Source organism: Emydura macquarii, unplaced genomic scaffold (genome assembly GCF_026122565.2).
Source record: "Emydura macquarii macquarii isolate MOO-44397 ecotype Brisbane River unplaced genomic scaffold, CSIRO-AGI_Emac_v2 contig_2890, whole genome shotgun sequence".
Lineage (NCBI taxonomy): Eukaryota > Metazoa > Chordata > Testudines > Chelidae > Emydura > Emydura macquarii.
The window spans coordinates 18,592-76,742 of record NW_027133027.1 but is presented as its reverse complement, the minus strand read 5'-3'; the positions used below and the strand labels follow the sequence as shown (position 1 = coordinate 76,742).

General features: G+C 42.1%; 1 protein-coding gene across 2 annotated transcripts; it reads right to left on the bottom strand.

The window, feature by feature from the left end:
- Positions 1-1,049: 1,049 nt before the first annotated feature.
- Positions 1,050-50,790, bottom strand: DSP (desmoplakin). Of its 2 annotated transcripts, none has more exons than XM_067568331.1 (24): positions 49,602-50,790; positions 38,134-38,236; positions 35,945-36,093; positions 34,801-34,969; positions 32,030-32,158; positions 31,086-31,136; positions 28,786-28,947; positions 27,691-27,795; positions 26,424-26,519; positions 25,240-25,365; positions 23,899-24,051; positions 22,877-23,031; positions 21,941-22,067; positions 21,201-21,405; positions 20,342-20,559; positions 19,037-19,203; positions 18,399-18,537; positions 16,573-16,766; positions 15,319-15,481; positions 13,596-13,679; positions 11,509-11,616; positions 10,189-10,287; positions 6,776-9,070; positions 1,050-4,959 (listed from the first exon to the last, which is right to left on the bottom strand). In XM_067568331.1, the coding sequence occupies exons 1-24, from the start codon at positions 49,799-49,801 to the stop codon at positions 1,783-1,785; spliced, it is 8,574 nt and encodes a 2,857-aa protein (XP_067424432.1). In that variant the 5' UTR covers positions 49,802-50,790; the 3' UTR covers positions 1,050-1,782. The 2 variants fall into 2 exon arrangements, with proteins under 2 accessions (XP_067424432.1, XP_067424433.1); XM_067568332.1 differs by having other exon boundaries at positions 8,573-9,070.
- Positions 50,791-58,151: the final 7,361 nt, after the last annotated feature.

The window sequence follows — 58,151 nt, the reverse complement described above, 5'->3', positions numbered from 1 at the left end:
TGATGTATGGCTGTAGGTGGGTAGGTGCTGACTACACCACAGGGCAGCATTTTGAACTACCTGAAGGAACCATTTATTTTGGCGACTGACAAGATTTTTTTAATCTTCATCGGACTTCTGTTAACATGTCGCAGTGGGAGTTATACTGTACTTATTCCATTAGCGATCATCTTGTTAAGAATGACGTCTACCCAAGCAGATCTGGGTCAGACTGTGAACGGGAGGAGCAATGGAACCTCCAGTATGTACAGAGACATTACAAATCCTGTTGCACTCCAAAGCATGAGCCTTTAGAACTGAGCCTCTCTTCTGAGGAGCACTGAGTGCAGCTGAGGAGAGGGAGCATTAAGCCACGTTTGTGCGCCTTGATCCTGGGCTCACTTTGCACCAGTCCAGACCCCCACACTGGTAAGGCAGAGCAGCATAAAGGAAACTGGCTGCCAACAGCCCCAGTGGAACTGTTACAGCTGCCAGGGAGTGCCAAGGAACAAAAACTTCCTTGCCAAATGTGATTTCACAGGTTAGGCCCTCTGTACCAGCCACAAGTAGGTAGGCATTATAGGAGCTACTGAAGTGGCTCTACATAATCAAAAGATCCCCTTATGATGAGTCATCATCCTGTCTTTGGCTAAACCTGTCTTCGTGCTGGCTGAAGGTGTCCCTCATGTAGGGGAGAATCTGACCTAGAGTGTCCTACTTGTAATTGCAAACATGTGCTGGATCACTAGTGGAAGAAAAAAAAATTCTTCTGTTCTTCATGATGTCCTTAACTGCAATCAGATGTGAAAAGCAGCCTTCTGCTTATAGAGCCAGAGTTTACACAGTCTCTATTTTCTTTTGGAAAATGCAGGATTAGGTTTCTATGCTCATGAAGATAATGGGACTGACATAAGAAACAAGTTGCTAGGATTCAGAGTTAACATCATGAGTTTGTACAGCAATTATGGCACAGCAAACATTTGTTCATTTTTGGCAAATAAAGGCTCTTTCGGTTTTCCTTCCTTCCAAGAGTGTGTTCATTTCTAAATTTTAAAATAAACCACAAATACTTTAAAAGTTTAAAAGTTTATTGCCAGAATGCAGCAGCCAGGCTTTTTTTGGTGTTACATGGAAAATGAACAAGCAAAATAAGTAGAAAATATAGAGCATGGCGAAAGAAAAGTACATGCTAATAATACCTCCAAATAAAGAAGTTATAATTCAGCAGTCAACCAAGTATAATGAAGTACATTATCTGTGGAAGAAGATACAGCTTCTCATGTTATAGTACAGTATCCAGATTGAGAAGGAAATGTGTTTTCCATCCACAATATTACTACTTTTCTTTTAAAAAAAACCCCAAAAAGTAAAATGGCTAGGCTGGGAAAAAAGTAAACCGTTACAATATTTTCAAATTTTGGTAATCAGCTTACAATTTTGGGGGTATGGATAATGGGAGAAGCAAACAATAGCACATGCAAAATATACAGGAAGAGACTAATCAAAAATCCAAACATTAACAAAAAATGAAACTCATAACTTTGTTGCATTTTGCTGTTCTGTAATCTTCTCTTCAAAAGTCTGCACTCAAAATATTTTACAGCTTTTTAAGAAGAGTAGAGAAGTTAAACACCCAGAAAGGACTTTCTGATTTATTTTGGGCATGACTTTATTTTCTAGCAAGGTCACAGCACTCAAGCAAGTAATAATATAACCACAAACCAGTTTGTTGTGTTTTTAAGTAAAAGTAATACAGATTCTTCGAAATGCAATTAAAATTTAGATACACTTGCTAACTAGCTGCTAACGCCCGATAGAGCTGCTGCTGAAGGATGAATAGGAATAAGAATATGAAGAACCTGCGGATGCATCTAAACTTCCTCTCCTGGATCCACTTCGTGAGCCTGAGCGTGAACCTGAGCGTGAGCCAGGTGCAGAGGAGACATTATAGGGACTAGAGATGCCTTTGGATGAAATAGAAGCAGCTTCCAACAGTCGCATCCCAGTGACGTCCTCCACCATTGATCGATTCATTGCATCTTTGTAGGATATTTTCAGCTTGGTCTTGGGGCAGGTCAGAATTTTGGTATAGCTGTTAGTGTCTTGCAATCTCTGGGCATTCCGACCATCAATCAATCCTTTCCTTATGGCTTCCTCCATGCTTATTCTTCCACGCACTTCTGGATCAACGAGGCCTCCAGTGAGGTACTGGAATTCAAGAAAGCGTTGACCAGCCTCATAAGGCAGCCATTTTTCCTTCACTGCCTCTGCTGCTGACATTTTATTGCCACCTTTTAAACCTTCGAACCCTAAAAAGGCCTTATGAGCTGGCTTGAGCCGTGTGGCCATATCATGATCGATGATGCCTTGAGCGACTGCATCCTGAAGTGAAAGCCTTTGACCTGTGGTAGGGCACATTATACCTCCCGTGCAGGCCTGGGCTTCGAGCAACCGCTGTCCCGTAATGCTGTCAACAATGCCTCGTTGTATAGCTTCTGAAATGGAAATTCTTTCCAAGTTTTCAGTATCAAATATGGCTGCAATGGGGCTGCATTCCTCCAGGGGCGCTGAAAAAGAACCACTCCTTATCACTGAAGAACTCCTGACACTCAGCACTGTGGGAGATTTAGTTACTGACTCATGCCTAAATACTTCATCACCTCCATTCTTGAAGGAAATCATATCTGCAAACTGCGTAAGACTCAAGCTTCCAGAACGGTACTGATCAAAAAATTTCCTTTCAACAAGACCTCTATCAATAGCATCCTGAATGTCATACTGGTTGCCTGTTTTCCTGTCAACAAGGACTACTCTTGTGCTTCCATCTGACCCCGTAATAGTTATTTCTTCCCACTCGCATTCCTGTTCAGAAAGTTCCATGTAGGTGTCATAATCTATGAGGCCTTTATTGTATGCCTCCTGCACAGACATTTCCCTGTTTGTTTCTGGATCTACGATGACAACCCTGCGTTTCCTAAGCGTGTTCTTCTGAGAAGTTTGCACCACCTTTTTCTTGTCTCTCAGGGGGAGAAGACAGAGCCCTGTTGCTTCATCCTTTATGCATCTTTCTTTCAGCTGCAGGTAGGTCAGATTTTCTTCAGTGTTAGGATCGAAAAAACCCTTGGTATCATCACTTGGGTCTGAGAGAATTCGACTGAGCTCTTCATTGAAGTAACCCCGTTTGTACGCCATATCAACTGGCAAACGGTGGCTTTCTTTGGGGTCAATGATGCCACCAGTGGCAATCTGAGCCTCCAGCAAACGAATGCCATGGCCTCTCTCAATGAGCTCCTTGTTCATCGCCTGAAACAAGGAGATGATATTTCCTGTCTCTGGGTCTTTGTACCCTGTGACAGCTCTTTCAGCCGAGGTAAGTTTCTCTTTAAATTCAATTCCAACAAGGCCTCTTTTGTAAGCTTCCTCAACGGGCAGCCTGGCATTGCTGACGGGATCCACTATGAACCCAGTGGCTGCTTGGGCTTCTAGAAGTTCAAGGGCTGTACCCGGTCTAACCAAGCCTATTTTCATGGCCTGGTAAATGCCAAGCTTCTCTTTAGTGGCCTCATTGTAAATCCCTGCTATGCAGCTAGAGCCCTGGAGGAAATCCTTAATACTGTCACTAACTTCTTCCACACTAATTGACCCTGCTTCAAGCTGATTTGCTGTTGATTCCTGAATAATTCCAGAGATGACCAATTCACCTATGGTGACGGGCTGCCTGATCCCTTGAAATGACATGCTTCTCTTATGCACTGGAAGGAAAAGTAAACCAGTGTGAGGTTCAATCCTGCATTTTTCCCTCAGCTGCACGTAACTGACCGCTTTTTTGGTTGCGGGGTCAATAAAATTCTTTGAAGCGTCATGAGGGTTATTCAGGGCTCTATACAGGTCTTTGTCAATCAACCCACGAGATAAAGCAACATCTTTTGGCAAGAAAACACTGTTGACAGGGTCAACAATGCCTCCTGCAGCCACCTGGGCTTCGAGCAGGCGAATCCCAGTTTCCCTGTCAATCAGGTTTTTCTTGATGGCATCACACACTGGCACGGTTTTTCCTGAGAATGGATCTTTAAATCCTGTAATAGCCTTTTCTGCAGTATAGATTTGTTCTCTGTCATCAAAGTCGATCAGGTCTCTGGCAATCGCACTGTCCACAGTCAACAACTCATTTCTGTGAGGGTCAATCACACCTCCTGTCGCTGCCTGGGCTTCTAAAAGCAGGACTGTGTTTTCAGGGGTAAGAAGCTGCTTCCGTTTCGCCTCCAACAACGAGAACTTCTCTTTAGGAGTAAGAGATGCTCCTGCAATAGCCCCTGCCCCTCTAAGATAGGGTTCAATGTCAGCAGCAACTTCTTCCACTGACCTTTGCCCCCTCAGGAGCTTATCCAGGGTGCTTTTGTCTATCAACTGACATTCATATAGCTGAATCGCTGTAATTTTCTTCCGCAGCCCATTAAACAGCAGTTTGGAAGGATCAATGGCAAAGTCCTCTTCCGTCTGAGTACATTGGTGGGACCCATATGGGCGTTGCTTAAGTTTCTCAATCTCCCTTTGCATTCTGAGGCGCTCAGCATCTATCTCCGATTGGCTTTTGCAGCTGATCTCCTCCAATCTGCACTTGTACCTGTCTTCAATTCTCTTCATCTCCATTTGTAGCCTTTCAATCTCACTCCTCAGGGCATTCTTCTCCCGCTCACTCTTTTCTCTCTCCAATTCAATCTTTCTAATGGACTCTTCCTTTCGGGAATACTGGCTCTTCCACTGATTTAAGTCACTCAGGACTTGTTGCTTCTCACTTTCCAGCCGTTGTTTCAAACGAGCCTCTGATTCCAGTGTAGCTTTCGCACGGCTCAGCTCTTCTTCTAATCTCTGCAACCTCGCCCGGTCTTGTTCCAAGGCACTTATTTTTATAAGCAGGGTCTCTCTTTCTTGCATAATATGAGTATACTGATTTTGGGAGTCTTGAATCCTGTGGGATGTCTAAAATTTTAAAAGAAAAATTGAGAGAGGAATGTTAGTTATAATTCCCACTTATGATGTTCTTTATCCTTTTCCCATAATTTAATCTATCACATATTGGCACTGGAAAATCTTCTTTTGAATATCTCGGTCATATCCAAGATTATGAATATGTTTTAATATACACTTACACCTTCTCTGAAAACATTTCTATTATTACCCAGCATATAGTGCCTCATACTCACTTTTCTCTTATAGACTGAAACAGATGTACTGCGTTTCATCTCACCTGCCTTGTCTTTAATTCTGACTAGGAGTTAGAGAAACCTTGATTTTATAGTGACCAGTTACCTTCTGATTACATTTTTACTACTACTCATACTATATATGTACAGTGTACACAGACACATGAAGGGCCTGATCCTCAACTGGTAAAAACCAACATAGCTCCATTGACTTATGCCAATATACACCAGAATATACACTGAGAATTTGATCACAACTGTATTAAAGTGACTAGATTTGTTTTTCCTCTTCTTGTCAATATTTTTCATTTTCAACTGCAACTATTTTTTTACTTGAATTTCTTTAAATTTTAATACATTTAATGTCTCCATACTGTATGCATACACATACGCACAGAGATATATAGTAATGCATACTCTATACACATCAACTGTATTAAATTAAATAAACTATGTGGGTATTGTGTGTGTGTGTGTGTGTGTGTGTGTGTCTCTCTCTCTCTCTCTCTCTAGACACACAGACACATGAAATACTCTATATTTAAAAAAGAGAAACAATATTAGGAGTTTATAAAAAGAAAATAAAGGGAAAGAACAATGCTGAGAACAGAATCAGATGACAAATAGTGAAGACGATATAATAAAAGATTATAGAAGGTAAGTATAGGAAAAAATTATGGAAATAGAAAAATATTTTGAAATAAGCACAGAAGATGTAAAACTAAATAGCAAAGTGGCAGAATTATGAAGGATTTTTTATTTTGACAGTATATCATAACTATGTATTTCATAGTTACATTTGCATGCATAAATAGATCATGTAATATTTTGACATATACATAATATATGTATTTACACATATATTCAACCAGACACACACACACACACACACACACACACACACACACACAGAGAGAGAGAGAGAGTAAAGAAGAATTACTTTGTGGAAAACAAAACAGGGCAGATGTGGATTTGTTCTGTTACATTACTATATATGTAATATTTGTAGATTCAAACCTGCTCAGTGGATATGTTTTCATAAATGTTCACTGGTACATGTAATAAATGCAAACTGCTCTTTTTGGCAAGTGACAAGGCAAAAAGAATGAAGGATAAAATTCGATTTTTTAAAATTTTCTGTGTAATCGCATATGATCATGGATATTTTGGGCTCATAGTAAAATTTTCAAACAAGCCTAAGTGACTGAAGTACCTAGTCCCGTTGAAAGGCAAGGAGTATACAGCAACAGGGATCAGCTGAAACACAGTGGCAACCCGGGTACCCCCCACCCTTCTTTCCCCTATGGCTGTAAGGTAGGGATTAGTAAAGAGCTAGGGTTTCCTTCACACTGGGGGAATCCTCAGCTGGATGGTTCAGACAGCTTTATGGCCCACTGGCTCGGATTCACGGATGCAATGGAGCTAGAGAAAGGGCCAAGATCTGACTCTATATTTTAAAAATCAATTCTAAAAGAGAAATTAATCTCCATGATAATTAAACAGCAAAGAGTAAATTAAACTGATTCAAACCCATTTGAGACAAACATAACATCGGAGAGACATTAAAGTCATGATCAAATATTTGTGAATACCTCTAGAGCCTGCTTTTGGAATTTTTCAATTTCCTGTCTCAAATTTTCCCTTTCTCTCTGTAAATCATTAATCAGCCCCTGAAGTTCCAGGGTTTGCTTGCTGCTTGTTTTGAGTTGATTCTTTAGTTCAGCAATAGTAGCATTTTTTTCACCATCAGCTTCACTTCTGCCCCTTCTTAGATCATCATATTCCAATCTTAAATTGCGCAACTCTTCCTCTAACATCAAGTGTTCCTTGGTAAGGTTCTCAGTAAGAGACTGAAGTCTTTCGATTTCTATTTTGCACTCATTCAGGCTCCTGCTTTTGTCCTCAACAGCTTTCTGCAAGTGCTCATTTCGTAGGTGAGCCTGCTTTAAGTGTTCCTGCTCTTGAACCAACTGGTGGCTTAAAGTTTCAATCTCAGATGTGTATTTTCTTATCTCCTCCACGCATCTTTGCTTATCTCTTACATGGCCATCGAGTACCTCTCTCTGGTGCCTAAGGTCATCTTCACTCCTTTTCTTTACAATGGACACTTCCTCTATCTGCTGAGTGAGATTGTTGATTTTAACTGACTGCTCTCTGAAAGATCTCCTCATACTTTCCAATTCCTCTTCTACTTTCTTCCTCTTGGAAGACTCTTCCATGGCATTTTTATTAAACCTACTAAGTTCCTCTTCCAATTTATGTTTCTGGTGCTGCAAGTCTTTTATAGTGCTTTGGAACTTTGTGCTTTCTTGATCCTTTCCTTTTTTCTCTTGTGAAATTCTTTCATATTCAACTTTCAGTCGTGTCAGTTCCTGTTCCTGGATCCTCAGTTTGCTGATGGTCTCTGTTGCATTGATGTTAACTTTCTGCAGATCAAACTGAACTCTTTGTAACTGTTTATTTTCTTCCTCTAGGTCTTTCCTTTTATTTGTTTCCACTTCAAATGACTTTCTCAATCTCTCAATCTCTTTGTTTCTCTCCTGAATTGTCTTTGCAGCATCATCAAGTGACTGCTTGTATCGCATGCTTTCTTCAGAGTTCATCTTAATGACCTGTTTTAGCTCAATCTCCAGCTGTTGTTTCTTCTGAGAGATCTCTGAACTAGTTGCTTTCTGCTGTTGAGCATTTTCCTCTATTTTTCTAAGGTTCTCTGTTGTCTGACTTATTGTGTTCTTCAGTCTCCTAATTTCCTCACACAAATTCCTATTTTCTCTGACGGTGTTGTCAAGCTGTGTTCGGTAACTATTTGTGTCCTCTTCTTTTTGCACAGTAATCTGGTGAATTGTGGTCTTTGTGATATTAATTTCAGTCTCGTACTTGCTCTTTAAATTAATAATTTCCTCATCAAAACTATTCCTTACCTTAGCCAATTCATTTTCAAGTTGCCATTGGCTTTTAGACTCTTCCTGAAGCTGAATATTTAGCCTTTCTATCTCCTTAGTTTTTTCCTGGATAGTTAATGCAGCCTCCTCAAGAGCCTGCTTGTACCTTGAGTTGTCTTCATTACGCAGTAGAATTATCTGTTTCAACTCCAGCTCCAGCTGTTGCTTTTGCTGTGACACTTCAGAACCACATGCCTTCTGCTGGAGAGCATTTTCTTCTGCCCTCCTACGTTGCTCTGTTGTTTGCAAAATTGCATCATTGAGTCTCACAATCTCATCTTTAAGGTCTCTGTTTTCCCTTGCCAGTCTATCCAGCTGGTTTCTGAGACTTTTTGATTCATCTTCTTTTTGGCCAGATAGCTGGTGGATTGTGGTCGTCTTAATATTAATTTCAGTCTCATACTTGTTCTTTAAATTACTCATCTCCTCCTTAAACTGGTTTCTTACCTTAGCCAGCTCATTTTCATACTCCCTCTTCCGTACGCCTTCATCCTGGAGAAGAACTCTTAACTTTTCTATCTCGTACTCCTTCTCCTTGATGACTTTCTCAGACTCTAACTTTTGCCAGCTCACGCTATCTTTCTCATTTTGTCTTGCTTTCTGCAATTGGTCATAGTCAGTTTTCTGCTGCTCATATCTGTCCTCCATCTGCTTCCTTTTCCTTTTCTCATCTTCAATCTCATAAGTCAGTCTTGTTATCCTGTCATTGAGATCCTTTATCTGAGCATAGCATTTGTCCAGGTTTTGCTTAGTAGAACTGCCATCCATCTCTGCTTGTCTCTTCAACTCCTCCAGACTAATGAGCTTTGCTTTGAGCTGGGAACAGTCCACCTGGAACTTCTGCAGATTCTGTTCCAGAAATTTATGCTTGTTGCTATTATCGGAATTTGCATCTCTGGCAAGCCTGAGTTCTTCTTCTAACATTTCGATTTTGGTGGTCTTCATCTGTAGGATCAAAATTGAAAAAATTGGCTGTGTTAACTATTTTGCACCTATCTCATGAATTGCATCTTAAAAACCAAATGACAAACTGTAAGGTATGTGCCTTTTCCCATTTCAGTTAGAATGCACAAAACTTTTATTTAACTCACATCAGGCCATATTCGGATACCCATATTCACACTGAGTTTAAATCAATGGGATGACTTCCAGAGTAAGATTCTACCTGATGTGAGTATGGGTGGCACAATTTGGCTTTTTGTTCAGGCAAGATCAAAGCTCCCAATGCTATGTGCTGTTGGAAAAGAATGAAATATCTTCGCTTCAAACATTTTTAAATTCCTCTCTGCCCAGAATTTACTCACAATTAATCTTATTCATACCCCTCTCCTGTCGGTGCACAGTGCCCCAAAAGAGGTAGGGTGGAGGTGGGATCCCTGCTTTCTGCACTGGCCTGTAGGACAGGATTAGTATAGCAGAGTGAGTAGACTAAACGCCATTAAAGGGGCATAGAAATGGGCACATTCCCCGTGTCCTCCAGGAAATTCCTCCAGAGATGGTATACCCAAAATGCACAAGTGTGTCCTTCAATAAGCTCAATAGATTTGCAATCAATCACTTTCCTACATGTACCTTACATCCTTCAGACACGACCTCTGAAATGGGCCTGATTCTGGTCTCACCATGACAAATCACCTCGGTGGTAACGCCACAGAAACAAATGGAATCAAACATGGCAAAAATGGCATCAGATGAGAGTCAGGCCCACTGAGTGGGTGCAAGGTTTGCAGAGATAGTCAGGCTTGACCTGCTAGGCCAATGCTGGGTACTTTTGACATTCCCACCTTGTGTGTAAGGAAGTCTAATACACACCACCTTCCACATCACCTCAAAATTGACCCTGCAAGTCACTACCCCCATCTGTAAAACGAGGAGAATATCTGCCTACTTCAGAAGAGTGTTGAAGATTAATTAGCTTGCTGTTGATACAATCCAGGGTGTTTTTTCCTTTCCAATGCTTTGTTTTGCATTTCACTAAGGGAAAAAGCTTTTGACCAGTGATATCTTGCTGTTAGATACTGTGGTAAGAATGGGAATTACAGGAAATAAAACAAGCAGGTTACCTTCAAATCCTCCATGCTCTTTAATATTTCACTTAAGAATTTGTAATAATCCCCTGATCTTGTAAGAAGCTCTATGTAGCGAGACTGAATTTCTGCAGCCTGGAAAATAAAAAGAAACCATAAGACCAGATCAGGATTTTTTAAAGGGTTTAAATGTATTCCAAGAAACATCAATTTAGAGAGAGTGGAGCTAATTCTGTGACTTCAAACAACTCCCTACATATAACCCTAGGAGACTTTGGGGAGTGAAAATGCCCCTTTCTGACAAGACTATGCCTCCTTTTTCAAGATTCATTTGCTCCACTGCAGAGGTGATGTGAAATCCTGGGTTCAGTCCCCCACGCCGCCACATATTTCCTGTGTGACTGGGGCAAGGTCCTTCAGGTAAAAGTTTCAAAAGCAACTAAGTGACTAATGAACCTAAGTTCCATTTTCAAAAGTGACTTAAGCACTTCTGAAAATTTTACCCTTAATCTCTTTGTGCCTCAGTTCCCCACCTGCAAAATGAAGAAAATAGCCCTGCCCTGCCCTAAGAGCTTTTTAGGGCAGGGCTGATTACGGAGATTGAATGAAACAATACTTCTATATTTCAGCCACTGATCTCAGCTCTGCTCCTAGGATAAGAGAGCAAGCTTTCACATTTATAATTTTATTTTGAAAGGCAACAGATTCAAAAATGCTTTGTATCCACATTATATGTTCAGTGGTTACATGCTGAAGTTAAAGATTACAAATAGAATATCTTGGCGGCATCTAACTTTTTTTGAGGAATAAAATAAGATGTGCACATTTAATGGAAATGTAGCACTTCTTACAGTGAAGCAGTAATGAAGGCACAGCACTTTTCTCTCATATTTTCTGCCTCCCTATAACTCCTTCATCTGCATCCAAAAGGGGATTCGGCCACAATGAAATCGGTGCAGTTCCACTGTCTTGGGAGCTCACTGCACAAGGATGTGAAAAGAGATTAGGTAATTCCAGAGGGAACAATTGGGATGTTGGACCCATGACAATGTGGATCCATCAGCAATGCATAGATGTGTGTAAGCAGCTCTGTTGCTGCTCCACGAGAGGATCCATCCACTCAGCCCCCCTGGAACTCTCCTGCACAAAAAGTCTGGCAAGTCAGGCGTGGCATGATGGGAAGGATTGTCGCTTAAGAATCTAGAATGGCTTAACAGAAATGCTTATAGACCCTAGACAACAGTAGTGCTAGCGATTAGGATTCAGTAACATATACCTAGCAGGATGATTTCAGCCAAAACATCTTGTGTGAATAAATACAATTCACAAATATCATGGGGGGGAAAAGCAATGTACCTCTTGAAGAATCAACCCTGCAGGTGACTGAATTATAATCCTCTTGATAGGTATGTTGAGCAAAGTTTCCAATCCTGAACTGTAGGAAGCAGCCAGTAATTCATAATCCTGTAAAAGGACAGGACCAGAATACAACACGTTAAACATTTTTTTAAATTTTAACATTTTATCTGGTCCAGATTTTTAGAACTGTACACAAGTATTTATTGCTTTAAGAGGCCATATGCTCGGATGTTTATGTAGTGTGGGGGAATCTGATCACTCAGAATATTGCAGAGGAGACTCAGGGGAGGGAGTGTGTGTGTGGGGGGGGGTTGGGGAGGGGGAAGGTATGTGGCTCTCTAAAGTGGCACAGTTAGTTAAGGTGAGGTGGAAGGAGTCATGGACACAATTGTTCTGTGACATCTTCCTCTGTGTCATGAGATGGGGCTGGGAGAAACACGGAGACAAGGGCAAGTCACATAGAAAGATTACCAAAGAACACCATAATTGTCCCCTATAGATCTTCCTGACCTCTGTGGCTACTGTATTCTACTCCTCCCAGATCTACACTGCCATTGCTGCCCAAAGCAACCCAGGAACCCCTAATTTCTCATCCACTTCCACTCTTTTAATGTGTGAAGTGGAAAAGTTGGTCTGGCTACATGGTGCCTTTAATCCTCCTTCAGAAATCCAACGGATGTCAGCGGGAGCTGCACACCAGGATCAAAGGAAGCTATGGCCCTAAATCTGCAAGTAACCAAAGACACAAATTGCTTTAATTAAGTTCTGCATCCCCCAGTACTTTACATTTGCAATTCCTGCACATACAGTTTGGCGGTGGATGTGATATACCTTGACTTTAGCAAAGCTTTTGATACGGTCTCTCACAGTATTCTTATCAGCAAGTTAAAGAAGTATGGGTTGGATGAATGGACTATAAAATGGATAGAGAACTGGCTAGAGCATAGGGCTCAACGAGTAGTGATCAATGGCTCCATGTCTAGCTGGCAACCGGTCACAAGCGGAGTTCCCCAGGGGTCGGTCCTGGGGCCAGTTTTGTTCAACATCTTTATTAATGATCTGGAGGATGGGGTAGATTGCACCCTCAGCAAGTTTGCGGACGACACTAGCTGGGGGGAGTGGTAGATACCCTGCAAGGTAGGGATAGGATACAGAGTGACCTAAACAAACTGGAGGATTGGGCCAAAAGAAATCTGATGGGGTTCAACAAGGACAAATGCAGAGTCCTCCACTTAGGAAGGAAGAATCCCATGCACAGCTATAGACTGGGGACTGATGAGCTGGCCAGCAGCTCTGCAGAAAAGGACCTGAGGGTAACAGTGGATAAAAAGCTGGATATGAGTCAGCAGTGTGCCCTGGTTGTCAAGAAGGCTAATGGCATATTGGGCTGCATTAGGAGGGGCATTGCCAGCAGGTCACGGGAAGTGATTATTCCCCTCTATTCGGCATTGGTGAGGTCGCATTTAGAATATTGTGTCCAGTTTTGGGCCCCCCACTACAAAAAGGATGTAGACAAGTTGGAGAGAGTCCAGCGGAGGGCAACAAAAATGATTAGGGGGCTGGAGCACAGGACTTATGAGGAGAGGCTGAGGGAACTGGGCTTGTTTAGTCTGCAAAAGAGAAGAATGAGGGGGATTTGATAGCGGCCTTTAACTACCTGAAAGGGGGTTCCAGGGAGGATGGGGCTAGGCTGTTCTCGGTGGTGGCAGATGACAGAACAAGGAGCAACGGTCTCAAGTTGCAGGGCGGGAGGTGTAGGTTGGACATTAGGAAAAAGTTTTTCACTAGGAGGGTGGTGAAGCACTGGAATGGGTTACCTAGGGAGGTGGTGGAATCTCCATCCTTAGAGGTTTTTAAGCTGAGGCTTGACAAAGCCCTGGCTGGGATGATATAGCTGAGGTTAGTCCTGCTTTGAGCAGGGGGTTGGACTAGATGACCTCCTGAGGTCCCTTCCAACTCTAATATTCTATGATTCTATGAAAGGAGTGAGTGTGGGAGTTTCAGCTGAGTACAGCTAAGTGAAAACTGCAGGATGGGGTCCATATAATGAAAAGCCATTCCTTGAAGTGCTGGAATAAGTGTACCTTAATTGCAGCTGCGCACAGATCGGCTTGCTTGAGAACCTCCTCCACTTTGTCTCGTTTTCCTGTTATTTCATTATGCAAGTTCTGTCAAGGAAACAACAAAATATATAAAAAGGTACTGCATTTCCACTGGCCAAAATTCTCCTTTGTTGAGGAGAACAAGGAGAATTCTCCCTTGTTGAGGAGTGCCTGTCACTTTCTTGAAAGGGTGACTGCGATATAATATGATGTAATCATAAAGGGATTAAGCCTAAAATCTTTACTCTGTTCCTCAGTCCTGATACAGGCTAACTCATTGGTATCAGTTGAAACTTGCCTAAGGACTGAGTAACAGAGCAAGGATCTCAGGATTTGGGGAGTGCCCGACTTCAGTTTACATCCATTAAAAACCCTCCTTTTACTTTCTTTTCCCCTTGTACCTCATCATGTAACCTGCATCTATTAGACTCCTTTGGACTAAATTCAAAGGTGCTGTGTAAGGCGGTGTCAGTAGATGGGTGAGAGTCAGAGGGTCAGTGCCCAATTGCTGGCTGTGCTGTTGCACAATAATAGGGATAATAATACTGCCTTTCTCCCTCCTTTTATACAGAACTGAGGCACGGATAGATTGGGGGCCAAACTGTGAAACCCTACAGGCAAATGGTGAGCAGCTACTCAAATGAGTAGTACTGTTGACTTCAACAGGACTACTTGTGACAGTAACTGCTCACCAGTATGAGGAAGAGCTTCGCAGTCTGACCTTAGGTGACTTGATCAAAGTTAGACAGAAAGTCAGTGGCAGAAACAGAAATTGAACCTAACCTTTCTGAGTCCCAGTTTAATGCTTTAAGAACAAAATCATTCCTGACCCTGTACTCTATGAGGCACCCTGGACTCCGGGCTTTTTCTGTTGTTTTTTTTTTCCCCTGAAAAATAGGCTGAAAATTTTGTGAGAGCAAAATTATACTCTACTTCAAGCAGGGATGAGTTGGCATAGAAATACCTAGCATTTCTAACCACTCAACCAGCCAACTAGGACTTAGGTTGTAGCGGTCTCTGTATTTTAAGAGCGGGAATACAATACTTCCAGAATGGATTTCATGGTCAATCTATATGTTCTAATGTCCTGCAGTGGGACCTTTTTGATTGTCAGTTATCTTATTTATAGGATGACAGTTACCATAGAAGTAACAGCCCTAATTATGTCATACTTATGAATAATGCCCAGAAAATACACAGGTCAATCTGATTTCCATGTTGGGACCTAAGAGCTATAGTGGTAGGGTGGCCCTTGCAATGATCACAGATGGAAGACAACCAAGAGGGAGGCCAAAGACTTGGTACACGGACTGGATAGCAATAGATCAGAGACACCAATTTGCATGACAGCCAGGTATACAATCATGAGTTTTGGAAGGAAGCTATAAAAGTCACCTATCCAAAGAGGGAAGTGGCAAGAAAGAAGAGTTTGTTTTCCATGTTTAGGGATAACAACATGTCACAATCATAATAAGTCACTTAGGAGGAGTATCTCAGGATTGTTACTACATTTCTCAGATGGCTATATTGAATCAACTTTTCAGCTGATGCCATACAAAACCTGAGGCATCCTTTTGCCTGTGTGTTTTAAACTCAAATGTTTTCCAATTCAAAACAAGCCATTACTATGAAGTCAACAGTAATGCACAAATATTCTCTCACAAGTCATACATTTTATGAACCCACTGCAGTAAGGGGCACGTACCTTCTGCTCATGTGAATATCTCAAGATGGTGTTGCAATCTCCTAATTTCACAGATTCAATAGCATCTTGCCTGCGCTTAGCATCACAGATCCATTTGTTCAGAGCCTGGTATAGATCACTGTAAGTTTTCAGCTGTTTGACCTGTTTCTCTAGATCCCATGACCTGGAAAAACCAGAGAAAAACCATCAATGTGAAAAGTACAGTCTAATTTTTCACAATTTTTCTAATACTTAAGCAATCCCATATCTTTGTGCTCATTATTACAAGAGGTAAAACAACAGCAGTTGCTGAAAGAAGATTGAAGGTCAAAATTTTCAAATCTGTATGCTGAAATTAACATCTAAACCCATACGTGGATCCCTAAATAACTGCTCTTATTTTCAGATGTCACTGCAAATGATGAGTTCTCAGCACCTCTAAAAACCAGACCACTTATTTAGTTGCCCCATATGGATTTTGCTGCCTAACTCTTGTGTGAGAATACTATATAAGTGCCTGATCTAACTCCCACCAAAGTCACTGGACAGACTCCTATTAACTTTGGGCGGGGAGGGGAGGGGGAATGGTAAAGTGACAGTTTGATCAGACCTTAAGTATGGCAAGAATCAGGACCACTAATGCAGTTATCCTTGATTTACATCAGCATAAGCAGAATCTGTTGTATTTATTTAATTGAGTACAGAATTTGGCCTGAAGTGAACACTTCAGGATTTGGCTGCAGTTTATTAAAAGTGAATTATTTTAAAAATCTAATTTCCTTTTTACTCTTTATGCTGTTTAATATTTTGCAATTTATTCAACCTAAACAATGAATACAGATTAATCAGTTTCATTTTTTCTAGTTAGTGTCATTTTCATGCACTGGCACAGTGCTGCAGTGTTCAGTTGGCAAAACATTGTAGGGGAATGTTTTAAATCCAAATAAACTATTTTCAGTGACATTTATTAAAAAAATATCATAAAAACATTTCTATTCCAATATTAGTTTATATAAACTTTTCCCTTCCCCCAACAAAACTCTACATTCTGGATCTGTCCTACCCAACAATCCCCTTTAAAATGCGCTTATGCAACTTTTTGACAAATATTTTTAGTCTTTCTCCCACTGCCATAAAACCAAGCTCTACTCAAAAACCACCCAAATTCCCAGAATGCTGGTTACATCAGCATAGTGTTTTCCTTCTAGCTACAACATCATGATTATTATAATATCAAGAATGGGGGGAGGGGGGCACTAGGAAATGCAGACAAACCTGTGGTCTATCTGTTTCTCTACCCTTTGCCAACGGTCTGTCAGCTGGTTGACTTTGTCAGTGTACTTCCCAAGGTCCAAATCATAGAGGACATAAGCCTGACATGACTGTGAGTGGATTTGCATTGTTTTCTGCAGCTCAGATTCCAGGGTATTCAGCAATGACTTTTTCAGGTTTAGGTCCGCTTTCATTTTCTGGGGGTGAGAAAAAACAATGAAACACATTTAGTTCCCCACCAGGTTGTCAGTCTTGACCTTTTACAGTATGTATAGTGTGTTGTAAGGGCTGGCTTAAGCATTTAGGCTGTTATTCAGCAAAGCACTGAAGCATTTTGATCTCAACAGGATTTAAGAATGTGCTTAAAAGTAGGGTAGACTTAAGCACATGCTTAAAATTAAGAGGGTACTTAAGTGCTTTGTTGAATTCAACTCATTTGCTGTAGGTACCATCTCAGCTCTTTTAAATGGTACAGGGTGTGTCTTAAATGTGAAGCGGCTGGCCTGCTTCTCCAGTTACTCTACACATGAATGAATTAGATGATTTTTTCTGTCCATGGAACAGCTGCAGGATCAGGGTATTAAACTTTTAATTTAATTGTATTTTAACATTTCTGAGTCTTTTTTCTTTAGCTTTATAGTAGACTTAAAACAAAACAAAACAAAAAAAACTCACAGAAGATCACACATCAAAAAATAATCTATAACAATAAATGCAGGGTCTCACCAAACTGCATATTGTGCAACTAAAGCCCCCCCCCCCCTTTGCTTTCCCCACATTCCTAGGGTTGCTCTATTCAAGGGTAGTCTCCTTGGAGCTGCTCTAAAGTACAACAGCTGCAAATGGCCCTACGGGGCTGAAAATGCAGCTGCAAATTAGTGAGGTGTAAGGGTACTTCAGCTATCCCCCCTCTGCTCTGACCACAGCCCCTTTTTCCTGCTATCCCAGCAGTAAGATGGAGGAATAGCACAGGAACCTATACTCCACTAGAAGATCCCCTTAATCTGGGGTGATCATCCCAATGCCAGGTAAACTGGCTCTATACACAGAATCTACCCACAGTGAAGCACAAAGCAGTTGCTCCATCTAAGGACCTGGTCCACTGAGAATAACTTAAATCAACAAAAAGATATCAAAAATCAAAATAAATTCATAATAAAGGCTGCCGCTCCAGCCCTAGCTTGCACAATCATGCCTCGCTAGGGTAGCTCAGACCCTCTGGATGATCATGCACTCTTCAGATGCCTTCAGTAAGAAGACTGATTAAGAAGAGGAGTTTGGGGAGTGAATCTGGGAAACCCTAGCCCTGTTACTCGGTGAGCCACTGAGGTTTTTATTCCCCCCTCAAAGGGTTTATTCCTGAAAGTCACCAGGAATCTAAAATATAAATTTCACAGTGTGAAAAATGTCCCAACAGTTACAGCTGGACCCATAAATATTCATACTCTCTAGCTGCAAAAGCATTTAATCAAACTCTATTGTCTGCCAAAGTGGACGATACCTATTCATGCAGGGTCCAACCCTACAGTTGTGGCATGTGCACAACTCTCCGTGGCAGATTTGAGGTAAGCTGCGTTGAAGGACCAGGCCACTGGCTAACACAGCACTATGATTTTTAACCTGTCACATCGGAGATGTCAGGAAAGTGAAAGTATCCCCCTGTGACTCTTTCTAAACACTACTGGGCCAGATCCTCAACTGGTGTAAATCAGCATCGTTCCTCTGAAGTCAATAGAGCTATGCCGATTTACTCCAGCTGAGGAGCTCCCCCTGCAGCGGCTTTGAAATTTCAGGAAATACAGCCCGTCAGCTGGCATTTAACCGCTCACCTTAAGACAGGCTCGGTAAGCCTCTACTTTATCAAGGTCCAAAGAAACTGTTTCCTCTTCAGTGAGTCTGACTTCAAAAACTTTGATCACATCTTCTGTTTGCAGAATAACCTGGAGCAGTGATCTCAGTGCATTCAAACTGCAATACATAATGTGACTCAGAATACATCCATTGTAACTTAAGTGGGAAAATTATGCTATTTGGTTTTAGAGTAATTGAGTTTTAAGGCCAGAAGGACCCACTGGATCATCTAGTCTGAACTTCTGCATATCACAGGCCACCAACACTCACACACTAACCCCACTATATCGTATTAGTCAAAAGGAGGACCTGTGAAATAAAAGAAAAACCCTGCTACACTAGTGGTTCTCAGACCTTTTCAAAACAGAGATGGAAGTCCATAGGTCCATAGGTGTATGGGCCAACCCACATGGGCCACTATGCAGGATCAAGGCCTAGAATTCTAGGAAGTGTTTGGTTACATATTCATATGAAAGGCCCTACATAAAATAATCTCTTTCTATTGATACAAGCAGATTTCTGGACTAAAGGAAGCCTACTGGACTTACAGGACTAGTTAAAAGAAAGGAAAACGTTGAAAACGCATGATTTGTCATCATACGTTTTATTTTCTTACCTGTCTAAGTAGCCAGCAGAGACACCGTTAATATTTTCCAGTTTCTGAAATAAGGTATTCATCTCCAGCTGCAAATAGACATACTTTTCAGAGCCTCTGAAGTTGGCCAGCAAGTCCTTATGCTTGTTGAGGGTGTCAGCCATGGTTTGTGAATCATTCTGTATACCCTGATGAAAGAGAACAATGTCTGTTTTATGCAGTCACATTTCTCGTGGCTAGATGAACATTCTACATTGTATATGCCACTAATCTTCCTTCCAAAAATATTTCACTTGATCTAATGGATTTCAATGAGGGCTAAAACAGTATCCTCATTTTTTCTTCCAAATACCTCTATTAATAATATTCAACCATTACCTCTAGACACAACTCTATTCACTTTTATGCACAGGCACCAAATTGCAGAACCAATGGCCACTCCTCCCCTAAACCCCTCCTCCTCCATGCTGGGCTACAAGGAGTTCAGCTCCACAGGGACCATCAACAAAGAGTGCCTGCTTCGGAGCTGCCCATCCAACACAGCAGAACTGCCATGGTCCTGCTTTTCTGGAGACCTTTGCAGCCTCAATGCCCCTAGGGGATTTCACCCTTGAAAAATGAGTCAGTTCAGAAAAATAAAGCCATCTTCTTTTCTTATTTCTGTTTGAGCCACTGAGGTATCTTGCATGAAGGGGACACTGAAGTACAATCTAATACAATTAACTGAAGCTGGTCATATTTTTAATCAAAATACAAATCGGCCCAATTCAGACTATGCACAGGAACTTGCTCAAAAAAATCATGGTGAGGAGGGGAACTGCGAGGTGTTACTTTTCTGACTCCATTCCCCCCCTTCCGAGTTCATAGTCCAAAGGTCTGCTGCAGCCAAAGCAATGGAAGGAAAATTCAAGGCCAGAGCCTATAAACATGGTGCATCCAGTCTGCACTTCACACAAATTATACCCGCCAAAGGCAGGGATTATCTGTGCAGAAAGATGTAAATATTGCTGTTGCTTGTGTGCAAAATGTGAACCCATGTCCACGCCAAAAGCACTAAGGGCCTGAATCTAGTTCACTAAAGTTTGTTTCTAAAATCAGATTGTTGTCTTTCTGTTTAATCCCCCAAGGGAAGAATGACAATTCAATCCATAAAACGATAGTTAGTTCCCACTTGAAAAATGTCTTCTCTCAATTACACTCAAAAACATCCAGAAAAAAGAACAGGATTTAGCTATTTCCCAGTTGATCTGGAATGCAATCCAACGTAGTCTGCTGGAAAGTCAACATTGGGATCGAAAGGCTCAGGGAAAAACCACCTACATTTACCTCTAATTCATTAATTTTGACTGAAAAATTGTGGGAGGCTCCCTGATCCACTCTGAGAGGGGTTCGTTGCACCATACGCATCTCGCAGATTTCTATTTGACGACGAAGTTTCTGGAGTTCTGTCAGCAGCCAGGCCTCCTGCTTCTCAAGATCCCTGTTTCTTTCATTAATTATAACTTGTTTTGATGAACCCAATGTAGTGACTTCGGTTGTTTCCACTGCAAAACACATTAGGAGATAACCATTGGTATATGAAACCTGTGAAACAGCTAACCTTCTCAACATGGAAAGTCAAGGCAATGACAATTTGACCTAACAGTTCTTTTGGCTTTTGGAATCAAGATCACAGACCTTCATCTGTTCTTATGCAACTGTAATAGAACAAAGAAAAATTCAGCTGTCACAAAGAAAAGCCTATTTTCAAAAATGCAAGAATGAAGTTTTACTTCCTGATCACTGAAAATACACAATGTGAGCTAATTTCTGCTCTCATTTGCACTGGTGTAAACCCACAGCATCTCCCCTGACTTTGCTGGGATTAATTCAAATTCACACCTGTGTAAGTGAGAACACAATTTACTCCTCTCTGTGCAAACTATTGCAGATCCAGCTTTGTTTTCTTGGGAAAAACAATTTAGGTTCTTAGGCATGTATCTTAAAGGGATTTTCTTAATTACTCCTGTGTCTGTAGGGGCCCAATGCAATTTCCAGTGAAGTCAAGAGGAGTCTTTTTACTGATTTTAAATGACATTGGATCATGTCTAGCAGAAGAGAGAGCTTAAACATAATAAACATTTTCATAAAAAAATTAATACATGCAATCACTTAAAAAAACAAAAAAAACCAACAGATAACAAACCTGGAGCTTGCTGCCGCTGTTGATTTGGCAGTTGTATAACCAAGGTTTGATAGTGCTTCTGAGCATCAGTGAACTGAGTCTGGATTTTCCGTTTGTCATCATCACCAAACATCTCTGAGCCTTGACTGTTCCTAAGGAATTCTTGGTAATGGATCTCCAGATCGGTTACAATTTTCTGATAATCTTCTTTGCGCATTGTTTTCAGCTAAAACAAAGATGAAGAAATTGTTAAAAATGGAACTGGAGAAGGCTAATAATAAGTTAATCACCAGGAAATATATTAGCCCAGCTGTGCTATGCAACAATATATGAAGTGTATACACACACACACACACACACACACACCCCTTGCGTAACAAAGGACTAAAGTCTCTAACGCAGTGGTTCTAGTGCCAGTATGCATGGTCAGTGGCAATACTAGTACTTCAGGCTTTCAGTGACCGATTCTCTGAGCTTTAGTCCACCTCAATGATGAATCTTTGTTCTGGACCCCAGTTCCTTCCCACTGCCCTCCTATCATTCGAATGTGCACGCTGTAACCTGAGATAGAGTTTAGGCTGCTCTGAATCACAATACTGAGCAGACTGGAGCGGCCCACATTTTAGTGTGTGTTTGAGAGACAGCTGAATGGGACATAGTGAGCACCACTTGGTATAGCAGCAGGCTAGTCAATTGGCACAGCTGTATGAAAAGGCTAAACATCACTGGTCTCTCATAGTGAAGGCCAACTGAATACCCACCTTAGCGATCGTCATAGCCCTGATTTTCTCAATGTCAATCATGCAATAGTGCCAGGACACCAGGCTTTTCATGTTGATGTATAGCTGGTTCCACAGTGCCAGAATAGCTTCATAGTACTGTTCAATCCTGAGGTGGGAAAAGAGATTTCACAAATCAATTAAAACTTTTATGCCTCTTACCATCACAGAAACATTACCTTGAGAAACCCCAGCCAGCCTGTCTAGCTGTGTGCTGACACTGGCCTGTTACTAGAAATTATCCTTGTCAATTAGCTTTTGCTTATTTTTAAATCAGAAAATACAATACAAAATTAATTTACAGATAATATTCCAAGTTCTACAAAGTATTTTAAGCATGAGGACATGTGAAGCTACTGGTGAAAAGGAAGAAGGTTTTTACACATGATCAAGAAGCAAAACAGGGGCACAATCCATTTTTTCCCTTCCCTTGCAGGCCACATTAAAGTGATGTTAAAAGTGTGACACAAACCAGCAAAAACTACAAAAAAAAGTTTTGGCTGAAAATGAGTCAGACTCTCCAGGCCAGATCCATAGTTGCAATCCAGGAGTACTGAGTGTGGCTGTCAGAAAAGAAGTTCCCAATCCTACAGCAGCTTCACACCAGACCAATCCCTGGCACACGTTAGAGCAGCCTGAAGTCCACTCCAATCTGTGTCAATTGCCAATGGCGCCAAGGCAACTGAGATGGTTAGGGAACAGGGATGCAGACAGACAAATTTCTTTTTCAATTTGATTTCAAAATGTTCTCAGTATGCATCAAGTTTCATCCATGGAGTGAATTTCTACAAATAAGGGGCCTGATCCTTTACTCGTGTGCCTGATCAGGCCCAAATTATAAAGCAGGGCTTTTTAAACAGACTCTTCAATCTGTTCTCAAACCTAGGCAAAATATTGAGAATCTTGTCAGTAACTCACTTAGTAGCAAGATCCACAGCTAATGGGTTAGGAGGAGGAATAATAAGACTGACAGATGGCACCAGCATATCCACTCCTCCTGGGCCAGTTACAAGCCATTTGCTGCGTTCAGTGTTGTCCTTCAGTATGCATTCATCTCCTTTGCGCACTGTTTTCTGTAAGTAAAGCAGGAGAATTACTTTTAATATCTGCTTCTTAAGCTTACGCAAAATATTGTTTTCTAGGCCAGATACACAGACTGTTAACCACGAGGTGGTCTGTGGCTTTAACCCACTTCCTTTGGTGGACTAGGGGCATACAGAGGCCCAGTGCTTCGCTGGCATTTCCCAAAGGCACCATGCATGTGTGCCATAATTACCTAGATCCACCAGCCATGTCTACCAGAAGCCCCTGCAGGCATGAGGCTGCATTCATGGCCATGATGCATCTCTGTGACTTCCCACAGTCAGGAAGGAAAGATTCCTCCCTCTCTTTGCCCTGAAGAAACTCCCCAGTGTACAGCTCTATTACTCAGGCACTGTGCTATCCATGAACAGAGGTCCAGGGCCTCTCCAGCACATCCTGCCTCACCAGCCAGGCCATAGGGCTGGTGTGGAAACCCTTTTCGCAGCATGCCAAGCTGTTCAGGCACCTCTCAATGGCTGCTCCACCTGCAGTTCCCCATACGCTTCTGTCCAACATTTGAGTGGTGCGGAGAACCTTGCCCTGGCCCTCTGATCTACAGAGGAACTTTACACGTTTGCACGTGTAAATATCTGCTCCAAAATAAATTGTGAATTCACCCCATCAGGAGACAGAAACAATACCATGCAATCTCTGTGCCCCATAACAAGTAAGCAACCCAGTACCATTATGAACATCTGAGTAAACTATTCAGAAAGATTCTAATCAATTCATACTTTCAAATCTTGACCAAGAGAGGATGAATGGGCTACATGTGTTTGATCAAGGATTCACTGTGAATTATTTGGTCAGCTCTACTTTTTATAGCGTTCGTTTTCCATCTGTAACAAGTACCCTACCAGATCTTGTTTGTAGTCACACAGGGCCTTGAGGATAATGGGCTTGTTACTCCTGTAGTCTGGGTTACGTGGCTTTAGCTGCACAATCTTCCTGGACTTATTCACCAAGTTCTGGACTTGCCTCTTGTATTCCAGAATTCTCTCTCGTTCATTCTGGAAAGGTAAATCGTATTTTAACACTTAGTTTAAAAAAATAAACCATATTCACTTCACACATCTGTATGAATGTCACAACCACTCACGTATGGATCTCCCTGAAACAAATAGCAAAACTCCTTTTGACCTCAAGGGAACTAGGATTTGGCTTGCTAAGAAAAACTACAGTTTTTTTTAAAAAGGGCTGTATATTGAATTAAAGTATTTCTACAGCTATGCCAGCTACTGAGGCATCCCATAGGCTTAGTTCACACTTACTGGGAAATTTGACGGCAGTCAACGGGAGTTACGCAAGCTACACAGAGTAGCTTGCGTACCTCCCGTCAACTTCCTAACTTCTCTGTAGTGTGCCGTCTCCACTGTGCTGTGCCGACGGGAAATGCATTCTTGTCAACGCAGCACTACGCCTTTTGAGGAGGTGGTTTAATTGAATCGACTTCCAGATCGATTGAGTGGGTCTTCACTGCTGCTCAATCGATCTGGATAGATCAATCTAACGGCAGCAAATTTGTGTGTGTGTACATACCCGTAATGATTTATCCAAATCTATTACTTGTTTAAAGTGAAGTGCAAAAGCATAGGACCAAATAGAATAAGCCCAGCACACTATGCTTGCTATCAGAATCAAACAATAACCCCCTGAATCTTTACTCAGCTCTTGTCACTGGGTGTTTTCTCTGAATAAGGAGTAAGTCAGAACTTGTAGGACTGGCTCCTGATGAACAAACAATTAACTCAACTATAGCTTCAAGTCTTAAGATTTGCCAAGGAGACTACTACAGTATAAAAGTATGTGTTAGATCCTTTATTAAGCATACTATGCTTTGTGGGGGGGAATTTGTTTTGGTGTCTGCAGATTAATCCGACATCTGCTCTCTATTTTCTAACATGCCTTACACCTAGGAATGAACTAGACCCATACTATATAATATAACACAATTTTCAGCAAAGTTGCCTATGAAGTGTTGAAACACAAATTCAAATGACGATGCTGACCCACATGTGAAACATCATCAGAAAGATCCAAGAATGTAGTGTTATTCTGTTATATACTCTAGAGTATTGCATGCATTAGTACTCAAAATGGGCCCAATCCTGCTTCTGCTGAAATTGAGAATTTTGCTATTGATTTCAGTTGGAGCAGGCCCACAATTTGTTAGTGAAATCTGCGAGGTGTGACAGTACCTCCAGTTCTTTGATCTGTTCCAGCAGGTTTTGGAGTGACATGTTCTTATCACATATGTACTTCTTTCTGATAGAGTCCTGGAGGTTCTTCAGGTAGTTTTCAGTGGATTGGGCCTCTTCAAAAAACTACAAAGAAGGATTGTGATTTTATTTACATAGAACTCTCAAAAACTACTGCTTTAAGTAGAGATGTAAAAATTCATTTAATTAAGAATCTGTTTAAACGTTTTAAAAATAGAACATTTAAGTGGTTAAACGCCTGAGGGAGGAGCTGTGCGGGGCTTGGCTCTTACTGCTAACCGAGAGCTGCCTAGCTGCAGCTCGCCCCCTCCCCCATCTGTGCGTGCAGAGCCAGAGATGAGCAGCTCTCACTTGCAGGGAGCTGAGCTGAGCCCAGTTGCTGCTCCCCTTCCCCTCCCCCATTTAAACAATAATCAGCTGTTTAAAATGTTTAAACAGCTGATTACCATTTAAACGTTTAGGCTTTTACATCCCTAGCTTTAAGAAGCAATGGTATTTTCACAAACAAAAGGAATCAGAATACATTATTTAACCTGTGAATCCAAGTTTACATTATGGAGAAGGGCAGTAATGCACTGTTACTTGGTACTTGATACATAACTGCATGAATTTGTGAGGATTTGGCCATAGGGCTGGTCTACACTGGCAGCAGCGGTCAACGGGAGATACACAAGCTACATAAAGTAGCTTGCATATCTCCCGTCGACGTACTTCCGTTGCTGTACCAATCGAGTGAGCGGGTCTATATAGACCTGCTCAATCAATGCTGCTACATTGATGCCTGCTGCCATGTCAGTGAAGACATAGCCATTTTTCCTGTGGGTTTCAGTTACCTAGTGACAAAGTTCATGCTTTTAATCAACTACAGAAGTAGGTGAAATGCCAGAACTTTCTAGGAATTGTTAGTCAAATCAACAGGCCAAATTCTGCAGTTCTTACCTGAGCAAAACTAACATTGAAATCACTGAGAATTTTACTTCAGGAAGGGCCAGAGAATATGGTCTTATGTTATTCAAAAGTGGTAGCAATTTAATTGAGTTTTTGAAACGTGACATTTTCAAAAAATGTTATTAGTATCACAATACTAGGCTTTAAGTAAACATTAAAAGGAATACAACTTCTGATACACAAAGAGGATTATTACTGCAAACACCAGAGCTCACCTGAAAGTATGCTGCATTCTCCTTCAGATGAACATCAATGCATTTGGTGATCTGAAGAATCCAGCTCCACTGAGTCTGCAGTGTGTCCATGTATGCCTAAACAATTAATTTAAAAAAAAAACCCACATGATTCATCGCACTGATCCACTCGCCTCAGGCCTAGCACGTAATTCTTTTTCTTTAAACTACCTACAAAGGGAGGGTCCTGCTACTGAAATACATGCAACCGTGTGGGACTTGACTCGTGCAAATAATTCCACTGACTTCCATGGGACGACCTGCATGAATAGAGTTATGTGGTTGCTTGCTGGATTGAGATCCAAATGTGCTCATGGACTGAAACTGGCTTCATCCACATAAAGCCTGAAGTGCAGGAATAACGTACATGGTTTTCTCCTTTAAAAGGATACTGTCAACGTTAAATTTTTTAAAACTGATTTTTTCTTTTTTCTTTTTTTTTTTTTTTTTAAAGTTAAAGTTTCTCAGAGTTCTCCTGAAATAAAATATTCTGAATTTCTTTTAAATCCTTTAAAAATGATTATCAGGGTTTTTCCACTACACTACTAATATTTATAACAGGCTTTTCAGCAAGGCAGCAATTGACCAGCTAACTGAATATAGAGGAAAAAATGGTGAATATTACTTTACACAAAAAACTGTCAAATGCATGAAGTAAGAAATCTGAAAAAAAAAGGAGAAAATCTTTTTCCCCAGTAACTTTTCAGTTACTGTGCTCTGAGGTGTTACTTGTAACTATAGTAGTTATAACATTTTCAGAAAGAAATGTGATTTTCAAATCGACGGAGTCTCTTCAAACATTAGATAAACAAAACAACGTATTCCAAATAGTGCAAACAAAATTTCTTGGCCTAACTATTGATTTACATTCTAAATTTCAGTTGGAGAAAGTGTTTAAAGTCAGATTATATGATTCCTTAACGAGAGGTGTGGCTACCTTCAAAACATGGGCAGCCAAACAGTCAGAGCAACAAGAATGAGATGCCTAGTTACAATTAACAATGTCTCATGTAAATCCAATCCATGTGAGATTAAGGAATTTAGGATACACCTAGATATTTCCTTAAGACCAAACATGAATTTTCTAAACACACAAATACTTTCATTTATGAAAATGATCAGTTTTGCCAACAAGCAGGTCTCAATGGCGCTGCCATACAAATACTGGATTTCATTTACAGATCTTCCACTTCCCTGGGAATTTCACCCACAGAACAATTACAGGATCAGGGTTAGCAGCCTAACCTACCTCAATTTTGTCAGAAGCAGGGTGCTGACTCAGTACTAGTTGGTCACTTTCTTGCTTAAGTTTGTTGAGCTCTTTTTCTTTAATCTCCAGCTGGCTCATGCGTTTCTGTGAATACAAAGCACAGCATTAATCAACCTTTCAAAAGGCAAATTAACAATCACATTGCATTATCCTGTTTAATAAGAGTTTCCAAAAAATGTTAAAGACCGATAGTACTGTCCAAGATTACTTGTGTATAAAAATAATTATATGTAATGTATTCAAAATGATAGAATATATTCTGCAAAGAACTGTTAAAAGAACACTCCAGTGCTACTCTTGGGGTTGTACAGCTCTGCATTGCTCCCTTTGCAGAACAACAAAGTCACCACCTAACCCTTATTGTCTATGTGCAGCAATCAAAGGGAAAATTGCAGCACCTTGCAAAATCTAATGTAATGTGACTTAGAAAATAACTGCTTAGGACCGTAATTTTTGTTTCTTATTTAAATGAATGTGCTGCTTAAGAACTATGCTGCATTTGTAAGCCTAGACAGTGAAGGACACAGGCAATGACAATGCAAGCTTCCTCTCCCAACAGTCCCTGTGTGCTGAAAGACTATCAACAGAGATGAGACAGTAGTTTCTTCTCTATGTCCATGTGATCCTTGGTCTCTTTGCACAGTCTGCCAGCAAAAGTACTAGTGGAAATTGTGGGTGTTTTAGATGTGGCTATGAGTCTTTAAGGAACTGGCCTGAGGTCACCAAGCCATATCACAAAGGGCACCAGAGATTCACAGATTTTAAAGCCAGAAGAAACCACTATGGTCATCTAGTCTGACCTCCTGCTTAGCACAGTGTACAGAATATCTACAAGTGGTTCCTGCATGAAGCCCATGACTTCTAGCTGAGCTAGAGCATATCTTTTTGAAAGGCATTCAATCCCAATATACATAGCCACCACACAATAACCACCCGACTGGGACAGATACAAACTGGCAGCCTGGAACGTGAAGGAAATCAGACACAGTACCAGGCTCCTGAGTGGTGCAGTGCCCCATCGTCAGGATTTATTATGAAAAGTCCACAGGGAGGTTTTTTTTGGCACCAACTTACTGAAAAGTCCTCCTGTTTCCTGGCAATATCTGTGTTCCTGTCACTCCAGTCATACAGGAGCTCCTCTTCCTCGCAGTCATTGATCCACATGATCTCTCTGCTAGTGGCTTGGATGAGGTTCTGAAACTGACGCAGCTGATCCATTCTCTCAAAGGAGAATTTCTACAAAGAAAACCAACAAAAAACAATAAAATCAAAGGTTAAAAAAAATCAGAATCACAAAATGCACCTTATTTTAAAACTAATACAAAAAAAATTATTGCAAGACAACAGTTGGAAATGAACACTTAGACAAAGCATCTGGATTTATTAAATAGTGGGATCTAGAAGTCACCAGCCTCCAAAAACATTCAGTTCAAGTATAAATAGAACAGGATGACTTGGTATTTGCATATGATTTGTGGAGCAGGGAGGAGTTGTTCGGGTTGTTCAAGCGGTGCATTTATTTACTTCCAAAAAGGAGTAAGAGGTTCAAGAAAGCTCCACTGGTCTAAAGAGCAACACAATTGGCTATTGTTATTGGTACAGAGCCCAGCAAGGGATGAATCTGCTGTAGATCACAGTGTAATGAACTTCAGGTGCCACTGCAGCAAATAGTAGGGAGTGAATCTCAGAGGCAATAAAGATACAAAAAAAAAGAAGACTTAAAATGAAGGGGTTAGTTTTGCTGCTGCCCCACTAAGTCCGATTTCCACGAATAAGAGTTACATTCATATGCCAACAGCAGAAGAGGAAGTGGAACTCAAGCACTCAATTTTGTTAATACACAAGTCAACAAGATGCGAAAAAGAGGTACAGCACAAAAGTGAGAATTCAGACTCTGTCAGTATCCTGTGTTTTAAAATGCAACCTGCCTCTTAAACGGTGAGGATGAAATTCACCCCTCTGCAGATTGGGCTGAAGTGGGACTGACAAAGTGGCCAAGTTTTGTGCTGGGCTTCTGCACAGGAGGCTATTTTATCCTTATTGTGTCATAACAGGCTGTAAACCTGCTCTAGTTTATTGATATGATCTTGTATTTCTAAATGTTCAAGTCTAGTCTCACTCACTGGCATCACTTTGAAAATATACGGGTGTCATTTGGAGAAACGCATCTGTACCATGGAGGGCTGTGACTGCAGCAGGAGCAGTGCAATCCTGCTGCAGGAGGCGAGACGATGGAATCCCATGCATGGGATCTGCATCTCCTGCACCCTGTGGAGTTATTCTCCACAGGGGTTCCCAGAATGCCAGTGCACAAAAGATTTCAGGGAGACAGACAGGAGCTGCTGGATCATGACTGCACAGAGGGTAGGTCTATGCTGCAATTAGACACCTGCAGTTGGCCCGAGCCAGCTGACTCGGGCTCGCCAGGCCTGGCTAAGGAGGCGTTCATTTGTGATGTACACGTTCAGGCTTGGGCTGCAGCCTGAGCTCTGGGACCCTCCCACCTCGCAGGTTCCTAGAGTCCAGGCTCCAACCTGCACTTGAACATCTAAAGTGCAATTAAACAGCCCCTTAGCCTGAGCCCCATGAGACCAAGTCAGCTGGCCCGGGCCAGCCGCGGGTTTTTAATTGCAATGTAAACATGCCCAGATTCTCCAACTATTCTCTTCCTCCCAGGGAAGGCAGGCACAGGAATCCCTGTGCATCTCTGAAGTTACAGTAGCAACCATGGATTGACTACACTGCCCTTTCTGTGGCTTAGGGGGACAATTCCTTCTGTCCTGGCTCTGCAAAACATCACAGTGCACAATCTGGTTACTTGCGCTATGCACAGGACTGGCATTTGTTCCCAAGGGTTGAAGAGTTGTCCATTGTTGAACGAAGTTCCTACTGAAGTATAAATGAAAAGCTGCATCAGTGGGAGACACGCAGCCAAGGGCACTATTTGATTCTGATCTTCTGTCCATTTTCATGGCTTTTTACACTTCTTTACTTATGAAATAAAGTCCAAATTTAGTGTTAGTCTAGTTCCTCAGTTTCCTTCCATTAAGGAGGCAGAGCTCCACCCTTCACTAGTGTAAGGGTCGGATCCTCAGTTGGCATACATCAGCACAGCTGTGTTGACGTCAGTGGAGCTATGCTGATTTTACACCAGCTGAGGATGATCTGGCTCTACGTTTTTAACTCAAACTGCTTCTTACATATTATGAAAAGTGATGCCAGACTATGACCATGTCGACTGTGTAAAATATGCAGCTATCACCCCTTTGGAATCTAATATGTCCTTGACTAGGAGATCAGCGTCAAATGTACACAGTTAATCAGACAGAGCACACATTCCAAATGTGTCAGAGGTAAACAAATGCTGTGCTTACCAGCAGGGTTTCATATTCTTCCTCTAGCTGATGAACTGCAGCCTTCTCCCGCTGAAACAAAGACAATAATTATTTAGTGTACTTTGTATATGGACAAACAGAAATGAGAGAACCATGCATACTCTAGGATGCTTACATACTACAGTGATGGGTTCCACAGACAACCCTAAAACAGATTGATCACACTCCGTCTCATGAACTGGCAGAGAGAGAGAGAGACTCATTTGTTTCCATTACAGGAACTAAAATATCGTGCTGTCATGACCCAATTAACTTAGGACCAGACCACACACTTTGGCAAAGCTTTGAGTAGGGGATTGTGCAGAACTAGAGCACCTGGACAGTTTGACCGTGCCTTGGATGAGCAATCTCCCCCAGAGCTGCTTAGTGTACTCATCATCTTCGTAACACGGAGAACTGCTCCTGAATTTGGATGTCCTGGGCGATTACAAGGAATTGAGTTTCAGAACTAGCTGTGGAAATCGTAAGGCTATCAAGGGTATGTCTATACTGCACACCACTGTATGCACACACACTGAGGGTATATCTAGCTACGCACTGCAGTGAAAAGCAAGTTGCATCCACACGGCAGCGTGTAGCTACACACGTCCATGAAAGGCTCTGGCAGTGGGGAGGTAGCGAGGAAAGGCTCTGCAGCATCCAGCAACAGAAAAAGGCTCCAGTAGTAAGGAGGCAGTGGGACACTGCACTGCTAAAAATAGCAGTGTAGCTGGGGGAGGCACTGCTTAGGCATAGAGATAGCTGTGTATGGTATATACCCAAGAGAAAAGGGCAGGGGGGGGATTATAAACATCAGGGCCTAAATCGTGCTGCAATCGTGACAGCAAGGCCTTTTGAATGGAAAATGCCTAGCTATCCTCACTGCTGTAGTAATTTTAGCAACCTGCGGAGATGAACTTAGAAGAGTTGAGAAAGTATATTACCAGGTCTGTTTTCACTTTGTCCAGGTGCCAGCGATAGTCCCCAATGGCATTGTGAAATCTCCTATGATCATTAATTTGTTGCTCGATAGCTGCTGCATCAAAACCCCATTTCACTAACTCCATTTCACCCTAAAGAAAAAAGGGAAACCACACGTCTCTATTTGCAGCAAGGCATGTATTACTTAAAACAAAGCATCAGGGAAATGCACACACAGGGAAATTTGACTAAGAGATAAGGTGTTCAACTGAGCAAACGGAGGCTCCGAATAGGAGTGTAGAAGTTTCCTAAAAGTAAGATCTAGGAGCCTGTTACACAGTCAGTCTCATAACATAGCGGTTGAGGAACCATCACTTGAGTCACTTAAAACTAGACTAGATAAGGCATACTAGCAAGTGTATTTTCCTCTCTAATGTGTCTGAGCTAAATTGTTCCTTTATGTTCACCAGTGTAACTTCATTGACATCACTGGAGCTGCTCTGGTGTCTCTTGAAGCAGAATCTGGCCCCATGACTCTATGAGATTCGTGTCGTTTGTGAAAACACACAGAGCCAAGTTCTACTCTCAGTTACATGTCACATTTCCATCAAACTAAATCACAGTAACGAAACCCTCACTGACTTCAATAGGGGGCAGCACAGTTATATCTAAGAGCAGAAGTTGGACTATATCAGTGTTTCTCAATTGGTGTTCTGTGGGAACACAGTTAGGGTTCCGCGAGCAGCTGTTCTCCGCGCCGCCGAAAAAGGGACGATGTCCCGGATTTCTCGGCGGAGGGTATCAAGTATAAGTGTAATTTAACTTATATTTATAATTTGCTTATTTCGACATTTTTTTTGGCCCCATGTGTAAAAATACTGTTCAGAGTTTGGGGGGGTTCTGTAATTATTTATTGAGTTCAAAAGGGTTCCGTGGCCAAATTTAATTGAGAAACACTGGACTATATTATTTAGACTGGAATGGCTCTGGAACACATTCTCTGTCTGGCCCATTGGTAGGGTACTTGTAACTGTGTTGGTCCCAGGATATTAGAGAGACAAAGTGGGTGAGGTAATAGCTTTTAATGGACCAACTTCTGTTGTGAGAGAGAGAAGCTTTCAAGCCACACAGAGCTCTTCTTCAGGTCTGGGAAAGATATCCTCAGCCTCACAGCAAAATGTGAGGTGGAACAGATTGCTTAGCATAAACAGTTAGCACATATTGTAAGGGACCTGTCAAGGTAGAGTGGCCTATTGGTGACATTTCTATTTAGGATGCTTGCTATGTCAAGGGAAAATCTCTAGGAACATTCTCTGAAAAAGGGATGATGAACCCAGACAGTAGCTGACAGCAGCGATCACTATTCCTTGTTTTAATATTTTCAAATGCCAAAGTCCATTAAATCCTTTATAAGGATGACCAAAATAATCATGGTTCCAACTGTAAAAACAGCTAAATCACTTTTTCTTTTAGATTTGGCTTTTTATATATTATATACGAAGATTTGTTTCCAGGCTGATAATTACCAGATACGATCTCAGCCCAAGAGAGATGTTGATAAATTTATGTGGTGTCTATATGTATGTACGCGTGCGCATACACACACACATATACCCCCAACTCCTAGAACCAAATCATTATGGCTCAATATTGCAATAATACTATTACAATATCTGCTACCCTGAGCCACACCTATGCTTAGGCAGAGCTGGAAAGATTTCAACAAGGGAAGCCATTTTATACAGTCAGCCATCTATAAGTCACACAGGACTTTGACCCTTCTCATTTCAGCTAAAGGCCAAAATGTTTGAAGCTGATGATTGCCAAATGTGTGAATAAGGAGTGGCTGCATTCCAGGTCACTGCCTCTCTATACACCATGGAAATTCAGTTTGGATATTTAGCATCTGATTCTCCGATCAGCAGACCACCATGAAAGAAAAATAAAGCAGAGGCAAAAAGCGGCAGCTGCTGCAAATAATTTCCCATTTACTAAGGTAAACACTCGACCTCGGTCCTGTAGCTTGGCTCACCATAATGGATCCTAGGCTCCAGGGGAGTGAAAGACAGTACGTATTGTTGTGTACAAGGGGTAGGGAAGAGAGCTCAAAACTAATGTGAACTAAGGGAACTAGCACAGGGCGTGAACCCTTTTCTTCCTCTAGAGCTTCTGTGCAGGGTCAGCCAGAAAGCCTGCGCTCCCTGTGTTCAGGTAGGCCTGTTTGAGCAGGGTGTCCCATGTTAAGTACAGTGGCTGGTGTGTGATCACCGTTCTTCACACCAGATGGTAAGGCAAGCTATACCATTTCCTAAAGTGTAACAAGGGCTAGTGGTGAGCGTGCTCCTCCCAAAGCATGTTTGGATGAATCATGCCTGCTCCTGGCCTCTGCTAGTACATCTCCACTTCCCCACCCACCTTTAACAACATGCCCCTGTGTATTAGCTATTACAGATCCCACAGCACTGGATAATGAGCAGTATTATAAAAGAGTGCAGGGAGCGTGCAAAGAGCTTATCTTTCCTCATATGGTTTGCAAAAAAGCCAGCTTGTAAACAGCAATTAGGAGGATGGGCCCGAGACATAAGTGTTATAATAAAAAAGGACGCAGGTGTGGTGCAGATAGATATAAAGCAGGGAGTGCAGATTGCGGGTCGGATAGAGGTTGTTGCTCGCGGAGGGATGTGGATCCACATTTTTGTATCTGCACAGGGCTCTACCCACACCCCCAAGTGTGAAGTGAGACTCAATGCTGCACTGTTTTTGACTGTCCTATTTGTACTTCAGACAGGTTTACCTTCTGCTGCCTCATCCAGCCCAAACATTCACTGGTGGCGCGTTTGGTGTACTCATCCCAGCCTGAGCCGCTCTGAGAGGAATAGCAACCCTTGGAGCTGGCCCTCCGGACGCGAGGACCACTGATGGCTTTATAAAGGGCACGCATTTGCTCTTGAAGCTGAAGCAGTCTGAAAAGGGAAAGGAAATAGTCAGCATGTACCAGCAAAATGCTCAGAAGAGATGTAAATAAAGCAATTCACGTCTCCTACTGAACCAGTAAGTGTGCAAGAAAACCCCCCAATTGAGCTGATTGTGGAACAGAACCTTGACAAAAGTCTCATGACAACAACTGAGACATGAGACTTCATGAGAGGTTATAATGCTGCCAGGCCCACTGAGGATCTTGCCCTGCACTAGCATTAAGGGAACCGGGGTTTAACTCCATCTTCTGATCTCTTGCTCTTCTAGCAACAGGAACTGTGAGCATGTCAGAGGCATCAAATTTGTGTCTGGGGAGGGAAAGGGGAGTCCCTGATATCACTCCCTTCTCAGCCCTCAGACTGAATGCGGAGTGAGGATGATAGGTTCAGAAGGAAATCCTGCCAATCCTCAAATCAAGGATCATAGCTGTAGGTCAAAAAGACAGATCTATATCCTGGCTGCTAAAGCGTCACACTAAAAAACACCCAAGTGGTTTCCACATGCAGCAGAAAGTCCCATATACATACATGGAGAGTAATTACTTCTGCTGGCCTCTGACACAGAAATGCCTGTGTACACAGCACACAACTCTCATGAAAGCTATCTCTTCCGACAACTTCGGTTGCTTGGTTTTACCCCAGCTTTATATGCACAAGGTGTGATACAACTCAGACACAGGGAGGAATAAAATTGTATGCACTTTTGTATGAGCCAAAGATTCTATAGTACACAGGCAGCATGCTGGACCAGATTCTGTTCTCAGCTACACCAGCATAAAAGTAAAGCAATTTCACTGACTTCAGTGGAGTTACTCCAGATTTACACACTTGTGTAAACAAGATCGCAATCATTTGTCCCATTGCTGGCTGGTTTTTGTTAAGTTTGGAAGGCAATAATGAGAAGGCTGTTTGATTACAATGGGATGGGAACACATTCCTCTTGTCATTCACCAATGGCAGTACCTTTTCTGATACAAATCACAGGGTTGGCCCATTTGCCTCATCTCTCTGATCAGTCCATCGAGGATATCCATTTGGTCATTAGTCTGCGCAAAACATTCTTCCAGTTCTCTGTTCCTGCTTATTTGAACACCATCCCCATATTTCAATTCCTAAATAAAACAGAAGAAAGATCATAAATTGTACAAGTCACAGCCCAGTAATTTATTTAAAGAGAGACAATATTGGATCTGTTATAAGGAGCAATTACAGTTAAAAAGTCTGACAGCCTGCACTTAGAGACAGCTGGTAAACTCCTTTTGCTGTCAGTTCTGACTGGCAACAATCAATAAATAAGAAATTAACATTAATAAATATGATGATTTGAAATTTGAAATTCTGAATTCATTATTAATCTCCTCTTCTACTGTGATTATATTTTTAAGTAATAATGAATGGCTCTGCTTTTGTTTTATTTCCCACTACACCAAAATATCAGCACTGTAGACACAAATCAAATCCTTTCAAAAAAAAAAAAAAAAAAAGATAGGTTCCTTAATACACATAGCTTGGGCCTCCTTGAATCTAGCATGGGGAATACCGTTTTAACCCTCAAAATGAAAAATGACTCACTTGTCCACAATGGTCACGTTTTCCACATTGCTGTGGTAAGGCTGTCCCAAGTTTGTTGGCAATTTCAGTGAAAAGACTTAAATGTGCCTGGTCTTCATAAACAGGGATGAAATCCTAGCTCCAAGGAAGTCAATGGCAAAACTCCCCAAAACACCCCAGGAATCAAATCTCAAAGATCTTATGTAGTGGCGTCTTGCACTTTCAAGGGAGTAATAAGTAAGTGCTGTGCCCCCATAGGAATTGCTAGACACTGTGCCTGATTCCTGAGGATCACAGGATGCACTCTCCGTGTATGGGGCCAGTGCTACTCACATGGGATGGAGCAGGGGCAGGCCAGGCCCAGCCCCTCTCACATCCCTCCCTACCAACTTATGGAGGCTGACACTAATGTCAGTGCTACCTCAGTCATGTGCCAGAATGCTGCTGCACATGGGGTGAAGGATCCCTGACCTCTCTTTCTACTTCTGCACCTACCCGGGACCAGTCACAATCAAACATGTATTTTTTTCCCTCCATCCTAAGGCAGGCAAAATTCTTATGGATTTCACACTCTGGCCCCAAAAGAATAAAAATTAAACAATGCAACAAGTGACACAAAGCCAGAACGAAGCACTTCTTTGTTTTAACTCCACTGAAATAATATTAGGTTTTAGACACTGCAAGAGATAGTATTTGCTTTTGCACCGACATTTCCATAAGCATAGCTACACATGCAATAACTCAGAAAAGGAAACAAAACTCCAAACCCGAGAGTTCAGTCCTGGAAGAGATTGTAGGCCCACAGAGAGTCCTAAAATGTAAATTGAATTAAATCCTCTGCAGAATTCATGGGCTTAATTCACATCTCAGTGATCTCAATCTCATCATGTTCTTAGCATCCTGAACTCCCTTTCAATGAGAGTTCAGGGTGCACAACGCCTGGCATGACGAAATCCAGTTACTCCAGTGTAAATCCAGAATAACTCTTCTGCACACAATGGACCAACTCTGCATTTACACTGGGAGCTGAGAGAGGGAACTGGACTTGATACATTTAAGAAGAGACAGCGCAGGGAACTGCAGCCTAGTTCATACCCTTCCTTACCAGTCAAGATGGAGCACTTTTGCACAGTGCTGGTTCAATTTCAGGGCAACTGCAACTCAGAACACTTTGCTGAACTAATACAGCAAAGTTTAGTGGAGCATTTAGGTGGCCACACCATTTACGGGGATGGTTTGCACTGACAGTGGTCTCAGTCTAACACTGAAAATTAGAGCTGATGTAATTAATGTTCCATGACAATTTTCACAGAAAATGTGTTTCTTTTCCTAATCAGAAAATTTTGGAATTAATTTTTTTTCCAACCAGCTCAAATGAAAATTCAATCTCTAGTGCAATGTATACTGAAAGAGAGAGAGAGACTATTCCAGACCAATAGATGAAAGGCAAGCTTTCCCTAGCAGAACATCTGAAAGGAAGAGAAAGAAGAGGAAAAGTGGGATTTCAACTTTGAATCAAAGTTAATTGTGTGAAAGTTATGAAGTACCATTACCTACAGTGTTAATATTCATTTCTGATGAGCAAAATAAAGGGGACTCACAGGCTGTACTATAAGCTCAGCACGCATCAGACAATCCGCACAATTCTGCAAAAGCTCCTGAATGGTGTTCTGACGTCTCGACATGGTACTGGTACCATTTTGGCTGGGGGGGAAATAGGAATAGTAGAATGAAATGCAATATGAATTAGGCTTTAATTTAAATACATTTTCAAAGGAAGTAAAAAATTCATTATTCCCAACAGTTAAGGAGAGTGATATGAAATAATAAGTTTAGTCAGGCTTCACAGAGATCAACATGCTGCATCTGCCCCTCCTATTTTATCCTGCAGTGAAGGTAGAACGCTGATTCTACAATATCGTAATAATCTCTGTGGGAACAGGCTGTAATTCTAGAAGCATAGGTTGAAGGTAGGATCAAGCACAAAGGAGAAGCTGGCACCCGGTAAAAGAGAAAGTTTTTATTCAATCACAGATCTGTGACCACAGCAGGGGAACATACTCTTCTCTACAGTAAATTGCTTAAGTTCTTCAAAGTCCATATCAAATAGTAGCACACACTCTGTATACTTTGGAGTGCACAAGGAATGCAAGATCGGGCCTTCCACATCATCTTATGGAACAGCATATATTGATTGAAAATATATTGTGACGTATAAATATGTTATTATTTAATTTAATATAACAGGGAGCCAACGTGCATAAGTATCCTTGTACCAGAGGAAGTATTTGAAGCCAGCACAATGTCTTAAAGGCACTGCAATGAGGGAACTGTATGAGCACCTTTTCTATCAAATCATAAATAAAATAACGATACATTTTTAGAGCTCTAAATAAAAACCTGCTACTAAATTTTTCTGAGGCGCTAAATAAGGGAACCCAAGTTAAGTACAGAGTGAGAATTTCTTTTTGGGTGATGATTTGCACATGATCTACTGTATATTACTATTCACCTACAGATCCCATGACCAGATACTGGCAAAACAAACCTGTACATCATGGGCACTATTTGCCTATCGTGGGATTCAGCCACCAAAGCAAGTCAGTGCTAGCTGAATATGGGTGAGGTGCTTCAAACCGGGAATCACTCCTGGTGGATGGAATCAGAGCTCCAAGACAAGCTCAGACAGTTCCTAGGTTCATCCTCACATATCCTGCCACTGAAAAAAGAAATACACCACTGCCAGGAGATGGTAAGAAACTTATAAATTACTATCCTAACCCAGTTCTCTGTGCACCGTGATCACTGTATACAGAATTTTCCCATTACAAATTGCTAAAGACCCAAATCTTCATCCAAAATAATCCCACTGACATTAAACAGGTTACTCACATGAGTAAGAACATCCTCTGAAGTCAACAAGTATATTTCGATTGACTTCAGTGGACTTTGGATAAGGCCCTATAATAAGAGATTTGCAGAACTGGGCCTTAAGATACTAATTGTAAATATATGGGCTCAGGTTCTCCCCTACTTTGTGCCACCAGCACAAAGTGGCACTAAGTCATGTGGTATAGCTGGCCACAGAAGGGTCGTTCTAGTAGGGAAATCCTTATGTGGAAAATGCTGGCGTAACAGTTCCTATTGCACCCACTTCCCTGCAACTGGCATAGGGAGGCGTGGTTGGGGCTTCTCTGTCCCCTAGCAATAAGCAGCTGCCATAACAGCCTCTTGGGACCAATGGCAACCAGCACAATTCAGAGCAGCTCCTAGGCTGCTTTAGATTATTCCAAGGGACCAGAGCTGGAGTATAAACAACCAAGGACTGCAGAAGCATAAAGCTAACTTTCCAAGCTGCAGTACACACTCCTCGGCAGCAGCACAGGATCTGCCATACGCACTCCTGTGTATTTTGAAACCACAATGAAGAAAAGCCAAATAGCATGGACTTGATTTTAACCTAAATTCCTTTTCTACACCCATAATTCTTTGTGGGTTCAGCTAATGTCTTTGGATCTACAAGTCTCTGACTGCACCTAAAATCTACATTGCAAATAATTGCAGGTGCAATTGTTGTACTCATAAAATACAAACACAAAAAGGAAGGATTTATTTTTAAGTGACTTATATTTTTCAAATCATTTTCTTATTAGCATATGAGAACAGCATCTTCCCCACTAAATTTTTAAGCATTCTCTCTGAAACTAAAATGCTTTATATTCACAGGAATTTTATGTAAGGGACCAGATCTTCAGCTGGGGCAAATGAGCATAGCATCATTGGCTTCACTGGAGCTATCCTGATTTATACCAACTGAGGTAAGGCACAAAGAATATATGAAAATTCAGAAAGGTTTTTTATGTCAGTTTAAAGCTGAAGAAGAAAATCCTTTCCAAACACAATAAACTATTAAAAGAATTTAAAAGACTTAAGAACAAATACAAATCCTGGAAGTCTACACATAGGTGTGTGTTAACTGGCATGCACTGACTGGAGAAAAAGATATCTGTATCTGAAAGCAAAGGTGTAACCATAAGCTTCTGCATTTCAGCATCAGTTTCACTTTAAAAACTTAGAAGGGCTAACTCCAGAAATAAAAACTTTGATTTGGTGAAGTGCAACAAATGCTTCCACATAGTATCACCAGGCAGGTGTAGCTATTTGGTGCCAGAGCACCAACTGGTGTGAGACAGGGTAGCTCCATGAAGTCACTGGAGCTATGCCGATTTACACTATTTAAGGAGTTGACCTTTCAAGAGGATTTACCTGCATAAATGTGCAATCCCATTCAAGAATGTCCCTCCTATTTTAAAACTAAAGGATGATGCAAGTGAACTGTCTAGCAAGTTCCCCAATTAAATATTAGAAATATTTGCCAATATAAGGCCTAAAAACACACTATGATCGACACAGAAACCGTACAACAGTGGCAGCTAGCCGATGCATCTGGTTGCTGAAATATACACCACCCCTTATGATACCCAAGATTAAAAACCACTATGATTCTTCATCAGCATGTTGCAATCTCTTACATTAATACACCATAATATTTTTCACTCTCTAGAACTGTAAAGTACTTGATAAGCAACACAAAAACGAGGCACTAAATCATGTGGTGTAGCTGACCACAGAAGGGTCATTCTAGTAGGGAAATCCTTATGTGAAAAAGAGCTGGTGTAACAGCTCCTGTTGCACCCACTTCCCTGCAGCTGGCATAGGGAGGTGTGGTTGGGGCTTCTCTGTCAAAAACCATCAGCCCTGGCCTCTGTTCCTATTGAAGTCAACAGGACTTTTACCATTGACTTCAATGGGAACAGTTAGGACAAGGCTGCATTCTTTTGAAAATCCCATCCATATGGAACATAGCAACCATACAGCCAGTCTTGTGATGGAAGGCAACAGCTCAGTGGATGAACAGCTGGGAAGAGAAGTTTGGGCCAGAGAAATCAGGGCAAACCCATACTCTTGTAAACTGTGATATGGCATCTTCAACGTGCATGCATTGAAGACAGAACCTTGATTTTTCAAGTCTCATCCATATGACCAATACACCCTGCACACAACTCCATTTATATCCCCCAAAAGAATGTAGTATCTAGTTAGCCCTAAAGTGATTCTAACCCAATGAGCTGCTACAGATGCATCATGTTGATACACACATTGCACGCATCCTCTGAGATTGTTTGTGATGAAACAACTTCCTGAAATGAAACTAAAGGATTGTTGTTGTTATTTTGTACTGAGATAGCACACAGACTCCCCAGTAAGGGATCAATGTCCCGTTGCATGAGGCATTCATTGTACACACATACAGAAATAAGTTGCCCCTATCATGCCTGGAGTCATTCTTTAACTTAGCCTAGCCCTAGAAGAACCTGTGATTTGCAGTGGCAAAACCAAACAACCTGTCTATTTAGGCAGAGGGGAAAATCAGCAATCAGGTCTTTCATCTGGACTTCCAAACCAAGAATGCACTGACTTTTATTCAATAGGCATTTGAGGTCTGATTCACCGTTACATTACTCTAGTTTTACACTGATGTAAGTTAACTGAAACCCATGGAATTACACTGGCATAAAAACAGAGTAAGGCAGTGGTGAATCAGGCCTTAGGTCCGGAATGGTTTATAAATCCATATTTTTAATTACATCTCAACGCCTTAAACAAGAATATTTATTCGGAGGCTAACTCATGACTTTCAAAGGCATGTTATTAAAATATCCAAAACAGCAAAGGAGGATTTTGTGCTTTCATGTAAAAGTACATGCATATATCAAGACAATTTGATTTTGGGGCAGAGATGCAGTTTTTACAACATAGGGCAGGACTGTGTATTTTGCAAAAAGTCCAGCATGTACCACCCCAGAAGGAGCACCAAAAGAGGATGAGGCAGAATCTCTCCAAGTTCCACTCCTTGTGCACTAAAGGCATGCATTTTGCTCCATTCATTAGATGGAGGTTGCTCCCCTGCTACATTAGGCCTTGATTCTCCATGAGGGAGGGAGGTGACGGCTTGTAGGGATTGCTGCTATGATCAGTCTGTGTGCAGGACAGGCAAGAGCAGGAAATTGCATGAGCAGCTCCCCACATCTACACAAAAGCTGGTCATAATCCGGCCCTAGGGAATTAATTAATCTTAGATTTTTAAACCATGTTTTCACATGTGCATATATAGCACCTAGAACACCCAATCCCATATACAACTGTTAACTTATGACGACAATAATCTTCAACTGCCAGAGGAGGAAAAGAAGAAAGCATTATTGTCCCTACTTTTAATTTGAGACAGAGACACTGTCCCAAGGCTGCACAATGAGTCATTAACAGAGCTGACGAAAGCAAGAACTCGTTATACAGTCCTGTGTCTCTAGTGCACAGTGTTGCTCATTATTAGTGTTACTAGAAACATGTAAATAGCCTAAATATTTCTTACATTATATGTTTTGAAAAGAAGTGATTTCTCCTTTGTAAATACTCTAGCCCTGATTCTCAAGTTCTTGGTACAGAACATCAAGGGTGAGCAAAAGTGGCTACACACCACTTTTGCAGTCCCCTGATGCCCAGGACTCCTGAAGACCAGTATGGCCCCAGTGTAAGTTGGTGCAGCCTTAGGGCCGATCTAACATCCACCAACTGGATGCTGACTGGCACGTACCAGCACTTCTGCAACACTCCCACCACAGGATGGAGAGGTGGGGTGGGGACCGTGAGGCTTGTGCACAGCCATTTGCCCAGTAGCTCTACAGAGGGCACCTTCAGGAATCTTAGGACAGCTTTACAGCCCCTATATGCCTGCAGAGCAGCACAGAAGGGACACCCAAGGGCCAAAGCTCTGGCCTTTGTGTAGGAGGATACACACCGAAGGATAACAACATCTAAAGGAGGAGTTAAATGGTTGCCCCCTGCCCCCCTGAGAAACAATTTCCTCTGTTTTCACAATTCAAACCAGTTTTCAAAATGATCTTTATACTCCAGCTCAAAGACCCATGTAATTGCCATACGCAACAAGCCTACACTTGAGGACAAAATCATGGTTTTTTTCACTCCCTCGAATTTGTCTGAACAAGCAACAGATTCATCAAGGAATTATTTGACATGCTTACTCGATAGTGGTTAAAAAAAAAACCCTGAACTGGATTCTCAATTCGGAAAACAAGCGCTGCACACATCATTATTTAAATAACTGCTAACCAACTTTATATTTGCTGCCTGCTAGTCACAGGTGTTCCTGAACTTGGACACAAATGTACTCCAATCATATGTTAACAAAAGGTATAACCTGCATGTTATATATTTTATATGCTTCCAAGAAAATACAACAGAGATATTTTGAAAAGTAAGAAAAAAGTAGCTACATCTGTAGTCAAAGTATTTAAATAGATGTAACCACAAATTAAAATACCACAAAACAAGGTTTGTGTCCCAAGGTGAATGCAACAAAAATCAGGAATGTTATTACTGAGCTATTTTTTGCATATGGAAACCTCACCAAACAGACATCTTGTGAGGTGCTGAATGCTTTCTGAGAGATGGTGAGCATCCTCCACTCAAAAAGGGTTGAGGAAGCATAGCTCAGGAGTCTTTCAGTAAATTGCTTGATTGGGTGATTAATCCTGTAGTAGCAAAAGACTTAGGTGAGATCCTGGCCACAGTGAAATCAATGGGAAAAAAATTCACACTGACTTCAGCGGAGCCAGGATTTCACACAGGTTGCAGACCTTATGCATGCAAAACTCCCACTGCAGTCAGTGGGAGCTTTTTTCATGGTTAAAATATACAGAATTAAGCCACAGGAACAACATCTTCTAAAACACTATCTGCTGAGTTTATTACGCTCCACTAACAGTTACCCACATAACTCTCTCTCCCATTTTTAAATCTGAAGGAGTACAGAATTGGGCCCAAAGGCTCCAGCTTAGCGTGCAGACCCAGGAAATATACTTCCTCTAGCCTCCCTTGAAATATAAGCCTCACCTAAAAAAAGAGACCAAGCTGGTTACAACTACACTTGAAAGAGACTTTTTTTCTACAAAGACAGCTTGGTGAGGAAGTGGCCTCACCTACTCTCCCACAAAGAGCGAGTTAACAAAGAGACAACCTGTTTTTCTTCCTTATTTCCCAAACAACTGCCAATTGCTCACCCCATTTCTTGCTGGGATAGGTTTTCTTAGTTTGCTGACCTACATACAGTAATTAGCTTATTACTTGGCAAATTGATAGTTTCTTTACTTTCTATCTTCTGATCTTTTTATTAGTCACAGCAGGTGCCCTCCTCACTCAGAACTTGAGACTGTGTGGTTGCAAACTAATCAGTGAAGAGGAGACATGACTCTTATTCATATTATCCAGTGCCCTGTCAACCACAGCAAGGCTTGATAGGCAGAAAGAAAGGAAACTCCAGACTTTTCTTCTGAGTTTACTGTTTATTATTCCACCAGACCCTGCAAGTTACTTCAGGGCTGGTATGTGGATTTCTCACGCCCTTGCAACTTGCTGGGTGTGTGAGCTACAATACCTTTCAAATAGTTCATGAATGTAAGTGAGTTTGGATCTGCAACCAAGTATCCTGTGCTTGATAATTAGTTATAGAATGAACATCTTTCTGATCTTAGAAATGACAATTGAAATTGCAGAATTTGCCACTTTCTTTATTTTTTCCCTTCGTGGTATATTGGATTTTATCCCTAGATAGCAAAGGGTTAGATAGTCAATTGCCTGATGAACTGGCAGATGGTGAGAGATTCATTGTCTGCATTCAGGACTCAAGCTCATCTGGGTTCCCAGGCCAGCAGTAGTTGGCAATACTACAGAGACAACTTGCTCAGCCCTAAGGGAAGGGAGGGAGCACCTAGCATTGCTCTGTGAGTAAGATGTTACTCAATGCAAATGGGGGGGGGAGAGGAGTAAACTGCAAAATAGCAGGATTGGGCCCCATATGTAACCCTATAGATTTTAAGATTAAAGTAAGTAGCTTTTGCATTTTAAGAAAATCCTTGTTTGGGAGGTTCAACATCTCCATTGAAATCCAGCATACAAGCTGCGAGCTTGAATGCCATTTATAAGATTGATTGAATAGATTACAGCCCTGACCCTGCAGACTTGTTACTGGGAAAACTCTTGATTTCAATGGGAGCTCTGCAAACATTACAGTTGCAGAATCAGGCCCGAATTATTTTCTAGTTATACAAGAATAAAAATGTCATTGTATCTTTTGGACACATCCCAGCTAAACACATTTTAGAAACAACATCAAGCTTATAAAGAATTATTCCTCAAACTGGAGGGAAGATGTTCAATGTTTTGAAGATAAATGTTTCAAACATTTTCAACAATGGCATTTCATCTCTTTGTTTATAACATTAATTTCCCATTCACATGAAGTTTTGACATGAAAATGGGACCAAAACTACAGAACTAGGGTTCCATGTGGAGTTCTCCAAATGGAGTCAGGAGGATTTTTAATCTGAACCCCTGACAGGATTGGGCATTGTCAATAAAAAGATACGAAAACAAAGGACATACTGTCAAGAAAGAAAGGCTGTTGATGCAAGTCCATTAACAACAGCACTCTGAATCAAGTCCAAATTGAAATAAAATTATGCCTATTCGTGTTCTATCACTATTAAAAAATAATGGAAAACAAGAGAAGTGTAAAACAAAAATAAATTAAAGGGACTTCATATCTCCTTTCACTTATTCTAGTTCAAATCAGGAGAAATTTAGAAATACCTCCAATGAAACAAATGTAGTTACACTGGGGTAAAACCCACAAAGGACAGAAAAGAGTAAAAAAGGAGTGTATTCTTCCATTAATTTTCAAGTATAACTTATATTAATGTTATTAATTGGATTTGTGGTGAGGTCTTGATGGCAGAATTAAGCCTTAAATAATGTAACACAGCCTTTGTATTTCAGAATTGAAGTATGTGTTCTCCATCAAAGGATTCCACAACTCTCAGTGATGCTATATACCATTGGTACAACATCATATTATTACATCTATACAGCAATTTAGAGTTCAAACATGAATAGGTATTATAATTGATACTATTACAATGTGTAATAGTAATATATTGGTTTGTGATAACAATTAATTGTATTTAATTACTGACGTAAGGGCACCTCATCAGAAATAAACTAAACTAAGAACTGGAAGATTGGGCGTATAATTCACAGTAAATAGACAACATGTGACCTTGTTTTCTGTTGTGTGGCCCACTCATAAAAGGATCATATATATCTAAGCAGAACTGCAAGTGGTGGCTTGGGCAGCCTTACTTCAAACTGCCTTTTATGGAGATCCTTGATTTAATATAGTTTTACTCTTAGGCCATGTCTACAATAGAGAGTTTACAGCGGCGCCACTCTCCTGATGCAGCTGGACTGCTGTAAGATCTCTAGTGTAGCTGCTTTAAGACGACAGGAGAAAGCTCTCCCATCAACATAGCACTGTCCACACCGGCATTTATGTCAATATAACTTATGTCACTCAGAGGAGTTGAATATTCACACCCCTGAGTGACATACGTTTTGATAGTGTAAGTGGTCTCATCTTCTGTTTATACATGTCTAGTTCCATTAGTGTGTTCCTGGGAACAAATGAGGATGTGCTATCAATGAAATCAGAGGGCCAAATTCTAATCTAGGTTACATCATAGTATCACCAAAGCAACTCAGTTGAAATCATTGACATGATTAAATCAATGATAACTTTAATAGTTACAGATTTACCAAAGTGTAACTGAGAACAGGATTTGGTTTAGAAGGCTTAACTTTCATGAAGGCAATATCAATGTATGATCAAAGTAAAATATGTATTTTCAGCCATGTGAATCACTAACCAAAAGGATTAACTGAAAAGCTCTTTTTTATATACAGCTATCCCAGACTACTAGTATTTGGTAGGGCCAAATTCTACCCCATTGAATTTGACTCAAAGTCTTCAGTAGCATTACTGCAGATAGACCCCACTGCAACTCAAAGTAGAATTTGACAATTAGGACTGCGTCTCACAAATCAGAACTGTATAAGGGAATACTTCTCAGGAATACAGACATCTAATCTGATGGAGTTCATTACAGGATCAGGGCCTTATATTGTAATGGCTGGCAGAGATTAGAAACAAATGCAAAAATTAATAAAATGCAGATTCACTATTTATGGTCTGGTCTACATGTAAAACGTTTTACTGGCATAACTTTGTCAGTAAGGACTATAATTTTTCACTTTCATAGTTATGGCAATAAAAGCCCTAACACGCACACAGCTATATCAATGTACGGCGCTTTGTATCTGCATAGTTTATTTCACTTCAACAAACCAGAACAAACTATACAGGTATATGCACTTTTATACCAGTATAATTGCATCTACACTAGGGAGATTGTGCGACTTTAAACATGCCATATTGTAGTGGATCTAACCAGTACCTAAGTCCTGCAGAGAGACCCCTTTGCCCCCATATGAAGAAGAAAAGTGATCCAAGTAATAATTAAAATTATTTTGTTCTCAAAAGATTCACAAAAATTAGCTTACTTGGAAAAAAGGTAGCAAACTCTAATAAGTATAAAAAACTGTAAACAGCACTAATCTCTGACTTGACTTCAAACCTGGTTCACAGAAGTTACAATAAACCAGAAATGTTTATGAAAATATTCTGCTATTGGACTACCTCCACCCAACACTAGGGCCAACAAAGAGTGATGTATTTTTAAGGATTTGAAGGGTGGGGGAAAGGAGAAAAAAGGATTCTGTATTACAAAGCACACAAACAGTTTTCAAAAGTGTATTGTATTACAAGCTGCACACAGAAAAAGTGGATCCAGGTTTCAAAAAGTAAAGGTGGATTCTGAACTAGTTCTCTTTCTATCCACCTAAACAATCCACTCCTGCTTTCTTTTCCCAACTGTTGAAAGCACCTGACAGAATGCTAAGAGCAACCATGACTGATGTCTCCCATTAATAAGCAACACCGACGCCATTACAGGAGTCTTTATACTGTTGAAAGTGGAAACTTCTACAAAAGCTGTCAACCCTGCCATGTCCCTGCTCTGAATATCTACTCAGAGTCAGAACCTCACAACTTCAAGCTGGGCTTTGTTACGGAAACAGAACAAAAAGCATTTGGTAAACTTAATTTAAAAACAAAACAAAACAGTGCATCCAAACAGCAAAGACAATAAAGCAACTTGATCCTCTTCCCAGGCACTGAACAGCAACAACTCCCAAAAGCCCCCTCTCCCCCCTTATAGGGTTTGCAGTCTTTCAATGGTTCGCTTTTATTTTTATTCCATTTGGAGACTACTTGAGGCTGAACTTTCTCTTTGTTTTATGGCTAGCTTTGCTTCGCCCACAAACAACGAAACAGCCACGGGAGTGGATGAGTTCATTGCACAGGGCTTTATCAAACAGTTTCTGAGGAGGCCCAGATCTCCACTCCAGGGGAGAGTAAGAAAGTCCCCAGAGCCAGAGAAGGAGGATCATAAATGTTCTTGCATTGCACAGGGAGATCAAAGCACACTGATAAGGTAAAGCTGTCATGTTTTAAACAGGTAAACGTCCAGGACAAAAATCTTGTTCGGCACATGGAATAAGTAATGTATAAATAACATCCTCTTCCTTCCTGCAGGGAGTTATCTTTCTCCATTCCCCCACCCAGTGTAACAATCAAAACAAACAACAAGGAACAACGGAGGCAAAATGAATCGCCTGCAGAAAACCCCCAAGATGCAAAGTAGCAGCAAGTTACAGTCTTCACGGCTCACTTTTGTTAGAAAGGTGCTTGGCTGGAATAATCCAACACCCTTCCCCCTCTCCCAGCCCCCCGGCTAACTAGAGAGGAACAGGACACAAGAGGAGGCATTTTTATTTGCAGCTTTCTCTACTGATTTGCAGAGCGGGCCGGCTGCTCTCTTCTCGGACTGAGCCTGAAGGGGCAGACCGGCAACCCCACCTCCAAACACCAACGTGACCTCCCACACCCCCAATTCCAGGCATGTTCCCCCCCCCCTTTTTTTTTTTTTTTTTTTTGCCCGCGATCCTGTCGGGTGACACACGTGGCGGCACCTACCCGTATCCATCGGAGCTGAGGTCCTGTCCATAGCTTTTCTGGACGTGGTAGTACATTTTGTGGGCAGTATGGCTGCTTCCTCCTCCGCCCCCGATCATGTGGGAGTTGTTCACCTCGTAGCGCATATCCGGGCCGGATTCGGTTCTGACCAGCCTGCCCAAGGTGTTGAGCCGCGGGTGGGAGTCGCCGTTCATACTCATCTCGGCAGGCGGGCAGGGGCTCGGCGAGCGTACCGCAGACTGGAGGACAAAGCGATTAGGGCAGGGTCATTCACGGCCAGGCTCGGCCAGCTCTCGGGGGAAAGTCGACGGGATCTGGGCTGCCGCGCTCCCTGCAAGCCCCACAAGCGGAGGAAGGAAGGCGACAGGTGGGGAGGAGAAAGGGAGGTGGGGAAATGCCAGCGTCCCTAGCTGCTGGAATATCTGCCCCGGAAAGGTAGGTGGGGGGCAGATGTGCAGAAGGGTGTGTAGGGCACAGGTGTGTAAACAGAGCAGGGCGGCTGCGTCTTTAGCTGGAGGAGGAGGAGAGGAGAGGAGCAAGCGAGGAGGCGAGCAGGAGAAATGGCACACGCCGGGCAGCCCGGGCTGGCGCGAGCGGCTGGTCTCCGCGGTGGCCGGGTAGGAGCGGCAGAGGCAGGGGAAAGAAGCCGGGCTGCTGCAGGTGGAGGTGGCAAGGTGCAATTCCCTCCCCGCTGGCGCAGGACAGGCGCAGCCACACCTTTTGGGTGCTTTTTTAAACGACGAGAAGCCTGGGCGTGGAGCCGTCCCCGGTTCAGCCCTCGCCTGCCCTGGTGTCTGGCGGTGGCGAGTCAGGTTTACACGGCGTCCGACTGCCGCTCCGCCCCTGCCCTGAGCCCAGCAGGCGAGCCGATGCTGGCGGGACCCGCCCTGGCTGACACAAACACACACACACACTCTGCTGGGCTCTTGGTTTGCGGGAAGGGAGGGGGCCCCGCAGCTCCGCCCAGCCACCTGGAGGCAGGGAGAGGATCAGAGGCAGCGGACGGGAGTGTTCGCTTCCACCGGGGAAGGCTCCCTCCCAGGGCAGCGCCCTGTTCGCCCCGCAGCGCAGCGCAGTAGGTGCGTCCAGCCGACCAGCGCGCTCACACGTTTTGCAGGGCTTCCCCTCGCCCACCCCGCGGCTCCAGTGCCTTCCCTTGGGAAGTGGGCGGCTGTTTGTTTCCACTTCTCTGAAGGGTTTTCCAGCTGTTGGCCGGAGTGAGGCCCCAGGCGCTCCACACACCGCCCGTCTCCAAAGGCTCAGCAGCGGGCTACGGGGCTGTTTGTTAGGCGCCTACACCGTGCGCAGCGCTGCGGTCAACCCAGTGCAGACCTGCCCCGCGACCCAGGGCTTGCAGCCGAAGGGCCCTGTTGTGCTGAGCTCGCTGCACAGCCGCCTGCAGGGAGTCACTTCTCCTCCCGCCCTCCCCCCACTTTGCACTGGGGCTAGGAGCAGTCATAGAATATTAGAGTTGGAAGGGACCTCAGGAGGTCATCTAGTCCAACCCCCTGCTCAAAGCAGGACTAACCTCAGCTAACTCATCCCAGCCAGGGCTTTGTCAAGCCTCAGCTTAAAAACCTCTAAAGATGGAGATTCCACCACCTCCCTAGGTAACCCATTCCAGTGCTTCACCACCCTCCTAGTGAAAAACTTTTTCCTAATGTCCAACCTACACCTCCCCCCTGCAACTTGAAACCATTGCTCCTTGTTCTGTCATCTGCCACCACCGAGAACAGCCTAGCCCCATCCTCCCTGGAACTGCCTTTCAGGTAGTTAAAGGCTGCTATCAAATCCCCCCTCATTCTTCTCTTCTGCAGACTAAACAAGCCTAGTTCCCTCAGTCTCTCCTCATAAGTCCTGTGCTCCAGCCCCCTAATCATTTTTGTTGCCCTCCGCTGGACTCTCTCCAACTTGTCTACATCCTTTTTGTAGTGGGGGCCCCAAAACTGGACACGATACTCTAAATGCGGCCTCACCAATGCCGAATAGAGGGGAATAATCACTTCCCGCGACCTGCTAGCAATGCTCCTCCTAATGCAGCCCAATATGCCCCTGCCCTGAGCCCCTGACCTGCTTGAAAGGACTCACTAGGCCCAGTAGCTTCCCCTGTGGCAATCAGAGGGGGTGAGGCTGAGGTATGGTCACACCCCCCTTCTATGCCAGCCAGCCACCAGAAATAGGCAGGCATCGAGGGGAGCCCGAACTGCCCCCTCTAACTATTGTTTCTACATGAGGGTAACATTTCCTGGGGCTCCGCTAAGGTTGTAGAGTGTCGCATTGCGCCCAACACTGGCACCAGTGCCTAGTAGGCGCAACCTGTTCTAAATGGCTGAACCAATGCGACATGAAGAGACAACATAACCTGCATTAATAGAGCCATAGCAGGGAATAATTTGCCCTCCCTCTGTCCCCCCCATGCATGCTCAGAAGAACACTCTGTTTATTAAGGGTTTGCATTGTGTATTGCTAAATCACCATCTCTTCACCACTGTTAATAAAGGCTTGATTCTGGGAACTTTTCTCTGTTTATGGGGAAAGCTTCCCACCGTCCAAATCAAATGCATTTCTGAAGTAGCACTGCATTTCCTGTGTCAGCAAAGAAAATGTTTGAATTCAGTAATTCGCAGACTCCGTGTGTCTCTCTCTTGTATGGGAAGTAGGCAGGAACGTGTGTGAATCTCACATGGGGAGTAGTGGGGAGTGAGTGAGTGTGTGTGTGGGAGAAAATCTCTTGTATGGGGGAGCAGGGGTATCCTTAGCAGGACCCAGGGATCTAACTGGGCTGACTCACTCATTGCTACTTTTTCTTGGCTGGATTCTAGGGTTGAGCTGGTCTGTACTCAGTAAATTTGGAGTCAGCAAAGGTATCTATAAGATGCCTTATGGCTTCTTGATTCTTGGGCCACTGGGCCAGTCTTGAGGATCAATTTAGAATAGCCTCAGAGTCATTCTAAATTATGCTGACTTCAGCAGCTCCCAGGAGCTATTCTGTCTCCTAAAAATAGCCTGCATCTGAGGGGCATGTTGGGGACATGCCTGGAGAAAAGAGGAATGGACAGAGCACATACGTGGCCTGATTTTGAGGGGTGTGGAACAACCATTGCTCTGACCGAAGTCGAAGGAGTTATGCTGGGTATACACTAGTGTAAATTAAATCAGAATGTGGCCCTAAGTACACATGATATGGTAGAATAGGAGAGCTGTTCCAAACAACAGGTTCCTTCTCTCAGTAGGCAGTTTAAAGATAATATAAAAGGCTACTACGCAAACACAGAGTGGCAGTTGTTGATCTACTGACTGTCAGGGAATAGATGGGGTTTTGCTGTTGGGTTTTTTTTTTTTTTAAGGAAGAGGGTGACTGAGTTTGCACATGACTTGTGTGTTTTTTGCAGGCATAAGGGAGCAGTGCAGAAAAACACCAAAGTCGAGTGAATAAGAACAAGTGAGGACTTCGCTTGATGCTTTTAGCAAAGTTAAGGAAGCGGGAAGGAGTATGGAAGGAAATGAGCAGAGCTGTAGGCTGGAGCTAAGTTAAGGACAGCTCTTAGAGGGATGAGGAGATGCTTGAGTTTCATGACGTTTACTGAATTATTGGCATAGTTCTGCCTAGAATCAAGATTTTCAAACATAGGTTCATGAAGTTAGGCGCCTATATCTGTAGTTAGGCATCCAAACAAGAGGCCTGATTTTCATCCCCAACACCTCCCATTGACTTCAAGGGGGTTTCTCACATATAAACATGAGCAGTTTAGCACAATATCCTATCTAGTAGGCAGTGTCAGCTGCTTTCTTAACACAGCATAGGAACATGGGTCACAGCTTCAGCTGACGTAAATCAGCATAACTCCATTGACTTCACTGGAGCATTGCCAATTACACCTGCTGAGGATGTAGCCCGTGCGGTATTATAAATATTTAAAATCTGAGCAATTGGGTTAATGTATCCCAGAAATTGTTTTTATGTTTAGTTTTAAAATAAGCCCTGTCCTGCCCCACCTTTCAGCTCACAGCTCAGTGAGAAATTCCACTATTTTTAATGGACAAGATACGTGTTTGTGATACCTCCCGAAGTCTGTATGAGTCATTTTTTCCTGGACATGTACAGCATGCACTGCAGCAAAATAGCTAGATTTTGCTGGTCTTACTCCATGCAGATAGACCCCAAAAAATCAACAGGAATGAATAAAGTGAGAAGGATTTAACCTATAAAATGGTTAATTCTCCATATCTGATTATAAATTATAGAATGTAAATATTTTACCCTACAAAACCAAACAATGTTTTTTGAATATTTCACTTGGTAGAACAGGGACAATTAGTTAGACTGAGACAATAACATGTCAAGCAGGTGTAGCTAAAAATTCCATTTACCAATGGAAAGTGTCAATGTCCTAATCGAAATAGGAAAACATTGCTTAGTGTGGACCTTGGTCCGTTGCTACTTTAAGCCCCAATCCTGAATACTCTTTGGCTTCAGAGAGTTTGCCAGAGTAAGGATTGAATAATTTCCACTTGAAGTAAAAGCTGAGGGTCTCACTCTCCCCTACATAGGAATATTCCCTGTAGGAGAAAAGAAAATTCACTAATTTCAACATGTAGAGTTTCTTACTCATTGTTTCACTGCCAGGGATGTGCTTTTTCCCCCCTGGGAATGAAGCCAGGGTTTCCATCCCTTTAACCCACAGAGCCCTAAGAACCACACAGATATTTAGAGGATCCACATCAGGTAAAGGGCATCCATAGGAAGGGGTAACATTTCTCTTCCCTACACATCAAATCTGCTGTGCTGGCCAGTGTAGATAGGGGCTGAGTTGAGGCCCCCTTCCTCTCCACCCATCTCCATCCTTTTTGGAATGGCTTGCACCAAGAGGACTCTAGCAAGGAGTAATCTGTGAATTTGTGCCTGAACTCTGTGCAGAGAAGAAGTGGGAGGCTCCTTTATGCATTACATAAGGAGTAGGCACAATCTATCCCATCAGGTTTTGTAAAACTGCTCCCTCCCATGCCCTCCAGAACCCCTCAAACAAGCTAAGTTTTGGGGCTGAACTACTGGTCAGTGTCTTTTTCATTGTTAATTAATTATGTGAGTATAGCAAGCTGGACTTGTTCCCTACCTCAGGTGGGTGCCTCTGTTTTGTCATACAAAATAAAAGTGAATGCATGAGACATGCTGAAATCCTGGTTAATTACCAGCTGCCATCCCATCCTAGCAGGTTTTGTTCATGTACAATCACTAGAATATATGGAAGGACACTCCCTCTTGACATCTCTGTGGCGAAGGAATAAGTAATTGAGAATATCATAGCTGAAACAAGTTAATAACCCAAGATGTCTGATAAGAAGCTTGAATATTGACTTTTATTATTGTTGCTTAGAAAAACTCAGTGTTATGATTTCAAATTTGGTTAACTCATAAACAAAATTAGAATTAGCATACTATTTATCCAGCTTTCCCCCAGTTTTGGATATTCAGGCCAAGTCTACATAGGCAAGCCGTTGATATAATTGTGTGTCTTGATAGTGCATGACTGCTCTGCATCAGCATTCCTACATATTGGTCTCCCTGACTTTTTGGCTAAACGGTAGCAGCGAGAAATTCAATGATTCCTAGGCAGTAAAGATGAACCCAGGAATTTCTACTTCTTTATTCAACTTCTCAGGCTGCAGCCACACCTCTGTGTTATCTCAAAAGATCTCATGACCTAAACAGGGTCACATTTGGTCAGTTCATGAGAGAGTCTGCAGTCATGGAGTTTCTTCTCCATGGAGGGTCCAATTATCAGCTGATATAAATCAGTGTAGCTCTGCTGATTTCAGTACACTTACAGAGCTCTACAGCAGCTCAGAAAGTGAGCTGGAATTTCATTAGTAACAGAACCATAGGGCTGAGACTACTTCTCTAAATGCATCTACAATGCCCTTTTCACAGGGGAGAGACTGACCTATCCCAGACCCGCTTACATGGTTTCTAATTCTTTTTGGCCACTTCTATAACCCCTTGCAGCCTGATCCACTGTAAAGCTTAGATGTGCTCCAGCTGGTGCTGTGGTAAAATGGAAGACAGCCTAATTCTTCTAGGGACTCAGGTTACTACCACAGTATAAAGCAGCTCCTGGTCTGTACCAAAAAGCACTGGGACCAGGGATGCAAAGCTCACACTGCCATTGGTGAGCTGTCATTCCTCTGTGCACTGGCTGTACTCCTTGTAGGTATTCTGCACTATAATGTTTATGCTACCAGTAAATGGTATAACAAAGAACTCTTTAAATCATAATGGGACTGTATGGTTATTTCCATAAAATACAGAAATGGACCTTGCAAAGAAGGGTGTGGTGAAAGATGTGTCAGTCATAAGAACGGCCATCCTGAGTCAGACCAATGGTCCATCTAGCCCAGTATCTTGCCTTCCGACAGTGGCCAATTGTAGAGGGAATGAATAGAACAGGTAATCATCAAGTGATACATCCCATTGGCCATTCCCAGCCTCTGGCAAACAGCAATCCCTGTCTATCCTGGCTAATAGCCCTTGATGGACCCATCCTCCATGAACTTATCTAGTTCTTTTTTGAACCCCGTTATAATCTTCGCTTTCCCAATATCCTCTGGCAAGGAGTTCTACAGGTTGATTGTGCTTTCTGTGAAGAAATACTTCCTTTTGGTCATTTTAAACCTGCTGCCTATTAATTTCCTTTGATGACCCCTAGTTTTTGTGTTATGAGGAGTAAATAACACTTCCTTATTTACTTACTCCACACCAGTCATGATTTTATAGACCTCTATCATATCCCCCCCCCTTAGTCACCTCTTTTCTAAAATGAAAAGTCCCAGTCCTATTAATCTTTCCTCATATGGAAGCTTTTCCAAATCCCTAATCATTTTAGTTGTCCTTTTCTGTACCTTTTCCAATTCCAATAGATCTTTTTTGCGCTGGGGCAACCAGATCTGCACACAGCATTCAAGATGTGGGCATACCATGGATTTAGCTTTTTTTGACCGCCGTTGCACATTGAGTGGATGTTTTCAGAGAACTTTCCACAATGACTCCAAGATCTCTTTCTTGAGTGGTAACAGCTAATTTAGACCCCATCATTTTATATGTATAGTTGGGGTTATATTTTCCAATGTGCATTATTTTGACGTTATCAACATTGAATTTCCTCTGCCATTTTGTTGTCCAGTCACCCAGTTTTGTGAGATCCCTTTGTAACTCTTCATAGTCTGCTTTGGACTCAGCTATCTTAAGTCACCTTTACTCTCCCCTGATACTGGGGATGGCCCTGGGGCTCCTCTAATTTACACCCAGATCTCTGAAGTCCCAAGGGATTGATCCTGCAACTGGAGGTCAGCAGGGCATAGTCATGCCCCAGCCACACACCTTTTTCCATTGCTATGATGCTGTCCTGGAGATCAGGAAATATGGGTTATGTTGGAGCTAACACAGTGGCTCTGTGTCACCCAGAGATTGCCATAGTTAGGACGAATCCTCCTTTATCCTGTTAACTCAGTGTCACAGCTGAGTGTTACCACAGGAGCAACACCATGCAGCTAGATCAGACTGGTGGATAAGGGCCACAATTTTTTTATTACTAAAATACTACAGTAGTTACTAATACATTTTTTATTTGACTTTTTAGCAAATACCAGATCAAGAGAGTTTCTTTTCCAGAGTTTTTTAAATGTCTTTTGTATCTTTATAAACTTAATATAGAAAGAGTGGTCCTGATTTGGTAGGATTTTTTACATCCATTTGTATTCACTTTTCACTGGAGAATTAGGTCCAATGTAGACAGAAAAATGGTAATCGACTCCCTTTGCACTGTTGCCTCCAAACTGTTCACAAAGTTGTAAATGGCCATTTCATGTTCAATCTGTAGGTCAAATCATAGCTGTTTTGATAATTAAAAGGGAAAAAGATAAAGGCCCAGTTCTTCACTGTGCCAAAATTTAGAGTTTTAAGCTGAGGAGGGAAGATGCCATCTTTGTTCTCCCAATCCCTGGGGTAATTGAGAGCTAGTTTTTCTTCTAGGGCTGCTTTAAATTATGTCACTTTTAATGCCCCATCCCTCAAAGGACCTTATGCCAGACAGATTTTGCCAGAGTGCAGTGTGTTTTGGCCATGCCCCCTCACATCACCATATCACCATTTCTGGGGGAGCCAGCAGAGGTGGCATAGAGCCAGATACATGGATTTACAGCTGTCAGGGATTTCTCTGCAACAACGGAATCTCTTGCTGCCTAGCTAGGGCAGATTTAAGGTGCTTTGTGTCACCAAAGCGGTTCAAAAATGTCATCTCAGAGGTCAGAAACTGACCCTGAATGTTTTCAGAGTCTTCTTCATGAACATCTTCAAACAGGCACTTTAGTTACTACAAAGTGTGGGCTACAAAACAGGAAAGGAAGTGACAAAACAAAGAAATACCCTCAACTCCAACATCAGAGGTGATGGGGGAAGCCAAGCCTACTCCACCATCCCTTTGAGCCACGTTAGTTAAAAAGAAATTTAAAAATGGCAGGCTTTAGGGTCTTGTATATTAAAAGCTTATTTTCTCC

Coding starts and splice junctions, on each gene's coding strand:
- DSP (XM_067568331.1), bottom strand. CDS start 49,801: ATGAGTATGAACGGCGACTCCCACCCGCGGCTCAACACCTTGGGCAGG. Junction 22,068..22,876: donor GCTGTGGATCTTGCTACTAA/GTGAGTTACTGA, acceptor TTCCCACCTCAG/GATTGAACAGTACTATGAAG. Junction 20,560..21,200: donor ACAGCGGCAGCAAGCTCCAG/GTTTGTTATCTG, acceptor TGTGTTTTGCAG/TGGAAACAACCGAAGTCACT.